The following is a 72,089-nucleotide window of genomic DNA, read 5'->3' as shown; positions in this document are numbered from 1 at the left end:
ATGTTTTCAATGGCTTTATACCCTCCCCAAGAATCTGACCAAAAGAGGGCTTTGTCCCTAGACGCCAGGTTCCAGGTTAGCCTATCAAAGATTATCTTCCTACAATCAAGCATAAAATTCCAAAGGAAGGAACCTTTGGGAGGATTGGGCTCTCTGAAGATTTGGGTTGGATCATCTCCATTAAGGTGCTTGAGGTTAAGTAATCTTGCCCATTTGAGGTGAGGAAATCTGAATAATCTCCAGACCAGCTTTGCCCCCAAAGCTCTACCTTGATCTCGTAGGTTTTTGATGCCAATACCACCATCCTCTTTGGGTGTACATATCTTGTCCCAAGAAATGAGTGAGATTTTGTGGTTGATATCAGTTCCTTGCCAAAAGAAAGTTCTGAGATGCTTATTGATCTCAGCAAGTTTGGAAGAAGACAACCGTTGGAGGGAAAGCTGGAAAATGGGCATAGCTGATAAGACCGATCTAACCAAGGTAGCCCTACTAGCCGAAGAGAGCCATTTCCCTTTCCAAGTGCTAATTCTAGACTTGATCTTGTCCACTAAGTTGTCCCATAAATTAGAGGGTCTCATGCCTCTGTCAAGGGGAATGCCTAAATACTTGCAAGGAAGGGATCCTATACTAATTTCCAAGACATTGCAGATTTCTTTTCCTAAAAGGGGGTCTATGTTACACAAAAAGACTGTAGACTTAGCTAGATTAACCTCTTGACCCGAGGCCATCATGTGGGAATTGAGAATTTCTTTAAAGGCACGAGCCTCCCCCGTGTCACCTTGCCCAAAAAGCATTGTGTCATCAACGAATTGCTGGTGGGTGAAGGGAGGGAGGCCATTGGTGATGGGAATACCTTGGATCTTCCCCTTCTCTTTGGCCATCGAAATAGATCTGCCTAGGGCTTCAGCCATAATAATGAAAAGGAAGGGGGACATAGGATCACCCTGCCTGAACCCCCTCGAACTACTAAAGAAACCTTCTGGGGAGCCATTAACCAGAACCGAGAATCTAGAGGTGGATATGCATTCGAAGATAAGGTTGATCCAAGTTTTGGAAAAGCCAAAGGCCTCCAAGAATTTGCAGAGGAAGTGCCAATCAACTTTATCATAAGCTTTACCTATGTGCAATTTGATTAGCATGCTTGGTGATTTGTTAAGTTGAACCGAATGAATGGCTTCCTGGGCAATAATCACCCCATCATAGATTGATCTGTCCATTACGAAGCCAATTTGTTCCTCGCTAATAATTAAGGGGAGGATATTTTGGAGTCTAGCTACTAAGGTTTTAGTTAAGAGTTTATACAGAGTGTTGCAGAGAGCAATTGGTCTGAAGTCATTGAAGCTCTCTGGGTTTTCTTTTTTTGGAATGACGGCAAGGAAGGTATTGTTGACTTCTTTAACAATCTTGCCCAAATTCCTTACCCCCTCCAAGGCCTCCATGATTTCAGTTCCCATAAAACCCCAACATTTTTGAAAAAAGCTAGTGGGGAAGCCATTTGGGCCCAGAGCTTTATCTGGATTCATCTTGAAGAGGGCAGATTTAACCTCCTCCACTGAGAATTTCTTTAAAAGGGTTTGGTTGTGGTCATTGGTAATGAGTTTCGGGAGATTCTTAATGATATCTGTAGACACCCAAAATTGTCCAGTCTAATTAAATAAATATTTTATTTATTTAATTATCTAAGCTTAATTCTTCTATTAATTAAATAAATCTTTATTTATTTAATTAATTCATTTATCCTCTTCTAGCCTTATTTCTCATTTAAATAAATACATTTATTTATTTAAATTATCATTTTCCTAAATTAAATAAATATCTTATTTATTTAATTGATCCCACTTCTTCTATTAATTAAATAGATCTTTATTTATTTAATTAATTCATTAGCCTTTTCTACCTATGACACATGTCATTCATCTCTTAATTCATACACTACCTACCTCTTTCATTATTTTATTATTTCTTCTACCTACCCTCTAATCCTAGCCGACCTCCTTTTTACACCTCTCAATCTTATCCCTCCATTTCATAGTGTCTTCTATATAAGGAGATGCTTCCTTCACTATCAAATCCTAATCGTTCTATGCATTCTAATGAATCATCTTAAGGACTTGACTACACCACAATCCTACTTGCAACCACATTTCGTTCTTTGTTGAGCTCTTGTGCACATAAAATCTGAGAGCAAATATATCAAGCAAGATCAATGGAGATAGGAAGAATGGAGATCAAAACCCTATTGGACATATGATGGTATAATCTTTGTGATTTTGTTTTATTTGCATTGTCTTAGGTAATCTTCATATGTTATGGTGGATCTTTGTTGATTGTTAGGCTAGGGTTTTGTGGTTGAATTCATTTAACCTTTCAATGTTGTTATTATTGTTATCCATTTTCACCATATACATTTTGGCACGCCCGGTGGGACATGGATTTTTCTTAGATCTATGTTTTTTGCAGATTTTTCTAACCCTATATTGCTATTTTGTAAAACAATTTGGAGAATAACCTTGTGCAGCTAGGGTTTTGGACACAAAATCAAGATCTTGGAGAGATTCGATCATATCTCAAAAATGGCTAAGAAATTTTGCACCAAATTGTTTTTGCAGGTTGAAGAAAGTATCAGGAGCTCTCAAGCCAAAATTCAGAATTTTTGGAGCACATTTTCATTTTCTATGAATTTTTTATGATTTTTCATAAAAAATTAATTTTGAGAGAAAATGAGAGAATTTTTTGGATTTTCTTACATTTTTGGAAATCTCTCATAATTATACATAGGATCTGTTCTTTGTGATTTTAATTTTGATGCAAAATATTTCCCTAAAAATCGGATCTTTAAAAATTAGGGTTTTTCCTTATTTTTATTAGATCTCACAAACAGATTCGAATTTTGACATCAAATTTTTTGTACAATTCAGGAAAAGTGTCAAAAAGATTCAGTAAAAATTTCAGATTTTTTGGATCTATTTTGCATTTTGTATTAATTTTTTATGATTTTTCATAACAAATTAATTTTGAGAGAAAATTAGCGAATTTTTCATATTTTCTTACATTTTTGAAAATCTCTCAGAATTATACATAGGATATATTCTTTGTAATTTTAAATTTGATGCAAAATCATTCCTCAAAAATTAGATCTTTGAAAATTAGGGTTTTGCATTATTTTACTCATATCTCACAAACTGCTTAGATTTGTTGCAGAAAATTTTTTGTGCAAGTTTGGAAGACCATCAAGACTCTCCAATAAAAATTTCAGATTTTTTGGATCAATTTTGCATTTTATATGAATTTTTTATGATTTTTCATAAAAAATTAATTTTTGGAGCAAATTAGCAAATTTTTTGAATTTTCTTACATTTCTGGAAATCTCTTGAAATTTTACAGGTGGCCTTTTTTTATAATGAATCAGATCTTTGAATTGGTCAACAAAACGCATTATTGAAGGCCTCTATTTCACAAAGTCTTTTGGATCTAAAATTTACCTAACTTGTGTGCTTGCAGGAAGGGGTGATTATTTCAAACAATCCAAACTACTAATAAATCTTTGTTGCAGATCCTTGGCAAGGGTTTTTGGATTTTTATTGTGTGCCTTGTTTTCATAGACTAGCAAACACTTCAATTGGTGCACTAAAATTGAATCATTGTCTTTTGTGTCTTGAGCAATAGGCTCTTTTTGTTTAATCTTTAGAGGGCCTGTCTTCCCGTGTGGTCATTAGGACTACTAGTGAGAAGAGAACGACCCAAGTGGTAGCGAGGAAAACCCACCTCATCCGAACCACTATAATCAAATGTATTCATGGTGAAAACTATGAATAACGTGTGTTGATTAGTTCATACCGACACTATGTCTCCCCATAAACCCGTTTGATCAAATTTGATCATTTGTAGGGCGTAACCCCTACCGGCTGGGAGCCTTCTGTATTTATAGAGCTGAAAGTGCCGCATGTATGGCCACACGAGCGGATGCCCTTACTAGCACCTTTTTGTTTTAGAAGTCCAAATCCTTCTAGTTGTTGGGGCAGGAGGTCGGACCTCTGGTAGTGGCCCACACACATACGGTTCTTAGTAGAGATACAAAGTTCGCCATGGGGAGTTTTCATGGGGACTGATGCTTGGCTGACCCGAGAAGTGAGTGTCGAGGGTGGAGCCAGTGAGGTCAAGCATCTAAGTATCCGCTCTGAATAGCGCAGCCTCGGGGGTAAAACCCCATGTGGGATCAACAACTATTGTCTTGGCCAGCCATAAGAATTGTGCTTGACTTATGTTAAACATTCAAAACATTCAAGACCAAACAGCAAAACATTGTGTCTTTTGTGTCTTCAAGTGTATGCAAAACATTTTACATCAAACAGCACACTTGGAGTCATTGTCAGTCTAAACACTTGCAAACATTGGGTCCTCATCAACATTGTGTCCTCTTGTCATGAAAAACAGTCAAACAGTCAGATTTGGTCACAACAAAACGACTTCACAAATTGGAAAAAATTGCACAAATTTTACAGAAACGCGTCTGTGTCTGTTTTAACCGCGTCTGGGTCATATAAGCGCGTCTGTGAAGGGCAGAATAGCGTCTGTGTTTATAACAGTGTCTGTGTTGAATATAAACCCGTCTGTGTCGGATAACAGCGTTTGTGCAGTATACAGTCGCGTATGTGTCTAGAATTGCAAAAATCTTTACAGTCCAGCAAACATAAACAAGAAAATCGCAGAAGCGCGTCTGGGTTAAACAGAGTAGCGTCTGTGTCCGGAAACCGCGTCTGTGAAGTATACAGTCGCGTCTGTGTTCAAAATTGCAAGAAAAATTTCACAGTCCAGCAAACAAAAGAAATCAGTTTCGGAATACTTGAGCTTCCTAGGTTGTTTCTTCAGGTTTCATCTAGCATTCAACCTATCCTTGGGTCTCACATAGTCCATCATTGCTTCACATCTCATTTTACATTCATACTTATCTAAACTTGAGTCAAAAGGTCACTTGCTTGTCCTCATCATACTTTGTCAACACACTACATACAACAACACTTTGCTAAGTGGTCCCTCATCAAGGTTTCTTACCTTTGGGTCTCATTTGGTCTTACTTAGGGTCAAGGTCAGCTTACCTCATCAAGAGAAACTATCCTCTCTTTGGAAGTCACACCTACTCTACTACATACATACTTGGTCTTACACTTTGGACATTGCAAGTACACTTCAAACTCATTTACATTTCATCCAACTCTTGGTCTTCCGTACTCTTTCCATTTTTCATCTAGTCTCACACATCTTGGTTAATTCCTAGTTCATGGTTGAAACCCGTCTTCAAAAATCTAGGAGAGAAACTAAAGAGGCTCAAGAGTCCACAAACATGAGTTCTTATGAGTATGACAATGATTTATTTTTCAATACTGATCACACTACATTGCCGGACATGGATGTCTATAGAAACAATCCAAATGTTGAGAACATGGACACTACAAACAACAATGCTACACACAATGACAATATGGACAATTTTTCAATACATTCAGCAGATGTGGAAGAATCCATTATGAATCCCCATTTCAATCGATTGGTTGAGGAAATAATGAGGAGAGATAGACAATACTTCTTACACATGATGGCACAAAGTGGAGCCAAGATACCTCATGATTTTGACATGTCTCAAATAATGGAACATAGACCTTTGCAACAACCTCACTCCAACATGGATCAAAGGAGACCTAATAGTGGAGGAAATAGAGGACCACACATGGTACCTGAATCACCATCAGCTTTGCTTCAAAAACCAGAGGTCCCACATACACATGGTCAAACATATGATACTCACCTTCACAGACCATTATGGAAGTCTTATGGAGAAAAATATGCTCAATCACATATCAATGCTAAGGATCAACCACCAAAGCAATGGGATATTCCAAGGCATGCTCAAAATTTGGACACAAGGAAACCTCATGTCAAATTTGGGGGCAATACAATAGAACATGACATGCCTGTAGAGTATGGTATACATGCACAAAATAGATATGGTGTTCCTCAACATGAATCTATACCAAGTGGTCCATATACGCAGCATCACTATAGACCTCCTCCATATGAACATGTGTATGATCAATATCATCCATATATGCAACATGCTCTTCCTCCAATGGGTACCTCAAACATAGGATATGGTCCAAGAAGTCGATCTCCACCTAAGAGCAGTTTGGAACAACAAATCAAGGACTTACAAAAGAAAATGGAGGACATAAATGCACCAAAGCCAACATACACAATGAGAGACATATGTCCTTATCCATTTGACAAGAGCATTCCAATGCCTCCATTTCCTACACACTTTGTGACGCCTAAATTTGACAAGTATAGAGGAAAAGGGGATCCTAAGGCACACATAAGACAATTTTTCACAGCTTGCATTGAAGTAGCTTCAGAAGAGACATATTTGATGAGATTATTCCCACAAAGCTTAGGCGATCAAGCTATGGAATGGTTCTCCCAACTCCCACCTGGTATTAAGTCATGGGGTGACCTAGCAGAAGCATTTATTCAACATTTCTCCTACAATATAGAGACAGACATATCAGTCACTACTTTGTGCAACACCAAGCAAAAAGAGGGAGAATCTTTTGCATCATTTTTACAAAGATGGAGAAATCTAGCCAGCAGATGCTCTTGCGAAATCCCACAAAAACAAATGGTAGAGATGTTCACACAAAATGTTAACAAAGACATTGGCTATGACTTAAGGAAAGCTTGTTTGTCCACCTTCAAGGACGTTATCGAAAAAGGCTTAGCAACAGAAAAGGTCCTAATTGAACAAGGAGTCATTAAGATATTTAAGGAAAACAAAGATGACTTTAAAGGAAAAGACAAGCCAAGATTTTGGAATAAAAACAAGAACACAGTCAATGATGGTGTTGTTGATGCCAACAAAGTGCGACCCAAATTCATTTTTTCTGGATCAAATTCTACAAACAATCAAGTGAATACTCAAACAACTCCCAGATCACGAAGGAAGTACACCCCATTGGGAGAACCACTTGAGTCAGTTTTCAAAAAGCTTGTGGCAAACAAAGTGATCACAGTTCCATATTTTCCTCCATATGAACCAAAGGTTAAGCCGAATTGGTGGAATGATGATGAGTATTGTGAATTTCATAAGAGCAAGGGTCATAAAACAGGTAATTGTCATCGACTGAAGAACATTGTGCAAGATCTCATTGATAGAGGTGATATTGAGATTGAGGGACATTCGTCTAATCAAGAACATGAGATGTTTAAGGAACCATTCCCAAAACATGACAAGGGAAAAGCCAAAGTCACAGATGATCAGGCCAACTATACTAGAGCACCTTACAACTATGATTCAACTATCAATCATATCTCGATGGACAATCATATCTCTACTATTACCATCAAGAACAAAAACCCTGAAAATCCTCCTCAGAGACCCAAGATTGTCCTAAAAGGTGTTGGATCTTCTTCTGAACCTACCTCTGAATGTCACGTTACAACCCGTCGAGGTAAAATTACGTTGCCAGGTGCCTCCACTAAAAATACTGCTTCTTCAACCAAGCCTGAGTATGACCTTGTAGAACAGTTAGGGAAGACACCCACGCTCATCTCCATCCTTGAGCTTTTACGCATATCCCCCGCTCATAAAGCTATTCTTGAAAAAATCTTGAGAGACACTGCCGTTCCTACTGATTTGAATGTGGACCAGTTTCAAGCCATGGTGAGATACCTTTCCATTCCACACTCCCTTACTTTCACAGAAGCCGATGACGCCTCCATAAGTCAGCCACATAATGCACCTTTACACATTGAAGCCTTCATACACAAACATCGAATAAAATGAGTCCTGATAGATGGAGGAGCTGGTCTAAACATTTGTACATTGAGCACAATTAAACAATTGGGATATTCCGACAAAGCTGTGAATTCTACAAATCAAATCACCATCAAGGCATATGATGATGAAGAACGTTCGTCCAAAGGCACAATCACCTTACCTCTTAGAGTTGGGCCAGTTATGAAGGATGTGGTTTGTCAAGTCCTAGACATCGATCTCACATACAACATACTCTTGGGATGCCCATGGATTCATGAAATGAGCGCAGTCCCATCTACATATCATCAATGTATCAAGTTTCCACACAATGGAGTTGAAGTGACCGTCAAAGCGGATCCAAATCCATTCATATATTGCAACAATCTGCAACCTCAATCAGAAATAACAATCTCAGTCAATCGCGAAGCTGTTCCTTCATCGGCATACGTGGATCCTGAATCCTTAAAAGCTTCTACATCCAAACAAGCAGAGCTAAAAGAAAAGTTCAAGATTAAAGACCTAGGATGTGGTGAGTATATATTTCATGTTGACCAACTCCCATTATCTCCTAAGGTATTCTGTCAACAGGAACAACCTACAAGCAATATGCAAGACCAAGGAATTGGGTGTGAACCACTTAGTGTTGTGGCTACTAAGTCTGAATGCAAATCTCCTCTAGCAGTGCAAGCAACTCTTGATATCAATAGTCCTAAGAGTGGCTCCAACAAAGAATCTATTGAGTGTATTGCCAACCCTCTTGAGAGCTCACATAGCCTTACCATATCATCCAATCATTCCATTTCCACTCCACTTCCAAACTTGGATCAACAAGAATTACAAAAGCCCTTACTCATTGAGGATCACAAATCAAGCTTTGAAAAGAAAAATGTAAAAGTCAAAACTAAAGAAAATTCCTTCAGTCCAAATCAAAATCAAAATCTATTGGACTCTGCAAAAATCAAAGTCAAGGATAAAAATCCTATGAAGAAAAAGAGCAAGAGATGATCTCCCCTAATATCAAAATAACTGGGGGCAAAAGTTCTACAATTTTAAGTCAAAAAGCATACTTGTTGATCCTAAGTCTCCATCATGCTATCCTACTTTCACTTCTTTCCACAATCATAAGCCTTCATAACTCTTCCACTTGTTCCACACATCCATCCCTTTCTAGCGATACATCATGGACCTTTAATGGAGCTTCCTCGCAGGACTTTGTTATCAAGGATGCCCAAACTTCTTCAGGTGACACGCATACAGGCCTGTGTAGTCCACACACTAGTAATTCTATCTCAATTCCTTTATCAAGGAAGACAGTCACTCAAGCTACACATCATTCAGTCAAGAAACAATGCAACTACAATCACAAAGTCAAGCCTCGCACATTTGAGGTAGGTGACTTAGTTCTCAGAAAAAAATCCCAAAAATCAGCAAGACAGAGAGAAGAGGGGAAAGTTCGAACCAAACTGGCTTGGTCCTTACATCATCACAGCAGTATATGGCTCTGGGGCATATCAGCTCTCAACTACAGAAGGTGAACCTTTGGAGGATCCTATCAACAGCATGCACCTTCGCAGGTTTTACACATAGCTCTTCAGAGTATCCTAATTCAAAAATACAAAAAAATTATAAAACAAAAAAATTGTTACTTGGTGAAAACCTGGCAAACAGGCGCCTTGTGACACAAAAAACATTGAAAAATTGGAAAAAAGTAAAGAGAAATAATTTCGTCCAACGGTGAAAACCACTTCGGTGGCGCCCTAGGCAAGTACCATGGTGAAAACTGGGTCACCAGCGCCATGCGTAGAGACACTGCTCCTCTTTCCTTCAGGATTCTCTTTCATCCTTTCACTTTGCACACACTCACAACCTATTCATCCATAATAAACTTACCCATTCCCATCATGGCTTGTTATTGATCTACCTAAGATTGGTTAGCCATTCATAATAAACCTCTCTTTTCACCTCCCTTTCCATCCATAATAAATCAGATCCTATCTGTGGCTAAGGAAAATCCTACGTCTAGTGATGGGTGTGGAACTGAGAACATCACATGTTTCGAGGAGTAAAGTTTCTTCCAGCTTTCTTCAGTCTATTCGCGCACAATCCGCAATAAAGCAACATTTGCATCACAGATCCGCAATAAGGTTTCATCTTCTCCGCAATAAAGTATCAGTTTCAGGGATTCAGTCAGTTTCAAATGAGACACAGTAGCAACAATGGGCTTCAACAAATCAAATCTTTCAACAGACTCAGACAACATTATGGTTCAGTGCTATCTATCCTTTCTGTGAAAGTGAACATTGTGACCACAATCAAATAAGACTTATACAAGTCACAAGAGACACTAAACTTGAGGACTACAGTGGATGTTGGTGTCGAGTCTTGGTTTTCTTTTGATTTCATCTTTTTGGTGACATGTCTTTTAGCTTTTCCAGGATGTCTCTAACTAGAGATTCTATCTCCAGGATGTCTTTGACTAGAAAGGCGAGGATGGGGTATCGTCACCTATTTGTATTTGTTGTCTGTGGATTGTCTCTTAGTAATGCTATGACTTGTCCAAGGATATGAAGACATTGTGAGTCTAGTATGAACTGGGGCATTCCTTGTTTGTGACTGTCTTATCTCCATGCAAACAGGTACAATGACTATCTAGGTCGAACATATGCCTCGATTGTCATAACCTACTTGCCATAATAAAGCTCAATGATGATAACGCACAAGAAGCTCTTTCACTTTCATATCTTCTGTCTTCCATCCCCCTTTCTTGATTGACTTCCATCATCCTTCTCAAGTCCGCGTAGCCTGCTATCACATGACTGAGTATAATGACACACCAAAAACATTTGCATTTCATGTAGCTGCACCTACATTACCACATATAAGCATTTCATACATACATATAGATATCACAACTGCATCACATCCTGCACACAACACCTGTTAGCACAATTTACATTTGCATTATCATATTCATCTGCATTACTTACATTCACATTTGCATCATGCATACACATATAAAACATAAACGAACAAAAAATAATAATATTGCATTGCATCATATAGCTATTTGCATCCATATCATAAGCATCACATAAGAACATCTCATCACATAGGTACACATGCATATAGTTGCCGCAAAGATGTATCCTCTCATATATATATATAAAGTGTCATGATACAATGATGTCAAAATCATATGGCTACAATCACCTGCAGGTGTCTACATCATTATACAAAATGGTACAAAACTGATACAGAGGAACTCACTGATCACTCCTGCCAACACTATTGGTAGTGTTAATCCTATCCATGTCATGGTATCCCATGCCACGTGTCCTGCCCTCATCTCCAATCTTGGATCCTAGAACACTTTTCTAAGGGCATCCCTGTCTCCGTCTCAATCGTACGGAATCAGCTCCCCATCAATCGGTATCCGCAGAATCCTGTATACATCCTCCAAGGTGACTGTCATCTCACCCATCGGCAAGTGGAATGTGCATGTCTCAGAGTGCCATCTCTCAGCCAGCGCAGTCAGCCAACCCATGTTTGCCCGAAACTCAGGCACATATAATATATGTCTCAGATCCATCTCCTCGATGGCAGCTCTATCCTGAAACGACAACTCAGGTCGCAACCTCTGCGTCGACGGGAATCTCTCCCGTGACTCTAACATTGGCAAATACTCCTGCAGTCAAGAAAATCAATCATGTCAGTTATAGTGGCATTCACGGTTTATCACAAAATGCTACTTTTTATCTAAATGCATATGGTTATCTATCCTAGTGACACTCACTGTTCATCACAAAGTGTTGCTTCTACCCTAGTGACACTCACTGTTCATCACAAAGTGTTGCTATTTATCCTAGTGGTACTCACTATTCATCACAAAGTACTACGTGTGTGACACTCACTGTTCATCACAAAGTGTAACTCACATTTGCACTCCCTGTTCATCACAAAGTGCTGCTCATACTTTGGGTACTCCCTGTTCATCACAAAGTACTCTATCTTGGTACTCACTGTTCATCACAAAGTGTCTTGATCTATCCTAGTCTTCCCTAGAGGACCTGCTTGAATGTATCCTCTCAGCAGCTTATCCAATCGACATCGTATGTTCATCACAGAACTGTCGATTTGACCTAGAAGACACAAATTCACATTTTTGGACACAAACGCGCTTTCCTGACATAAACGCACATTTATTACATTACCTAGTATGCATTAATGACAACAATAAATGCATCAAAGTACGAGGAGGTTTGGTGGTACTTACCGGCTCTCCTGCCTCTGCTGGCCTCTGAAATCGACGAACACGGTCGAATCTATGCACGAAAGCCATCGCTGCTGACTGCTCCTGCTCTTTTCTCGCTCTGCACTTTGATCTCGTGAAGGTGTAGATGACAATGAGGATGTATTTTCCCCCGTGGTCTATCTTATAGACTGTCCTAGCCCTCGTTTCCCGAGTCAGTCTTCATTATCCCGTGACTCTGTCACTTTACCCAGTCAGTCCATTCTATCCCGTCTTTCTTATCGAGAGATTGTCTGCAATCTTTTCAGACATTTTCATCCAATCTCTCGAGGGGGCATATCATTCCCATCTTGGGGCAACTCTGTATCAGTTCATCTTATCTTCTTTGAAACAACGCAACAAGCCGCATTGTCTCAAAGAGGGGCAAAATGTAGACACCCAAAATTGTCCAGTCTAATTATATAAATATTTTATTTATTTAATTAGCTAAGCTTAATTCTTCTATTAATTAAATAAATCTTTATTTATTTAATTAATTCATTTATCCTCTTCTAGCCTTATTTCTCATTTAAATAAATACATTTATTTATTTAAATTATCATTTTCCTAAATTAAATAAATATCTTATTTATTTAATTGATCCCACTTCTTCTATTAATTAAATAAATCTTTATTTATTTAATTAATTCATTAGCCTTTTCTACCTATGACACATGTCATTCATCTCTTAATTCATACACTACCTACCTCTTTCATTATTTTATTATTTCTTCTACCTACCCTCTAATCCTAGCCGACCTCCTTTTTACACCTCTCAATCTTATCCCTCCATTTCATAGTGTCTTCTATATAAGGAGATGCTTCCTTCACTATCAAATCCTAATCGTTCTATGCATTCTAATGAATCATCTTAAGGACTTGACTACACCACGATCCTACTTGCAACCACATTCCGTTCTTTGTTGAGCTCTTGTGCACATAAAATCTGAGAGCAAATATATCAAGCAAGATCAATGGAGATAGGAAGAATGGAGATCAAAACCCTATTTGACATGTGATGGTATAATCTTTGTGATTTTGTTTTATTTGCATTGTCTTAGGTAATCTTCATATTTTATGGTGGATCTTTGTTGATTGTTAGGCTAGGGTTTTGTGGTTGAATTCATTTAGCCTTTCAATGTTGTTATTATTGTTATCCATTTTCACCATATACAATATCGAGTTGGCCCTTAAGGTCGGAGCCTTCAAGATTGTTTAAGATCTTCTCATAGAACTTAACTGCCTCAGACGCAACCTTATCTGGTTCAGACAGAATGGATCCTTGGTTGTTCATGATCTTATAAATTCGGTTGACCCCTCTCCTTTTCTTGGTGCTATTGTGGAAGAACTTGGTGTTCCGGTCCCCATCATTCAACCAAGTCTCCCTGGATTTTTGTTTCCAGAAGATCTCTTCGTAAGAAAGTAACCTTTCATATTCTGAGAGTAGGACCTTTTCCTTAAGGAAAAGATGCTCATCCATCCCCTTCTCAAGTACCTCGGTGTTAACCATATTGAGATCATTCTTTATTAGGGGTTTTTTGTCAAAGATGTTACCAAAATTGGTCCTATTCCACTCTAAGAGCTTCCTTTTTATAAGCTTTAACTTACCAGCAACAATAAACATCTTCGAACCTAAGAAAATGGAGCTACTCCACCATTTCTCAAGTAAGTTTAGAAAGTTGCCATCTCTAAACCACATATTCTCAAATTTGAAGGGGCATTTTTTAGGGGCATTGTCGGATGATAAGTTTAATTGGAGTGGGAAATAGTTCGATCCTGATAAAGGGAGAGGCTCTGCCTTCAGGGAGTAATTTAGCTCTGAGAGCCCTCCATAGATAAAGAACCTATCAAGTTTCTCTGCTATATTACAGAAACCAGATCTTCTATTGTTCCAAGTAAAGGCATTCACTGTCGTCTAGATTTCTAGCAGGGAATTCCTATTAATCTAGAGATTGAAATCTACAGCTGAAGGAGGAAGCTTACTACTTCCTCCTCTCTTATCTGATGCCTTAGTGATGGCATTGAAATCTCCATCAATGATACTAAGGTTGTTCAGGAAGCTTTTAAGAAAGGACTCAAGTTCCTTCCACACCTTCACCTTATCCTTATTCTGGATGGGGCCATATACGTTAATTAGTTTGAATCTAAGGTTATTTTTGTAGCTTACTACATCTCCTCCTATCCAATTCTATTGAATCTCTAATGGTGTGAACGAAAGGGTTCTAGAATCCCAAATGATAGCTAAGCCCCCTGAGGCGCCTGTGGCCAGGGAATGTTTTAGTTGTCTAACCCCTAGTTTTTGCTCAAAGAGGGAAATCTCAAATGTGTTCATTTTTGTTTCTTGAATTAACATTAAGTCAGGTTTAGAATCAGAGATACAATGCTTTAAGATGTGTTGTTTGTTAGGGGTATTCAATCCCCTAACATTCCACATTATGATTTTCATGGCTCTGTGGGGAGGAACTTCCCCTCCCCTACATTAAAAAGAGTAGATATTTTGGATTGACCTCTAGCTTCTCCATCCTTCAATCTTAATTCAGGAAGGGATCTCCTGCCCCTTCTTTTACTGAATTTAGAACAATCCAGAGAGTCTTTGCTTTTAACAGAACAGAGAATGCCTAGGGTGTTAGGTTGCTAATTTTCCAAGTTCTCTGATGCTATAAAGAGTTCATCTATTTCTAAGTTAACTCTAGTAATATTTACTAGATTATTAACGAGGAGATCCCTTTGTCTTTCCAATTCCTCATCATCACAGATTTCATCAACCAATTGAACCATAAGGTCATTTACTACTTCTTACCCTATAAAATTGGCAATGATGTCCACTTCCTTAGACACTCAGTCACTCTTAGATACTACAGTTGTAACAGGGTCAACCCATGGCGAAGAAGGGCAAGCCTCTTCCCCTAGAGGGGTCTTCAGATTTGAGACTGGGGAGAATTGTTGATACTACCAAGAAGACTTCTCTAGGTCTTAGGGAGGATTATCCTTTTCTTCTGATAGCGATGGAATGATGAGATTCCGCAGAGGGGAAGTTTTTGAGGAGTTCTCTCTCTCTAGTGGGGTAAGAGAGCACGATGGAAACATATTTGTCATACCGGGTTGTTCTTTCTGGGGGAGCCACTCACAAATTTCCCCCTCTTCCAAGTTTCTATCCCCGAAAGAAGGGTCACCTATAGGGGGGATAAAAGAGGGCAGTGGTTGGGGCGGAGAACATAGGGTCTTAACTGGGGATCTCTGATGACACAAAACCATGGCAAGGTGATTAGTGCTAGTATTATTAAAACCCTCAATGGAGAAACCCCCTCCATCCTCAAATCTAATTGGAGAGATTCTCGACTCGAAGATTGATTTAGGGAAAGTGTTTTTAAAAGGAATCTTCCTTGGTCTTTCAATTTCGAAAGGACCATTGTAGAAGGGTAATTCAAGGGATAAACATAGATTATCATAACATAGTGTTACTGGTTCGATGGTTTTAATGTTCATATCCATGTTAACAATCAGAAGATGGTTAAAGAAGCTTAAGGCTGATTTTTTAACTTCTACAAATTTACCTATTTTGTTCCCTAAAATTCTTAAAAAATCATTATTTCGTAATTCTACCGAAATTTTTTCAAGTGATATAGCTCTATTGATCATGCATGAATTTAATTGAGAAGGATGAAAGAGGGTTTTCCATCCCCAGCAGTCAAACCCTAAGCCCATGAACTCTGATAAACCCTTGTTTAGCAATGAATTTCTTAAATTTTGATTACCGCATTCAATAGCTAAGAACTGATCAGGAAGGATGTCAATTTTTACCTGGTTATCGAGAGAAGACACCACCCAGTTAGCAATTTGTTCAGTCGGGATCCCCCAACCTTTCCATCGTGCAAAAAACATTATGTCGTTGCAATGCATTTGATACATATCCAATGTTTGGGAATCAATATCAATGATTATCCCGCTGGGACTAGCTTTAGGTAATTTGCCAATGGACTTTTTAGTAAAGAGAGCGGAAGCCGAGGGCCTGTTTGTCCGGTTAGGTTTTACAGAACCTTCCTTCCATCCATGGTTGGGATTTCGCATAGGACGATTTGATTGCCCTTCTGCCTTGTTATTTATGCGCCTTACCGGCTGCCAATTTCGATCCTTACCTTGGAGCGAAGGAAGGGGAGCCCTAGCCGAATCAACCAGTGAATACTTTGTTTTTGCAAAGAAAGCTTCTTGCTTGATGGTTCAAGATTTTACTCTGCTCAATTCGTCTGCCCTAGCATGACTAGCCAGAACCACAAAACGATTTCCATAGCCTTGATAAACACCTCGCAGTGGAAAGGGATGTTCGCAAAGAGGAAATGACTTAATTCTGCTTTTCGCACGCAGAGCCATTGCTCAAAAAAATATTATTATTATAAATATTAGTTAAATAATTTTGTCATTTTATTTATATAGTAAATTTTTATTAAATTATAAAGGGGATTTTTTTTTGTTCGCTAATCTTTTATTTTTCTATCATGTCTATTTTAATTTCAAAAATTAAATTAAATAGTTCTAATTATCATTCATGGAAAACACATATTTCATTTATTTTTTGCTTCAAACACCTTTTTGATGTTGCTACTAATAAAAACTTAGAGTCTGCTTCAACTGCACCTCAAGTCGACCAAGATGGATGGAAGGCTCAAAATGAGGAAACACTTGGTTTATTTGATATTTCAATGATTGTTGAATTGTATGTTCTCATTGTCAATTGTACAAAATCCTATGAAGGTTGGGAAATTCTAAAACCACTTATGATAGCTCAAATGAATCCCGAAGAAATCAGCTTCAAGATCAACTTGAAGACTTGATTCTAAAACCATGCATGAATTCTTATTAAAGTTTGATTCTATTAATAGTCAATTAACTCATTTAGGAGTTAAACTAGATGATATACGTTTAATTCATCTCATTCTTAAAAAAATGTCTTCCTAGACAATTTTAGTAGTTAATTACTAATATTCATGCTCAACTTGCTATTCCTAGTTTAGCTACTCAATTAAATTATGATATTTTTTGTAATTTATTACGTCAAAAGGAAGCTAAATTAATTCAATTTGGTACTCTTAAAAGTAGTGAACATTCTTTTATATCTAAAGATCAAAATCATAATAATAATTTTAGATTCAATAATAATAATCATAATCATAATAATCAGTATTATAATAATAAATTTCCTTCTAAATCCTATAATAACAATTCTACTAATAATCAAAAGAATAATTATTCTAAGAGGCCCCATTGTACATATTGTGGTAATGATGGTCATGTGACTAATAATTGTTTTAAGAAGCAAAATGGTAAAAAGCCCATGAACCAAAAAAATCAACAACATAAACCTCATTATAAGAAAGGAAATAATTATGGTAATTCATCTCGTCATGCATTTACTTGTAGTTATAATGTTTCAAAGCCTCTTGAGTGGATTATTGATTCTGGTGCATCTCAATATGTTACTTCTCATAAAGAATTTTTTTATTCTATGCATCCTGATACTTTGAATATTCATGTTCAACTTGCTAACAATTATTGTAAAGTAGAAGCTATTGGTGATGTTACTGTTCCTAATGGTAAATTACATGATGTTCTTTATGTTCTTGAATTAAAATTAAATTTTCTTTATGTTGCTAAGTTTTGCCACGATTATAAGATCAAATTCTATAAGGATATGTGGTATATTATTGATCTAAAGCATAACCAAGTTATTGCTAATGCTAAAATGGACAATGATAACTTATTCAAATTTTATGAGTTTGCTCATTCAAAGTATTCTTTGCTTACAACCATTGATTTAATGTTTGGCATGAAAGACTTGGCCACATAAATTCTAATAATATTGTCTTGATGCAAAAAGCAAATATGGTAGATGGATTGCCTAGCATTGTTCCTTCTAAAATTGTATGCATGGGATGCATGAGTGGTAAGATGCATAGGGAGCCCTTTCCTCATGGTCAATCATAGAGGGCAAATTATAAATTGCACCTTGTTCATAGTGACCTTTTTGAGAATAACTCCATCTAAGGATCAAGATAGGCACTTACATTTGTTGATGATTTTTCAAGGGGAACTTGGATCTATTTCCTTCATAGTGTTGGAGTAAATAACTTATATATTAATTATTCACTTAATTGTATTAATTCACTAAATATTATATGTCCTTAATTAGTAATTAATTATTGGCATTTATTATTTAGTTAATTAATTAATTAGGGATAATTAAGTAATATTTATCTCCATGCATAATGCAAACTAGGAAAAGCAAACTGTGTTTAGATTTTGAAAGTTTCATGCATTTAATTAGTCTATTATGTTATTTGTGCATACATGATTGATTCACGCATTCTATTTTAACTCTTGGTCTATCTTGTAAACTCCACCATTTAGGGTTTCTATCTTTAGAGTTAGATTTATTTATAAGGATGTCATATCCTTCATTATAACTCAAGCAATTTCAAAGCAATTCAATCAATTTCATTATTATTATCTTCACTTATTTTGTTATTCAATTCTCTCTTTATGTGTGATAGGTATTCTTGCAGAAGATAATTGGACTTGTGGGATTTGCATTTTACTGATGAATACTAAGAGGGGGGGTGAATTAGTATACCAAAAATTATTGAACTCAAACACTTTATCAGTCTAGCAGTAAACCGGTATAACAGTTTAACTAACAAGCCAGTTAACACAAATGCAAACCAAACAGCAAGTAAGGCATTCACCCACAGAAGCACAATCACCATAACACAAGATTTTGATGTGGAAACCCAAAAGGGAAAAACCACAGTGAGATGAAACTCACAAGTAACTATCTGCAAAATAGTAACTAGACCGGTTAAGGTCAGACCGGTTAAGGTCATCCAATGTTCTTTACCAGAACAGATCCTGTTAGGAATCTCAATCTCTGTTAGGAGATAATTCTAATTAAAGACTACCTTGTGAGAGGATTTTAGATCCACAGATGTGAATCACCTTGTTAGAGGATTTACAAAGGCTTTTTTGGACCTACCCGGTTAAGGCTTTCTAACTTGTCAAAGATGTGAGTAATCAACAAGTGAATGATCTAGAAAATAGCACAGTATGCTTGGTTAGACCCATGATAGCTCATTGCTAATGCATTTCAGCATTACTTCAGTCTTCAGTAAATCCACACTTTGTTACAGCACACAGACTTGATCTTTTCTTTTAAGATCGCACATACAAGAACTCATCAACCACCACAAACCCTAACAGCTACACACATGCTAAAACCCTAGACATGATGTCCTTAAAAGGAATTTGATTTCATGTCAGTCCAATAGGATTACATTGCAAGTTCCTAGGTTCATTGTATCTAGACACATTTGGTAACACGGCACAAAATCACCCTCAAAGTGTCGCTGGATGGTAACTCATCACAAAGATATACCGGTTGGTAACTCATCACAGAGTATTACCAGTTTATACAACTTTATCGATTATCGGTTGGTAACTCAGAGTAATACCGATTTGACTATTAAACAGATTACTAGTTGACAGAAATGAAGACTGGGAAAATGATAATTGTCGCTTCTAGTTCCTTTGCTCCGTTCCGCTTGAGATCCTCGAACCGCTTGAGATTGGTAAACACTTTCTGCAAGACACCGATAGTCTAAAGACTATAACATAATACCGATTGAGCATAACTCATACATACAAAAAATGATCTCATAGCAAGTGTGTGTCCATCAATGACAATCACAACATAATCATCAAAAATGCCAACATTCATGAATTGTAACATAGTATCAGAGCTCCAGATCTGAAGATTTTTGTTTGCTTTTTTTTTTAGATTATTTGAATACACAACAAAACATACATCTTGGGTTAATGTGGAGTGCACAATCAGTTCCAGAGGGCTTGACAAAGTCAGGATAGCCTTTTGTTTCAATGAAATCGGATACACAGAGTCCAATTTGTAAGGGTTCGAAGTTTAAGGGTTTTCTTTATTCCAAAGGGTACCTAAAAAATTCAGAGCATTTTAGCCCCAAAAGGACCTCATGGTTGGATTCAGAAGGTTGATTCCATGAATTTTGATATATAATTTTCCTATATTGGGTGATGGGAACCTCTGAGGCAAAAATAATTTGATTTCTAGGTCGTACAGTCTGACCGTATGACCCTATCAAAAAATTAAAAAACTTTAGGCAGTTTCACAGCAAGTCGAGGTCGAGGCTCTACAAAAACCGCTACCATCCTCCCCGCAAGCGGTTTCATAACCACTATGGGCTTCACCGCCAGTGGCTTCGCTCATCATCGGTACTCAAACCACCAGCAGCTTCGACCACCGCCTATGCGCAGCCCGCTAGTGGCTTGCAACCCACTAGTAGTTGGTCGTCTCCCACCACCGCACCGCCATCTGGATCCAACCACCGAGCTGCCCAAGCACCACTGCCATGCCACCTCTGTTAGACCTCCACTAGGCAAAGCCACCAACTCTCCTTTGAAGTGTTTTTTTTGGACAGGGGGTTGCTTTTTTCACTCTAACTGTGTGGGGGAAAAAGTGACACTAAGCAAACATGCCCTAATCTCACTTTCAATCACACATTTGTGGAATACGAAAGAGACTAGAGGTATCACACAATTGGCTACTTCTTTTTGTGGAAGAGAGAGCCACGGGCTACCTATTAGGATTTCTATTCCTTTGTTGCAAATGATAGATAGATGATGCAAGTTCAATTCCCAACCCCAAAGTGCAAGTATGAACTAATAACAAGATTGCAGAATTGAACTTAAACTATGGAAAGCTATAAACACAAGAATAAGACAAGAATGAAAATGTGTACCCGGAGTCAAAATCTGAGTGAAAATGTTCGGGATGGGGGCGTGGGCGCCACTGTCCTGATTCTACCCCTGAAACTGCTCCGGAAACTGTTGTTTTGCAACTTCGAAAGCTGTCAAAAATGCTGAAAACTGTTGTCTGTCAGGAGGACCAGGGCGCCCAGCACCCCTATCCTGGAAGGACCAGGGCGCCCCACACCCCTGTCTTGGTCTTTTGCTCTGCAATTTGGTGGTTGTTCTGTCTCAGTCTGCTTCTTTCGGATCTGCAACTTGCGGCGTCGTCTGAATCCCGAAATCTGCACTTATATCTGAAAAGGTGTTGTGGGCGGCTATATAGGGTTTTGCCTTAGTCAAACCCCCGCTTTGGTGATTTCCACCTCCATGAATAGCCAAGTTGTATTGTAAAAGTAATGTGTGTGTAGACCTTGTGTGTGTGCAAGATCCTAAAATGCAAGTAAGCAAACTAGAGCAACCTAGAAAGTAAACCCTAATTGCTTGTAAATGATAATGTAAATGCTCCAAATCAAGATGCAAAGTGATCTAAAGCATGAATACAAATGATATAATGAGGCTTATGCAAAGACATGAAAACAACATGAAATCATACCCAACCCCAAGGGAGGGCTACAAGCCAATCTTCAGTCGGTGATCCCCTATTGCTCTTCAATGTCTTCAAAGCCCTAAATGGATGAATGAAATTGATGGATGCTTGATGGATGTTGAATGTTGTTGAAGTCTTCAAAGATCTGCTCTTTTGCTGCATAGAAGGCCCTTGAAACCAAAATTCGGATCCTTTCAAATGAAGAAAGAGAGCTCTTATATATGAAACCCTAGGTCTTAATTTCAACTTTTGGCCGACCTAGAGATTGAATCTCCCACCAATTTCTTGGGGTTAAGCTTTATTTTATGATTGGATCGCGCTCCTAAAATTTCGGGAAAAATGTCCGGGACCATGTGCACGCCGGGCACCATGGTCCCGACAACTTTTCACCAAATTTTCAGGGCCGTCGGATATCATGATTTTAGAGAGAATCCCGAAGTTACAGCTGATTTCGAGATGTTTTGACCCCCGAAATCAAGCCCCCAAGTTCAAAATAGGACCTAATTAGGGTTTTTGATTAAATGGTGTATTGGAAGAATAAAATGAAAAGGGCACACTTTAATGAAAGGGCCCAACTTTATAATGTGGAAGATGATGAAATAGGACCTTAGACCTAATTAATTTGATTAATTAAGTGCTAAAGGGGAAATGCAATGCAAAATGCAAAATGCGCCAAGGCGGGTGCTAAACCAGGTGTGAAATTGTATTGCTTTAGCAAGTGCGTACAATTTACGACGCTACACTAACTTGAGAAAATGAAGGCGTTTTTTAACAAACCATATATCGTTGGAAAGCTCTTTCCAAGACCGATCTAGATATGGAAGTATTTTTTGTGATTTTTCATTTTGTAGGTTTTTTTGCCCGTTCAAGTCAGATGTTTTTGTTTACACTCCCGGGGGCATATCTTGTGCATTTGGACTCCATTTTTTGCAAATGATCGTCGAAAAGATGATTTAGAGCTCTATCCATATCTTAGGTCTATTTTTGCAAAATGATTACAAGACCACTATCTCTTTCTTCTGAAGTCAACAGTTCTTTTTTTGTCCTATTCTGCCCTTCCTGTTATCTGAGCTCTGCCTTTCTTGTCTCAGATCTCCACTTTTTCCAGCATCATGGAGAATAGCATTTAGATTCAGAGTACTTGTCATACCTCTCCCTTGTCAGCATTATGGGGGGGTTTCTACTGTTGGTGCTAATGCTTCCTTGGTTTTGCGTTGGAGATTATATGTATTCAGTACTTGTTCATATGTACTAAGGAGATGCAGTGGTTGGTTACCCATGCATTTTAGTGAGATGGAATACTTACCATATGGGCACTCTTGAATTCCTATTTCTGGAGGTTCTTTTTTCAACATCATAGCAGTCGTTCTACGGTAGTGTTTGCAACTTCTTCATGCTTCAATGTTTCTTCATGCTCGTCTTTTGTTTCCCTTTTGGAGAGGAGTTTTGTTCCCACTGGGTTTTCTCCTTTGCTCCGTTTCTAAGAAACTTGCATGTTTGTTCATGGGTACCTCATCAGGCTTTATGTCAAGACCCATATTGCATTCATCTTTGCATGTTTTTTTCCTACATCTTTTTTGCCTCTCTCCTCAGTTGTGCATTCAGGGGGGGTGTTGGAGTAAATAATTTATATATGAACTATTCACTTAATTGCATTAGTTCACTAAATAATATGTGCCTTAATTAGTAATTAATTATTGGCATTTATTACTTAGTTAATAAATTAATTAGGGATAATTAATTAATATTTATCTCCATGCATAATGCAAACTAGGAAAAGCAAACTATGTTTAGATTTTGAGAGTTTCATGCATTTAACTAGTCTATTATGTTATTTTTGCATACATGGTTGATGCATGTATTCTATTTTAACTCTCGGTCTATCTTGTAAACTCCATCATTTAGGGTTTCTATCTTTAGAATTAGATTTCTTTGTAGGGATGTAATATCCTTCATTGTAACTCAATCAATTTCAAAGCAATTCAATCAATTTCATTGTTATTTTCTTCAATTGTTTTGTTGTTCAATTCTCTCTTTATGTGTGACAAGTATTCTTGCAGAAGATAACTGTGCTTGTGGGATTCTCATTTCACGAATTCTAACACATAGTAAGGATCGAGTTCTTGATGTTTTTACTGAATTTCATATGTTTGTTGAAAGGCAATCTAGTTTTAAGATTAAAATATTTAGAACTGATAATGGTAAGAAATATGTGAATAATGCATTTAATGGTTATTTAAAATCTTTTGGTATTAAACATGAGCTTACTATTCCCTATACACCTCAACAAAATGGTGTAGCGGAAAGGAAGCATAGAACCATTGTTGAAATGGCTAGATGTTTATTGCATGCTAAAAATATGGATTATAAATTCTGGGTTGAAGTTATGGCTTGTGCTAAATTATCTCATTAAGAAGACTCCTACAAAATATTTATAGGATATAACTCCTGAAGAGGTTTGGTCTGGTAGAAAGCCCAATTTAAAGCATTTAAGGATTTTTGGTTCATTGCTTATGTTCATAAACCTAAACAAAAGAGGCATAAATTATATTATAAATATTCTCCTTATATATTTGTTGGTTATGATGAATATTCTAAAGCATATAGAGTTTACAATCCTATCACTAATAAAGTTAAAGTTGCTAGAGATGGTATTCATGATTGTTCTAAAGAGCAAGATAATGAATTTGTTGAAAGTAAAGTTGTGGTTATGGAGGATGAACCTCCTTCTCTAAACCCTGCTCCTAATGCATCTCTTCCTTCTAGTGTTGGTGATAATGATAAAGATAATTCTACTCCTAATGATTCTTCTTCTAGTGATGCTTCTATTACTTCTAAAAGGAAGCCTAAATGGTTTAAAATTTTGATTCAAGAAAGTGATGATTATTTAGCTAGAATGGATAAACTTAAGGCTAGAAGGATAAATTATTGCAATTATGGTTTGATGTCCACTATTATGAATTTAAATGATCCTAATTCTTTTGAGCAAGCTAAAAATCTACCTCATTGGCAAAAAGCTATGCAAGAAGAATATGATACTTTGCTTGCTAATCAAACTTGGGATTTAGTGTTTTACTTCAAGGTAAAAATTTTGTTTCTTGCGAGTGATTATATAAAACTAAATTCAATGCAAATAATGAAATTAGTAAGTTTAAAGCTAGATTAGTTGCTAGAGGTTTTCTCAAATTGAAGACTTAAATTATAATGAAACTTTATTCTCCTATTGCCAAAATGCCTACTATTAAACTAGTTCTTTCTTTAACTTCTAATATGAATTGGCCTATTCATCAAATGGATGTTAAAAGTGTTTTTCTAAATGGTGATTTACATTAGGAAATTTATGTCTCAACCTTCGGGTTTTGTTAAGGAGGGTAATGAGTATTTAGTTTACAAGTTAAAGAAATCAATTTATGGATTGAAATAATTTCCCAGGGAATGCTATTCCGAGATAAATGCATTCTTTCTTTCTCAAAGTTTCATTAGAAGTAAAAATGATCCAAATTTATATATTAAACATAGTGAAGATGAAATTGTGATTATTATTTCATATGTAGATTATTTAATTCTAACTTCAAGTTCCAATCATTTGATTTCTAAAATAAAATTTGAACTCAATCAAAAGTTTCAAATGACTAATTTAGGACTTTTCCATTATTTTTTGGGAATGCAAATTTGGCAAACAAGTAATGGTATTTTTCTATCTCAAAGTAAATATGCTCAAGATATTTTAGACAATTTTAAAATGAATGATGCTAATCATGTGTCTACTCCATGTGAATTAGGCACAAAGTTAATGCTTGATATGCAAAACTCCTTTAGTTGATGCTACTTTATATAGACAACTCGTTGGAGGTTTAAATTATTTAACTCTTACTAGACTGGATATTGCTTATAGTGTGGGTTTAGTTTCTAATTTTATGTCTAAACCTAAACAAACTCACTTTAAAGTTGCAAAAATAATTTGAGATATATTAACTTACGAACTATCAATGTTGGTTTATTTTATGATGCAAATTGTGATTTGATTTTAAAAGGATTTATTGATTCAAATCTAGGGGGAGGTCCCAGTGATGGGAAATATACTTATGGATATTGTTTCTTTGTTGGTTCAGGTGCCATTTCTTGGAATAGTACTTCTAACAACAGTCTACTTCACTTGGTTCCACTAAAGCTGAATATAAACGATGCACTAATGCCTCTAAAGAAGCCCTATGGCTTAGAAGATTGCTTGATTATTTGGGACTACCTCAAAAATATCCAACACCTTTGTATTGTGATAATCAAAGCGCCATTGCCTTGGCTAACAATCCTATCTTCCATGCAAGGACCCAACATATTGCTCTCCAACATCACTTTATTAGACAAAAAATTGAAGACAATCCAATTTCACTTCTATATTGCAAGGGCGAAGATCAAGTTGTCGATATTCTAATAAAGCCTCTTTGTAAAGAAAAGTTCCAATTTTATTTTAAAAATCTTGATTTGCAAACCATTGAAAGATTTGATGTAAACTCCCCAAGTAAAGCTTAAGGGGGGGTGTTAGAATATTTAATCTTTACTTGGCTTAGGTTTCTTTATTTGTATTTAGTTTGAGATATTTATTTGGAATCCCTACATGTAATTTTTCCTCCAGTACATGTGTGAGGACAAGTCATTTCTTTTATTTTCCTTTATTAAGGAATATTAGATTTCCTCCTTAAGAGGATGTTGACACATTTCACACACATATTGTGAATGATGGCATTCATAGAAATGGGAGTTACTTTTTAACTCTTCTCCTCATCTCGATTTAAGAGATGCTTCTCCTCTTATTCTTCAGTTTTTGATATCATCGTAATGAGCCTCTCTCTCTCTCTCTAGTATTTTCCTTCATTCATAATACATAAGGGGTTTTTCTTTTCTTTTCCCCTTTCAAAAGCTCTCGTGTCTCCTCTTCAAGTTTGAGTGATTGCTCTCAAGTTGCTCTCTACTTTGGTAACATTACTTCAATCAACACACTTACTTGGATTTTATTTTCATTTTCTTGCTCTTGTATTTCCTTTCACTTCTTTCTTGATATCCACTTGATTATCAATGGTGTCTTTCAATTTGTTACAATATTAAAAAGGGTTGAGATCTTCATATATTGTTATTTATATGCCATTGCATCATAACTTGATGCATTGATGGTAAGTATATGGAATGACTTTTGTAGCATGAATCAAAGGGCAATCAAGGAGCATGTTGTAGTCAAGCTCAAGATCAAGAACTTAAAACATTGTATCTTTGGTTACTGGACCAACTCTTACCATGAGAGTAATGATTCTTTAGATGGGCACTCCATTTCATTATAGGCTTTGATATTTATTTTCTTGGAAGAATCCACACTATGCTTAGAGAATCCTAATGCTTTTACCAGCTTTAATGTACAAATGTTAAGGCTAGCTCCACCATCCATTAGAACTCTTCTAATTTTATGCTTATGGGCATATACCTCAAGGTGGAGGGTATCATTATGTGAGGGTTTGTGTGTTGGAATATCTTGTTGGGTAAAGGCGACATTTGGTGTGGTGGAAAGGTTACTCACCATGGCCTAAAATTGATCGACATTAATGTCACTAGGTACCAAAACTCATGTAAGGCTTTATCCAATACTACTTTATGGCTTGGAAATATACGAAGAAGCTCAAAGATACAGATCTATGTGGGAGTTTTCATAACGTGGTCTAGCAGAATGTATTGGCTTGTACATTGGGAAGTAATTGGTGCACCTTGAAGGGTTACTTTAGACCAATGCATGGCTATTGTGCAATCAATGTTCTTGCCTTTGATTATGATTGTTGAAATAGTTTCATGAGCTTGAGTGATGTGACTAACAGTGTATTCATGTGACACATTGGTATAATTAGCCTTCTTATTCTGAATACCTTAGCTAGAGGCCTTCCCTTTGTCATGATTTTGAAATTTATTTTTAAAGATAGTGTGATCATTATTGGACATTTCCTTTGGATTTTTAATTGATATACCTGATCGATCAAATCTAGGATGAGATTGTTTAGCTTATAACAATTTGAGGTCTTATGACCTTTGAATTTTTGGTAATTACATAAATCCTTATCGTTCCACCAAGTCGACTTAAAAGGGCCTAGCTCATATGGTTTGATCTCTGGTGCAATGTTATTACATTAAATTGAATCAACTTTTTAAGTGTCAACTCGATTGGTTCTCCAAGTGGAGTATAGGTTCACCTAGGATTATTAGTCCTTAGCACACAATGTGGATTAGTTTGAGCCAAATTAGCTAAACTATCAATATTAAGCGATTGAATTTTATTAGGAGGTGGTGTGTTTAGATTAATAGGACCTTGAAGACAAATTGCAAGTTGGGCTTGATTCATCACTTTTGCATACACCACTCCATCATTTGTAACGTTCTTATTATTTGACCAAAATTTGGTTTCTTCACTAGAAGTTGAAATGGTGAAAAATAGGGTTTCACCAATTAAGGCAGCAAAACCTCTAATTTTGTTTAATTAACCATCACATTGAAAGAAGGTTAGACCTAGCAGATCTAGGATTAATCCTATGGAAAAAAGACAAAAATTTGATTAGGTTCCACCTGGGTTAGGGTTTGGCCCTCTTTCTAAGTTGATGTGCGAAAATGCCAAAATTAGGGTAAGATAGGCGATTATTGAAGGAATCGGACATAAACAATGAGCTACAGTCGTCATACAGAGACACCAACTGTAATAACCCACCATGTTTAACCCAACAAAATTTGACCATTCTTTTTTTTTTTAAAATTTAATCATTTGTGTTTGATTCAATCGCATACTCTGGGCATCCATCCATTTGGATTAGGCATTCATCCATCCGGGATGAGCATCTAACCATACGGATTAGGCACTTGTCCATACGGGACATAAGATTTCATCTATCCAATACATAATAGGCATCTACCCATATGGGGTAGGCATCTATCCAAATCGGGATAGGCATCTACCCATGCGGGGTAGGCATCTATCCAATCGGGATAGGAGGTGCTCTGGCCAGAGACTTAGACTCATCGGGACCATTCGAGTCCTGAGCCACTCGCTAAGTACTACACTCTTCTAACAGAAGTGCACCGAGGTCGTCGTCGTTAGGAGTAATTGAATAACATAATACAAGCTTGAATTCTGCCTCGTAATTTGGCTTAAAGCCTTGGGAAGTCAAGCGAATCCATACAGTATTCCTTCCGAGTATGCATTGAATTACCTTTTTCCAATTTTAATTATCTTATCCTTCAAAATAGGATTCTTACTCAATCTTTCTTTTACCAAGCCTAGACCCCACCCACGAATGCCTGAGTACAAGGGACAACTCCGTCCCAAGACTACCTACATACCCGCTTCAGCACGGGATCAAAGCGTAAAGTATGTAGTTCTATTTTCCACTCTATGGTTTGATGTAAACTGATTAGTGGGTACGCAACCCTTTCTAGGGTCAATGTCCCAGACAGTTTCTCTGTGGTTGCTACCCACGGTGGTAGCGCTTAAGCAAAGGCTCAAGATGGCCTATTGCTTGTGGCCTAAAACAACTAAATCCTAATTCTTATCATAAGTGTCACCCTTGACCAAATTGTCAATCACCAATATCTCTTCAAGATTAAAAATCAATTTCATAAAGGCATTTTACTTAACCAACCCTAAAAGGGGTTTACTATGGTTTAACTCAACGAATGAAAGATCATCTTTAAATTTATCTTATTAAATTATCGATCCAAGGGGGATTACCCGCCCCTTGGATTTTAACTTCCAAGTGTCCCTTATTACTCCCCGACGATTTATAGGGACGATGCCACAGACGTCGTTGATGTAGCTTTATTAGGTGTTAAGTGCAGTAGTTCAACACGACGACATTACCTGTAAGCGTGACCCAGAGTTATCGTATATACTGAACACGACTAGGTTTTGGTTTTCCAACTTCCTTTGTTTAATTTTCTAACTACGAGCTAAGAAAACATCATACTTGAAACAATTACTAATTGAACGTGCTTAATTTTAATTGATTGAAATAACTACTTGATGAATTACGTAGAATAAAAACCATAATTTGAAATATAACTTGCATAACAATGACCATCATGAAAACTTGCATTTTAATAATTACATGTGTACTTGCATGGTGATGATAACGTCAATAAATGTAATTAGTCTATAAGTAATTTGCGTGATATAAGAATAGTGTAACGTGCATGATTAAGCAATCCAAAAATAGCGATTAATTTAGACATTCGATTCAAATCATATTAATATGAATTAATTGTCAAAGGCCAACTAAGTGCCCCAATGGATCTTAAATGGATTGAATAACTCTAATTAAAGAATATAATATAATAAAATTTACCAAAGATAAATTAATTATGAATTTACTACACAATAATCCCCAATATTTATAATTTTTTCTAAGTTATATTCAATAACTTAAAATTTATACTAAGAAGAGAATTAACATTTCTTAAAATACAATTATTAACAATTAAACTTAAATTTAAACTAAAGTAATTATTAACAATTCCAAATTGCAAATGTAATATATATATATATAAAAGAATGTTTATTTGTGAAAATAAGAACATGAATAAAATAGATAATCAAGTTATCGTAGAGGTAAGTAATTGTTTTAAATTGACTTCACAGGAAATGAAAATAGGGAGATTTGCTTCAGCAAATAATAATTAGAAATTGATTTCACAGGAAATAAATATAGAGAGAGATTTGCTTCAGCAATAAACAGATAATTAGGAATTGATTTCACGGGAAATAAAAATAGAGAGAGATTTGCTTCAGCAATAAACAGAAAATTAGAAATTGATTTCACAGGGAATAAAAATAGAGAGAGAGATTTACTTCAGCAATAAACAGTTAATTAGGAATTGATTTCACAGGAAATAAAAATAGAGAGAGATTTGCTTTAGCAATAAACAGAAAATTAGAAATTGATTTCACAGGGAATAAAAATAGAGAGAGAGAGAGAGAGATTTGCTTCAGCAATAAATAGATAATTAGAAATCACAGAGGTAGGAAAAATACTTTGAATTGATTTCGCATAATCAGGAATTTAATATTCACAGAGAGAATTATACTCCTTTTGCACAGAGAGATTTATATAACCAGATATATGAAATAAAAATAATATTAATGTAAACAATGAGAATAAAGATTTATTCACAAGAATGCATATCACAGGGAGAGATTTATACTCTTTTTGCACAGAGAGATTTATATAACCAGATATATGAAATAAAAATAATAATATAAATGTAAACAATGAGAATAAAGATTTATTCACAAGAATGTATAACACAGGGAGAGATTTATACTCTTTTTGCACAGAGAGATTTATATAACCAGATATATGAAATAAAAATAATAATATTAATGTAAACAATGAGAATAAAGATTTATTCACAAGAATGCATATCACAGGGAGAGATTTATACTCTTTTTGCACAGAGAGATTTATATAACCAGATAGATGAAATAAAAATAATAATATAAATGTAAACAATGAGAATAAAGATTTATTCACAAGAATGCATAACACAGGGAGAGATTTATACTCTTTTTGCACAAAGAGATTTATATCTTATTATCCAGCATTTTTTGTTCGAAGGGAAGTAAAAAAAAAAGAATTACATTTAAATTTTCAATCCAGCAAGATCTGATATTTTCTAAGAAATTTAAACAAATAATAGCTATCTTTCACATTCAAGCAAGATCTGATATTTCTTTTCTAAAAAAAAACCAATTAAACAAATAAATAAGCTATCTTTTCAATATTATCACAAAAGAAAATTTTATAAAGGAAGATCTAGAAGCTATATTTTGGATAATACCATTTTCTCATATGGGAATGTGAAATAACAAGAGGAGAACCTGGCTTATCGAAGTTCGATATTGAATCCAACCTTCTAGCTATCCTCCTTAGATCCTTCCTTGCCACTTGAGAGAAATCTTTCAAACAATAACTTAACAAATCCTGCAACGAAAATGAGACTACCAAGAAGATCCTACTACTAAAAACTTGGGAAATTTTCTTCAAAACATAATCAACTCCCTTCTTTGAACTTGCATATAATTTTATAAGAAAAATCCCTCAATTCCACTATCTAGAGAATTTAATTAAAAAAAGAGATTCTTTTCCAATATTGGACTCATGCAAATTGACTAAAAACTTAGTGGGGGAGTTACATGCAAGGTGGTGGAGATTCGTCTAGAAGCTTCCAATTCCTCCTACAACATGTGCCATAATTGGGAGTGGAAATAAATAAAATAAAAATAATACTTTTTGAATTATATTCTCCAAGTGTGTAAGTGTGTGTGTGTGTGTGTGTGTGTGTGTGTCTATTTTATTCCTTATAACACTTATTCAATCATTTTAAATAGTTTAACCAAAAATTATAAAATAAAATTGTATCAAATCCAAAGAGTGATAAAGGAGGGTTGTGACACCAACCTAGATTTGGGCAAAAGAAGATGTTTCAAATCTGTTCCCAGAAGTTTGACCCGATTTTTTGGGACCAGGTAGTATCAATTTGCCATAGTCCTCTGAATTTCTTGCCATTAAAAGGTGAACTTGTTCGTCTTTATGAATCTTGTTGATCCTCTTGAATGTAGCTTTGTACTTGTTTCCTCCACACATAAAGAAATGAGAAATTGTTGGGATTAGGGGTTTGCCTAAGTCAAACCCTGGTTTGGAAATTAACCTTAAATGAATAAATGTAAATATTAAAATAAATACTGGAAAGATATACCTTAGATCTACAATTGCTAATGATGATGATTTTCTCTTTCAATGTAATCACATATGTTGAATAAAATGGCATGAACATGAAAAAATCCTAATCACACACACATGCTTGCATAAGAATGATGTAATTTTTCTCCACAATGGTTGAATGATGAATATGCAACTTTGAAGATCTCTGAAAATACTTGATGATGAATGCTTCACGAATGCAAGAATGCTAGGAATTGATTGCTTAGAGTCTTATATTGGATAGATGAAATTGGGTTGATAAAATGTCTTTATATAGAGGTTTCTAGGTAATTTATTGATTAGGCCAACCTCCAACTGTCATGTGGAGCCACGGGGATCAAATCTTACCGTGGAGATATAGCACCTACCCCATTTTAAATTGGGGCCAAATTAAGAGGGGCCATGGTGTTTCGGGGCACCCTGGTCCAAACCAAGGCACTCCACGCCCTAGTCCCTCCACAATCGGGACCCAAATAGAGGTAAAATGAGGTGGATATCCCATGGTAGGACCCACAAAAGGTTGTTCATGGCGTCAAAGTTGGAGAATAATCACAAACGAACCCAAAAATGAGATGAGGATAGAACACGTGAAAGTAGGGGCACAAACATGAGGTGTAAATTGTCTTGCTGACAATTTACGATCCTACATTTAGCCCCCACTTTAAAAGGAGTATGAGCCTACGCAAATACTCGCAAAAAAGTAGATAAAAGATGAAAGAGAGAGAGGAGAAATTAGGAGCGAGATCACAAGGAGTATAAGACATCACTAATTTTGAGGAACCAAGTCCCCAATCTTAGGATCTTACTCATTCAATCACATGCAAGGGCACACAAAGCAAGACAAGAATGAAAAAGGCACACAAAAAATTAAAAACCAAAACAAGACCTCAAGTCAACTAGCCGAAAAGACCTCCATGTCAAATTGTTTCAACAACCAATATCATTCTTGAAAATGTCATCTCAAAAACACAAACCATCACCTAAACAGAGCAAGAGCGTGTATCATCCATGAACTACAAATAGCAAAGTTATGAGCTCATGGAGAAAAGAAAAGGAGGAAACATGGATACACATTCTAGTTGTGTTTTTCTAAGTGATCCATGAGAAGAAGTATGAGAGAAGACGTGGATACACATTCTAGTCGTGTTTTTCTAGGTGATCCATGTTGGGGAGGAGAGTTAGAATAGTCTAGTTGTATTTTGCTAGTTCCACTCATCATGTTGTGTGTGCAACTTTTTGGTTTCAATTGTTACGCATCTCATATAAGAGTTTATTTTCTCTAGTTTCAAGCATGCAACAACCTATGTAAGACATGAAAATTCAAATGTGTGTCTGGTATTGGGAACATCTTGTTAAGAGTTTGTTTGCTTTGGTTTCAAGAATGTGCACCCCATATAAGACATATATAAATGTTGCATCTGGTTTTGAGCATGAATCATCTTGTGTAAGAGTTTGTTTTCTCTAGTTTCAAGAATGAACACCCCGTTTAAGACTTGCAAAAATATAGTACAATATGGTACAAAGAGGGTGATATGCTCATGGTACAAAGAGGGTGATATGCTCTACACCCCCCACCAACCCCCCCTTAAGATGTCAACATAGGCCTATATTGATGTTTTAAGGAAGAAAGAAACAAGGACACCCACCTTCAAAACCAAGGAGATATCCTTTTGGGCAATAATATTCATGAATCCAAGCTAAAGAGATATTACTCTTACAAGCAAGGATAAGATAGTTGAAAAAAGAGAAATTTCGCAACAAGTGTAAAGAGGATCCTTGGAGGAGAAAAGATCTTTCCTCAAAAGACATCTACCTCCAAGAGTAATTTCTTGAACAAACATAACATCTTCTACCAAAAGAAGGGAAGGAGAACAAGAATGCCTACCTTCTTCCTATTACTAGATAAAAAGGATTCCTGGTGAAGGATGATACACTTTTGACCCAAAGCGAGGAGTTTGTTTATAATAGATATACATTACAAAATAAAGAAGAGGTTGTAGTCAAGGATACACACCTCTTGTTTAAGAGAGAATCCTTGAGAAAACAACAACTTCACACAAGGAATGACATCAAATCATAAGCACAAACACCAAAATTAATGCAATTAGAGAAAGTTAGTGTAGATGTGGTTATGTTACAAGAGACCAAAATTAATGCAAAAGAGGAACTAAAGTTTTAAAAATTCTACTATAAATGGGATGGCAGTTTTGTGGATGCTCGAGGCCAATCAGGTGATCTTGGGATCTTATGGAACCCTAATACAGTTAATGTGGATGCAATTGAATCTAGTTGGGGTTGGGCTAGATACTTTATCCATGGAAGAGAATATAATATTACTTTTTATCTTTTCAATATATATGGGCCTACACATACTAAGGACAAGGTTGCTCTATGGGAGGAACTTCGGCACCAAGTTTGCAAAATTGCTCATGGTAAATTTATAATTGGAGGAGATTTCAATGCTATATTGGACCTGTCAAAGAAAAGTGAGGGTTTAAATAAAGTTAATAAAGTGATACTAGATTTCAAGGGATTCATTGAAGATATTGGGGCTATTGACTCTATCCCCAAAAATGACAGCTATACTTGGACCAATTGTCGTATTGGATTTACCAATATCGTTGAAAGGCTTGATCAATTCTTTTATGGGCCTGGATGGATTGGGGAGGATGTCTTTGTTTCTTCCTCTATTTTCCCAATCTCAATCTCAGATCACTTTCCTATTCGGTTGGACTTTGGATTTTCCCCTAAAGCTTGCAGAGGTTATCTTAAATTTCAAAGCATGTGGTGGTGGGAAGAATTTGATCAATCTTCTGAAGGAATGGTGGAACGAAGATAAATACGCCAAGGGAACTGTCAGCCTCTGTTTTATTAAAAGACTACAATACATAAAAAATAAACTAAGAGTTTGGAATAATGAAATACTCGAAAATATTTTTTGAAAAAAAAGCAATGTGGAAGCAAAATTGGAAGTCTTGAATGAAAAAATCATTCAAAATGGGATGTATAACGAAGATTATTTGAGAGAGAAAACTCTGAAAGAAAGGTTGTTTGAACTATTATCTAGAGAGGGAATTTTCTAGAGAGACAAAGCAAGAGAAAGATGGATCAAAGAAGGTGACGCTAACACCAAATATTTTCATGCCTCTGTCAAAGCAAGAAAGGCGGCAAACAGAATAGAGAATGTTTGGGATGTAGAAGGTATTTGTTTCTATGACAAAACTCGATTGCGGTTAATCATTTTAGAGATATCTTGGGGAACTTTGCACAGTAGAGTAACGAGTATGGAGAATTGCTCTCCAATATTCCTAAATTAATAACAGAGGAAGATAAATGTATGCTTCTAGATCCATTTACAGAGGACGAAGTGAAGGCGGCCACCTTCCAACTACACCCCAACAAAACACCTAGGCCGGATGGATTCCCTGCCAAGTTTTATCAACAATGTTGGAGTTTTATGTGTAAAGACACTCACAGAGTTGTAGAAGATGTGAGAAAGAACAAAAGATTTGTATGGGAAATCAATAATACAATGTTGGTTTTGATCCCAAAGAAAGGTGAATGTAAGGAAATGAGTGATTACTGGCCTATTTCACTATGCAACACTATATAAAATAGTGTTCAAATCCATAGCCAATCATCTTAAGAAGATCCTAGGTAAGATTATATCAAGTGATCATAATAGGTTCACGCTAGGAAGGGAAATTAAGGATAGCATCATTCTGCTTTCTAAGATAATTAATTCAATCAACACACAGAAGATGAAAGGAATGGCAATAAAGCTCGACATTAGCAAAGCACATGATAAGGTACAATGGAATTTTTTTATTGCAGTCTTAGAAAAAATTGGATTTGATAATAGATGGATAAAGATAATACAGACATGTATTTCCTCTGTGAGCTTTTTGATTCTTGTAAATGGATCATTATATGGCTTCTTTAAGGCATTCAATAAGCTAAGGTAGGGGAATCCCATATCCCCCTCCTTATTTGTTATAATGGATGAAGTATTGGGAAGGCAAATAAGAAACTTGAGAACTCTAAAAAATTGGAAAGGAATAACTATAGATGATAGAATGGAACCAATTACCCATTCACAATTTGCAGATGATACAATTCTGTTTTGAAGAGTTGATGTTGGAGAAGCAAAAGTGATTGAAAATACATTGAAATCTTATGCCTTGGCTTCAAGACAAGAAGTAAATATAGACAAATCAGAGTTATACTTCTTCAATACCAAAAAAGTGATTCAAAAGATGCTAGTATAATGGGATACACAATTGCCAACCTTCTGGTAAAATACCATGGTGTCCCAATGTTTGCAGAGATATCAAAATCAGAATACTGGGGAGAAATCATTTATAAGTGTAACAGTAAAATGGCAGCATGGACAAGTAAATGGCTCTCCCAAGCTGGAAGGACTATGATGACTAGAACAGCCCTCTCAACCTTACCAATATATGCAATGTCTTGCTTCAAACTACCTAGAAGAGTTCTCTCAACTCTTGAAAGTTTCATGAAGAGGTTCCTCTGGGAAGGAGCCAAGGAGGCCAAACATATTCCTCTTATTAGCTGGGATACAACATGTCGCTCAAAGGATGAGGGGAGTGTAGAATTAAGACATATGGAGCTCCAAAATTTGTCCCTTGGGGCAAAATTAGTTTGGAAAATTTATAAGGAACGTAATTAAACATGGTGGAGAATTATGAGATATAAACCCCTAGATAATGAAGATCCGGAGCGAATTCTCACATTGGCCAATTCATCAGAGGATCAGTTGTGTGGAAATTCATTTGGGAATGTTGACATTTAATAACCAATCATATTACTTGCAAAATTGGGAATGGTAAAAAAGCAAAATTCTAGACAGATTCATGGAATGGTGAAGATGCTATTATCAATTCCTATGAAGACAAAGAGTGGGTTGCAAAAGCAATTGGGAACAATGGAGAATTAGTCAGTGATTACATTATGGATGTAGGTACCTTGGAAGATAGGATGAAATGGATACCAACTGAGAACCTGAATATTCCTGCATGGACAAAACCAATTTATGTAGATATTCTAAGGAAGAGAAAATTATAGTAGCTAATGCAAAAGACGAGGTGATTTGGTGTGCAAGGAAGTCTGGGGCATACATCGCCAAACTGGGATACGCAGCTCAAAGAAGGATAGCACTTCAAAAAGAGTGGCCAACAAAATTCTATTGGAACAACACTGTGGCTCTGAGAACAAGGGCCTTCCTTTGGACGACACTACATGGAAGAGCGCTAACAAGAGACAGATTGAAGTAGTATGGAGTCACGGGACCAAGCATGTGTACTCTTTGTTTAGCTAATGAGGAATCTCATAACCATCTCTTCATGTGGTGCTCATTTGCATCGAAATGTTAGGATAGGCTTCTCTCTGGGTGTGGGTGGTATAGTGCAAGGAATGAAAAAAAATTGACTATATTAATGGATGGCTAGTAATTGGTAAGAGATCCTTATGGGGAGATATATGGTTGGTTGCACCTTTGATGATCATTTGGCATCTGTAAAAGGAAAGAAACAAAAGAGTGTTCAATAATAAAGTTTTACACGTTGAACAGGTAATTAAAAAAATAGAGGAAGGCATTTGCGAAGTTGTGAACAAAAAAGTTAAATCCAAGAGAATCAGCTTTTTTAAGTAAATGGGATGAAGATATACAAAAAAGATGGAATAGTCTCAAACCCCCGCAAGGTAACTTCATCTAACAGAATTCTACTAGAATTGATGCAAAATGGATAAACCTGATATAGGAAGACTTAAGTTGAATTTTGATGGCGCATCTAAAGGCAATCTAGGTAATGTCAGGATTGGGTGTATAATCAGGAATAGTGATGGGATTTGTCAAAATATCATATTTAGTCTAATTGGATCAGCTACCAATAATGAGGCTGAAATTGAAGCTTTGGAAAGAGGCACGGCTTTCTACAATGTGAGGGAGATTCAAGACCTAGATATAGAGGGTGATTCTCATGTAATTATCAATGTTGTGATCAAAGGTGAAACATCAAATTGAAAATTGAATAGATGGATTAGGATCATAAAGACTAGACTTGCAAGCATCAAGAATTATAAAAGTAGACATGTGTTCTGTGAGGCAAACAAGGTTGCAAATATTAGCATTAGGAGAGAAGGGATATTATCAATGACATTTCAGAATAGACAGAGCTTGGTGAAATCATTGCAAAAGATAAAGAGTCGGGTCACATTCATGAACTTGCTGGTATTGGTTAAAATGATATCCCATGTGAGATTGGAAATGGGGGTCGTAATGTTAAAAGGCAACCCATGATCAACAAAAATGGCTCCTAAAACAAGATGTAACTATTTTGAATATCCAGTAATGACAAAAGGAGGATTGGCATGGTTCATATCTGCTACTCTTGTAGCCTCAATTTCAAGAGGATAGATCATAGGGAAGAGAATTGTTGGTCATCTCTATGATATTATCCATCAATCCTATTCATAGGTAGAATTGGGGCGAGCCTTGAAAAAGATTATTCTCTAGAAAAAGAGAACATTGTAAAACAAATCATGATAGTAAGGCAAAACTGCACGGGGAGGACACAAGATTTGAATGATCAAAGAAAAAGTGAGGAAAACGACGGATTGTAAATATACTAAGAAGGCAGTTAAGATTTCCTAAGCGGATCCATAGGATCCAGTTTAGGGATTTGCTTTCTCAATTAGATCTCTCTTCAAAATAGCGAGGTTGAGAATTGTCTCAAGCTATAAAGTCAAATGTTGATCATAATGGAAAATGCACAAGCTGGAGAATCGAAGGTGCTCGCATATTACAGCTGATCAATGGCGATTTCCTTTAGGGTCAAATGTATATGTGGTTCAAGGGAGGAGAGTTTCAAGAAACTCCAGAGGAACAAATCGAAAGACTGTTCTAGAAGAGGGAAGACAAGGAGAAGATGACGGTAATAGAGATTCTGGGTCTAGACTTTTGGGCAAATGGACACATTCACAATGGTGAAGTGTATAAAAAATATGTTCTCCCCTATGGTTCAGATTTAGGGGTATGCTTTGAGTGCATTTAGCATTGTGGATCAATTGGTGAAAGAGGAGAATGCAGTGAATGTTAAAACTTGCTTTGGAGACTTTGGAGATTCGACCTGAGTGCTAAGAATAAAAAGACCAAAATGACAAAAGGCTAGAAACTCAATAAGAATGGAGTAGGCAAGAAATATTGTTTGAAAGATTTTGAGGCATATATGAAGTTAGTTAGTAGGCTAATAGAAATTGGGAAGGGGATTGGATATATTTATCAATAATCCCTTATTATCTTTGTAATCATTTTTGTTGTTAATAAAATAGGAACTGCTCCCTTATGGCAGTACTTTTTTTTATTTTTTTTTAAAGACAAACACAGATACATAAAAAATAACAAAATATTAAAAAATAATCAAAACATTAAATATAATCAATTGTAAAAAAAAATATGATAATTGTTGCAAACACAATACATAAAGTAGGTAAGTATTTTAACTTTTTTAAAATTATATATTTAATTGGATTGATATGAATGACATCACAAATATCATTCAAGGAGACACTATAATGTTTTTGATTAAAAAAGCAACGTTAACTAGGGCGCTTACCCTTTACAAAGCCAAAAACTATCAAAAATTTAAAAAAACAAGCAAGGGTGCAAACCCCAAAAGAACAAGGTCGAACAGGCCAAACTAACCTGTCAAACCAAGGAGACACTATAAAGTTATGAAGATGTATAAAATATTTTGTTATTAAAGTCATTAATTGACCTACAAAATTAAAAAATAATAATAATAATAATAATAATAATTTAATTTTTGAAATGACTATTTCCAACATGAATAGATAGATTAACATTTTTTAAATTATTTTAAAAAAAAAATTACAGTATAAAATTGTTGCTCAAAAAATTTAATATAAATGCAATGAATACATTATTATGGTGCCTATAACAAAACTAATAACAATTGTTAAGGTTCGTATGAGGCAACATGCCTATTTTGTGTTATATCCATCTCCTAATATCCTGGTTGGCAATTTCATTGTCATTCAACAAATGAAAAACACAAGCAGCTTGGCTCCACTCGATATGCTAGGGCTAACTTCAAGTTGGAAACAGCTTTTTGCCGAGTGATTGCCTTTTAACTTGTGAGTCAGAACTGTTGTTTCAAACCAGGTTTTTTGTTTTTGTACTCAGCTTAATACTAAATTATCCTGTTAAGCGTGCACATTTATGGTGACCTAATTTTTGCTAAAATCCTTTAATTTTGTGAAGATCTGAAATTTATCGTTTTAACAAATCATATTAAGCAGTTTAATTTTGAGTTTCAACATAGTTGACAAGAGTTTCCAGCAAGTAATATAATCTGCCTGTTTCATGTAGAAAGAACAATTATGAATCGTGCTCCCTATAACACAATTGCGTCATTCTTGTCAGATGGAAAAGCAGTCAAGGAATACTTGACATGTATTTCTCTCTTCGTGCTTATATTAGACTGGGCGATTGAAGATAAATATTCTTAAATCTGTATCAGCACATGAGGTATTTGCAATTCTAGTTAGAAACATGATACAATATGGACAGGATATCGTGCTAGATGCCAGTTGTCTAGTTATCAGTGTCACTAAATGTTTGCCTCCTTTGTCTTGGTTGCAAACATTCGTGTTCTTCAGAATTTGTGAGACTAGCCAAGCCTGCAGAGTTCTGTACAGAATTAACCCTGGCTTTCATGTTAGTGGGAATTAATGGTGTTGATTCAGATATGGAGAAGAGCGAAGCAGAGAGGAAATAATGTCAGCAACTTCCTGAAACACACTTCTAACATTTTGGGCAGCAGCAATATCTGCCAATGCAGAAGCAATCTTCTGCCTTATTGATACGGGAATTATATTAGGGGAAGCACAGCTCCATTCTTTGACTTCAACATATTTAAGGCATCCCTTAATTAGGCCCAGGCCCAGAAGCCTGATCCAACCATTTGACTCGGCCTGTTGAAGATTTTTCCATTCCTGGAGAAAGAAATGTTTTCCTCTTCATTGCAGATGCCTTGCCTACAGTAGCACCATGGACGTCAATATTTTCTTTTCCTTTGCCATTTCCATTGCAAGCCGTGACAGATGCAGGAGCCTTGGGAGGCAATTTTGAATCCGCACTGTTAGTCCTCTGGACGCTGTTATTTGGTACGCTCTGCACATTATGGGGCACAGAATCTTGCACAGTTGACACTGCTGCTGGCACTTGGGATTTGGTTTTCGTGGATTCATACTTTTGAATATCATATAGGAGTTCTTTCTGAAGCTGCTTGTCTGCGACGAGTATTTCATCTATTTCATTCTTGTACTCTTTTAATATCATGCGTAAGCAATCCATCAAGCAGCCTATCAAAGAACTATTCTTGCTCTCAAGCAACCTGAAAATCAAATCTCCAAACGTAAATTGATGGTTGTGGTTGTTTATAGCAAGAAAGTTAAAGGCGTAAGAATAAAATATTACTTATCGCATACCTCTTGAGCTCTATAAAGATTGGAATGGCATTCTGTATTAAATTTTTCTTCGCTATCTGTGTAACAACTCGCCCTTTGGCTGCAGCAAAAGCTGCTGCTCCACTTTCTTCTTCCAGCTCCATATTTTCAGCCCCTCCACCTAATCGATTAGCTTGAATGCGCATCTCTTTGCATGCTAGTATTTGTAGTGCATCCTGATATCAACGATTTTCAGCACAGAAAATCCAGTAGTGACAAAGCGGCAAACAACAGTGCAATATAGTTCCAAACCTCATAAGCATACCTGAAGTACACACTGTGCAGCATTATCGTCAAGATTAAGCAAACCATCAGCTGCAGCAGCAAGAATTTCTGCGCAGAGTTTTGCTGAAGTTGCCAATAGATGCTCAGGTGCCATCTGTTTTAGTAAGGAAACATAAATGTGCATGCGTTCTGAGGATACTGATTCATTGCTACCTCTGCAAATAAAAAGAAACTATGTGAACTTCAGCTAATCACTAAATATCTTACAGTAAAGCATTTTTATCACATGTTCCATATAGTGTTCTGTTTTAATAAGCCGCCTTAGATCACCTTAAAGAAAACAAACGGCGATCACTCTCTGAGGTCTGAAATGTCTCACTGTGACCAGCGTGTGCATGACAATCATTCAATATAAAGATAGTCTCAACAAAACTGTTATATGCTAGAAGTGGTGCCTTTGCTGCAGTACAGATTTATCCATAAGTAACTGCAGACACTTTTAAGCAATCAAACATTCGCTAGAGAAAAGTTACAATTTCCCACTGTTCTTATTATAAAATTCTCACTTTTCAAAATGCTCCCAAATAGATAATCTGCCAACCGTCGGATCTTTTCAGATTCGTCAACAAGAGCCAAGAGGAACCGATAAAAAAGGACCCCCTTCCACTTGACATAATCCCTCTGTAACAACACACATTACAAACTGAAAACATGTACAAAATGGCAGAAGAGTTAAAAGCATGAATCTGATTATTAGGGTCTTTTTCCACTAAATCAATGCAACTCAAAGGTTTATAATGGTTCTCACCAAGATTGCATTGTTTTCTTTCTTACTTAATTGGGAAGCTGTACAATGTTTTTCCTGCACAATAGCATACCTGTAATAACCTTGCAAGGAGTATGAATGTCTGCCGCCTAACAAGCTCACATGGATCGCGAAGAGATCTTGTTAACTTGGGAATGCATCTGTTGCAATATGAAGTTAGTAAACTGGGATTCAAAAATTTCAATAAAATACGATAGCATCATCAGAGTTTGAAATTGGTAACTGATACGGCAACAATACAATGTCACGAGTTTGGCTCCATACAGCTCATCACAAAAGAGATAACGACTCGTTTATTTATTTTATATAGGTGGGAACATAATTCCTGGGCTGTATATAAACATTTGTAAACAGCCATGTACCCATTGTTACCTTCTGTAAATTTGGAAATATAATTTATCAGCTTTAAGCAAAGATAAGTAGATGACCATCTAAACTATATTTATGTTCAAAATTGTGAATATAATTCCCAAGCTTTAACAGTGGAGAAAAATCGAATGTATTTTGAAATTCTGCGAATATAATTCCTGAGCTGTAACCAAAGAGATAGATGGTCACCAGCATCTAATCTATTGTGCAATTTAATAAATTGTTTAATTGATAACAAAATTAAAGAAAACCAAATAGATTCATTTGAAATAAATATGAATTAGTTATTTGAAATGAAAGTGGTTAATATGAAATATCTATTTAGCGAGTATTTTTCAATTCTGCGAATATAATTCCTGAGCTGTAACCAAAGAGATAGATGGTCACCAGCATATAATCAATTGTGCAATTTAATTAATTGTTTAATTGATAACAAAATTAAAGAAAATCAAATAGATTCATTTGAAATAATATGAATTAGTTATTTGAAATGAAAGTGGTTAATATGAAATATCTATTTAACGAGTACGAAATGCCACCTGTCTGAAATTGGCAGTTTCACGAAGAGGCTTGAACTACTTCATTTCTCCCTAAATTTCTAACTTCTGACACCTAAAAACTACTTCATGTGTCTTCCAAGTTGTATTCCACATCCAAAATTAAGTCAACTGTCTTTTTTCTCTTGGCTCGTGTCTTTGGAGATTAATCTTTGTTGTTGGGGTTAACTAGGAGTCTTTTGACACCATCGAATCAGTTTCAGAACCTCTGGGAACGTTGTAGTGCATTTTGAACCACAGTTACCAAGGGACAAGTATGAGTACAAGTACAATAGACAGGGATGAGTACTGGAACACCATTTTCAAAAAACAATGTAGACAGCAATTATATATTAAAAGTTTAGAAAAAAATCATTCAAAGGATATCTTTAAAGGATGTTAAATGCTAAAATGCTTAAAAATAAAACAAGCATGTTAAAGTAATCAAATAGATGTCAACAAAGAAAAGTTTAATTATATTCATATTTGATAAGAATTATCATTTAGAGAGAGAAGATTTCCACAGTCCATGCTAAATTCATATATGCTTCTGGATTCAGCTGTGTAGTAGAAGTTTTTGCATCAACGTTTCGAATCACACTCCATGATTCATCATCAGGATAAGAGAGCTGTAGGAGAGAAGATGATATAAAAATTTATTTAAAACCACATTCACTTGAAGATGGCAAACGACCAAGGAGGGGAATGCTATTATTTTTAAGAACACGGTAGGGTGAACTAGGAGATCATCATATTTTCAATTGATAAAATTTCAATGCAAGTACACATCTAAACCCTTTTTTATTGTTTCTCTTCATATTCTTACCTCTTTGGGATTTAATAAGGAAATTTTCTACAACCAAAAAAACATGTAAATTTTTATGACAAAAATAGAAAATTACAAGTTGATTGGTGCATTTGTTTAGTTCTTTAAACTTCTGTCAACTAAATATCATCACTTCAAGAAAATCCCATGTAATTATGTGATATATCTAAGAAACCTCTGTAGGAAGTTTCTTGATTTTCAAAGGGTGCTTATAGGAGATATAAAGGAGACAAAAACTTCATTTGGAGTCTCCTAATGTCTAGAGACATCTACATATGGACCTCCAAAACTGGGACAAAAATATGGGAGACTAATACCAAGGGTTAGGGTACAATTTCTTGGCAAATATGTTTTGGACCTGTGTACTATCTTGAATTACCCATTTTGGAAAGGGGCAGTTTGCACTAGTAATAGGGGCGATACTAAGATAGTGGATACTTCTTGACCTTTTTCAAAAAAAAAATTGTAATAGTTGTCCATTGGGATCTACCTTATCCACCTATCAACTTGGTTTAAAAGTCTTTTAGGTTCCTTGTCAATTATTCATTGTTTTGTGTTGTAAGTTGTGCATTTGAGTGAGAAAGATTAGTCTAATGTATAACTTGGTGAGTCCTAGATCTCCTCATTGTTTTTCCTAGTGAGTGGGTAAACCTAAAGTTTAGATGTCATTTCCACTTCATTGTGAATGTTATTTGTGTCTTGTTTAGTTTTAGGGATGAGATAATGTACCGCTTTCGTCCTAATCTTTTTGTTTGTGAGAGAGGCGTTATGATCTAGTACCCAATCATTGTGGTTCGAGAAAATTTTACCAATCATCATTGTTGTGATGAGGTTGTCATGCAACAAGGTTAAGACTTTCACTAATGCAATCATGCTTTGAGCATTGACATTGCTCACTCCAATTATCATTGTGTTGTGTAGTGATATCTCTAGTGTGTCTGTGTACATTGTTGCACATTTGTGTCACAACTGTATCACAAAAAAAGTGTTTGTATGTTCTTTGCCCATCAATGTCTTGGATGAAAACTTGGGGCATAACAATTCCTTTGCCAATTTTTCTTTCCTTTTTCCTCTTGGCTTTTGAATCCTTTGAATACTAGACTTCTTATCTTATCTTTCACCTAGTAGTAACAAAATCATTCCTTTGGCCTTTCCATACAAACATGTTTCTAGTACTTATCTTTCACCTAGTAGTAACAAAATCATTCCTTCTTTGTTCTATAGTTTACCTCTTTGAAGAATCTTTACACACAATTCAAGACAATCCTTAATGTGGTATTAAGCATTAAACTTAATTCAGCAGATATAAGTGCCGGAGCAACATCTATTGTACGCCCTTTACCCCTTGTTACATAAAGGCTTTTGCCATTTAGAGAGGCTTTTTTTTGTTTTATGAAAAATATTGCAGTTAGTAACTCCTGTCATGCAGAATGATTCTAATGATGTCAGTACTGCTTTTGACATTTGTAACTCAGTTGAGTTTGCTGACACGCATTGCAGACTTCTCTATACTTATGTATGGCAGCATCCAGCAGAAATCACTATTCAATCATGTTAGACTCCTCATCTAAATGACTTTGACAACAAACAAGAGAATGGTAACAACCACTGTCAAAGATGATATTACACAAAGGAGTACTGCTGTTCACTACTGTTGGAAATGAATCTACTTTTCGGCCCAATCCAAATTCTGTTTATCAAACTGAACACCTATCATAATTCAAGTTTGTTGGAAGAGTGGTTGCCAAAACAGTTTTCCAAGGTCCACCATCTCATGTCCACTGCACCCAATTAAAGCTTTTATGGAAGGATTCGATGAATCCTCACCAAGACACCTTATATCAATGATCCTCACCAAGACACCTTATATCAATATTCAATGATACAGAACTTGAACTTTTGATCAGTGCCCTTCCTGAAATTGATCTTGCTAATTGTAATGTCCCTTATTGGGAGAGTATATAGATTATGGGATAATTAATGTCTGATTCTTATGATAACTTAGGTATTTGGAAATGTAATCCTATAATAATGATATTAATTTGCACCAATTACACAATTACTTGCTGTGACAATATTAATATGTAATGAACTAGAAATTGATATCGCTAATGGTAATAGAAATGGTTGTTTCTGATTTGAAATATATAATATGTACAGACGATTACTACTGTTCAGATCTGGGCATGACGTTCTGCAGGATATATAGCACTGTAACTGATGTGACCAGACCTTTGCTTCAGGTACACGATATCGGGCCTTCGGCTTACTCCCTTGCGTTTATTCAGTTGTAATCAGAAAACAATCTATAGCACTCACCATGCCCTTTTGAGGAAGTTGGATTACCTACTTTATACTTTGTAAGGGATGCGATGCCTCCAAGAGACATGTCCTTTGTCTCTTCATTATAGTTAGTTTGTTATAATCGTCGTTCAACATTTGTTGTTTGTTCTAGTGTAACAAGATATACTTTTATCTTTAAGTCGCAGTTATAATTAGGGATGTCGGCCATATTGTAAGTAATCCGTTGCTATCTATTAGAATATAGAGATTAATTCTTGGTTACGGATGAATGCTTTGACGTTGTCCGTGTGTCATACATCTTCCTTGTTCATGCCTTTGCTGATAACTTCTTATGCTATTGTCGGCTGTATTGGCCCTTGTCGCTGTTTATTGAAGATGGATTCTACCTTCCTTATTTCGTTGCCTGCATCAGACATCTTTGTTCGATAGTCTTCTACGATCTCAATCGCACTATTATTCCTTTCTTCTATTCCGATATCTGAATTGTGCCTTAATGCTTAGGAGGCACTTACAGTACGTAATTTGGTGTCAAGTAGTTAATTCTGCTTGTTTATGTAGTTGCCTCACATCTTCTGCTCTTTGCTCAATATTTGCTAGCTCCACTCAGTAATGGTATCGAAGTTCCTTAGTAATAAGTTTAAATTTTGAATTAAGACTTATTTTAATCATAAATCTCAATGTCCTGAATTGGGGATATTACACTAATCTATAGTCAAACACACAAAAAATGGTAGGAGTTTTACTTGCTTGTGCAGTTGAGAAGTCCAGAAGTATATAATAACAGGGAAGCAGACTTTGGATACAGTTCTGCAGTTTTTGTAAAACTGCTCATCATCTCCGAAACCCCAGGAATGCATTCAAGGCAGTATTTTGGCTTTTGCCCATGCAGTTTAAAAGTCCAACAAATACATAGAAACTGCCAGTAATTGAGGGTTCTTACGCAGTTTTGCACTGTTATATGTTTGAAAAGTCTGGCAAATTATCCCAAAAAGCCCACATTGCATGTAGGCTGCAAAGAATTTTGACTTCACATGCAGTTCAAGAGCCAGCCAGTGTTTTGAGAGGTTCAAATGTAATAAAATACAAAATTAATGAGACATAGGACATGGGGAGGCATTCTTAGAAGCATCAACGTCTTCCTGGTCAATTGAATGTTGTTCTAAGTTGTTCAGGCATCTTTGTTGTGTTTGGGTTTAGTCATTCAAATTCTTGCACATCCTCCATATGCTTTGTTTATACAAGGCCATGTTTTCCATTGGAGGTAGTTTTTTTGAGAACCTCTCATTGAACCTAACAGCAATGCAGTCAATAGTTTTTAAAAAAGATAAGGTTCCACAGCATTTGTGAGCACCCTTCCAGCCTGTCAAAACGCAAATTTAATAGAGTATAGACATCTATCAAAGCATAACAGATAGAAGAATTTCATCGAGTGCAGTAGATACAATTGCCCTAGTCAACATATATGCAAAATGAGGAAGCATATACGGGGCATGTAAACTGTTTGTCAAAATACCTTCAAGAAATATTGTCTCAAAAGGCCACAATGATTTCAAAGTACACACAAAATGGATTTGTTGAAAAGGCTTTAGAAACTGTTAAGTATATGCAGTTGCCCAGTGTAGATTTGATTCCATGACCTTTGCAAATATCCTTCCAGCTCAAACCAAATGGGAACCTTGGAACATAATATCATCTGTCCAAACATAATCAGGAGTGGATTGTTTTTGTCAGGTAATATAGTTACAAATGTCATGATAGACATGTATACCAAGTGTGGAAGCATATAAAAGACATGAAGTGTTTGACAAAATGCCTCAAATGAATATGGTTTTCAAAAATGCAATGATTTAAGAATCTGTACAGAACAAGTTTGCTGAAGCAATTTTGGGAACTTTTAAGCAAATAAAATTCGAAGTTTAACATGAGAAACATCTGTATAGGTGGTGAATTAATACATCTCTGTGCTGGAATTGCTAGCAAGGAATGTAAAAGTGTGGTGTCCCAGCATGGAGATGTCATAATTGAGCGTTTGATGGCTAATGCAAAATCTGCTCCAAAGCTGAGTTAGGATCGTGACAGAGATGACAGTATAGGAATCACTAGTGATCTTGCAAAGGATCAAGAAAAGGAAGAACCGTCCAGTATTATCAGATGGTAAAACTTTGACCCCTAAACCAAATTTGCAGATTTGATTTGCTAACTCTCTTGATATGCTGGAAAATTGGAAATAGTAATAACCATTGAGGAAGAATTTAAGTTGATGTCAAAGAAAAAAATGCATTTTAGAGCCAAACGATGGAGGTGTTCATAATGAATCAAGAGAAGTCAAAACATAGCAGATGACATCATTAATATGGCTCAAGTTTAATAATGCACTCAAGAGCTTTAAGAGAATCCTCTCACCCATCAACAAGAGCAGTATAGCGGACACAAAAGTCACTCATTGCAACCATAATGTTGTTACGGATAGCTGGAGAATCTGTTATTTCAAGCTCCTGTCAAACAAATTATAACGACATAAAACTTCAGATTATGCAGGTAAAGAACACAGCTATGTACCAGCACCAAACCTTTAAAATGGTTGAAATATAATGAATATAAAATTAATAAACCATGCAGAGGACATATCTAATACACTACCTGTAGAAAAAGAGGGATGCAAGACTTGGCAAGTTTATCATCTGCAAGGCATATTTTGCCAAGAGTGACCCAAGCTTGTGTATACACAGCAGGTGCAACTTGTTTTGGAAAAATAGAAGCACCGAAACGCTTTGTTCCTTCTGCAGTTGGGGCTTTCGATGTAACCATAGCTTGCAGTAAGGTAACAAGACGCCCCAGTTTAGCTGTGGGGCAAACAAGAACAAGTGCACCTACGGTAAAAATTGCAGTAACAACTTGTATTGAAAGGCTGGCAAAATCTGAAGATATGGCATTGCCTTTCTTTTTCATCCGTGACCTGGTTTTGCTCAAAGGCTGGGGGGTCTTAAAGCTGTTGATATTATCAGCATTTGAAAACTGTGATATGTATTCATCCAGTATTTCCTCAGCTTTAGAAAGAAGTTGACCAACCCAAGCAGAGATTATTTGATTTCCTTCTTCTTCTGATGATGCCTGCCGCTTGCATAGAGTTATGAGAGCCTTCACATGTGCATCAACCTGTACATTATGAATTCAAACTTTAAAACTAATTTGCAGTTCCACACAAAAGCAATAAATTTCAATATGTTTGACAAGTGCTTAATTTTACCTCCCTAGGATGCATATTGAATGCCTCCACACGTATGAGCAAGTCATGAGCAAGTTCTGCAGCGGCATCTGAGATAAGGACCACAGCTACATTTGATATCGTTTGAAGTAAAAATACTCTATCTGTAGCCCAACCAATAGACATAGCTTCAGTTTCTTCGAAATTATTTTCCATTCCTTGCTTCACAGGAGTGTTATATGGTGTTCCCTGGGACATTTCATTAGTCTGTTCTGTTCTATCAAGAAGTTTCCAATGGTGACGCAGAAAAGTCCAACTTAATGCCTTGGGAACAAATAGTGAAACTTCAGAGAGCAACAGCCATGTTCCAGGGGGAGCAATCCACTTATCTAGAGGTATTGAGTGCTTCTGTGACAGGGATTCAGATGTTTTGATAATGTTCTGAAGTGCAAAGGCTATTCCTGTTTTCAGGTGGCCTTTCTTACCCAAAAGCATGCATATTCGCTTCACACAGGATGCTATATTTCCATTAGCTAGTCCTTTTAATAAGGACAAAACACCTTGGGGAAATAACATCTCCATCTCTTGATTTTGACCTCGCACTAAAGATACATTAGAGAAATTTGATCTCTTGCTGGATGCCTTCTCGGCTGCAACAGAAGAAATGCGTTCTACAACAAGCTCTTGGAATAGATTCAAGCATTCCTCCTGAATACTTGTTTCATTATCTGTTACTAATGGTAGTACAGATTGCAACCATTCTGAAATCACTCTATCAACTGGAAATTTTCTGAATACCTATGCAAATATCTTGAAAATATGAGGAAAAATTTATGACCAAAACCTCTATACAAATTTATATCTGATAAAAACAAATGTAGAAGACAAATCCAAACAAGAAATATGACAAAAGACTAAAGGCTTACAACATATTCAACCATGCAGACAACATTTATCCCAGGGCTATTTGTCAGCATAACCATAAGTTCAAACAGGTTTTACAATGCATTACTAGCCATTGTCAAAAAATCCAGATCTTAAGTATCCCCAGATTACTAAGAGAAACAAATTGATTTCAATGACTAGTATTTCATAGAAAATGATCATCCTTCTGTTGCATTGCAATTAAAAGCCACATCAAAACTGCTTTTGAAACGAGTGTTGGATGGGCTAATCTTCAGCATAGACTATATTTTCCCACATGTAAAGAAAACTGGAACTTGGAGCACTCCTAAATGTTTAGCCTTATGAGACATGCCACAAAAAGCAAGTTTCTATTGCCACGTACTTGTAATTTTCTGCTGATTCCCCTTCAAAAGAAGCTGAAGCTTGAATCTAAGAAGGATGGTCTATAGAACTTATTCAAGCAATGCTAAAGCAAGTCCAGTGAGCAATAAAACAAGTTGGACACAAAACGAAAGAAATATATGACTAAAAGCCAACAAAACCAAAACAAACCAACGATAGAACAACTACAAGTTCTACAACTTCTGAGATAGCATGTGCTATTGCTTAAGCAATAAAAAAATCATTCAAGACTGAATTTTTCACCTTGCTTTTTGTAAACGTTGGCACTGATGTGCCACAGTTTACAAAAGAATTGCAAAGATGAAACAATGAGCCTCTTTGTTTACCTGAAAACTATAGAAAAAGGTGAAAAAAGAATATATTTATACAAAAAAAAAGTATTTGAGAACTTGTTTTTTCAATGAAAAAGTGCATTATAAAACCATAACTAATGATCAACAGAAAAGGATCCTTTGAGGATTCAGCAAACTTTGTGTAGCTAAGGAGATTCCATTAATCAGCATTTCCAGTTGATCAGACAAGGTTCTATAGATTAGGAGGAGATCCTTCTATCATGCAAATGTAGGAAGCAATTAAGCAGATTTTTTAGAAATACCTTAAGAAAATACTTTGTTAGTAAACCAATTCAAGATAAGAAAATTGATTGCTTTGAAACCACAGAAGATTTTAAAAGTTTACCAATTAGTTAGTATGACAAAACCCAACCGGGTAGGAGACACTTCTGTAACTCTTCAAATTATATTCCAGCTTATAATTATAAAGTAAACCCATGCTCAGGGTAATGTCACATCTTCTTCAAACCCATCTGATCATATCTGAAATTTACAAGATGTATTAACTCTCTGACCCACCTCCATCCATTTGCTTCTACTATATATTAGGAATAGATTAAATGATTCTGTTACCACATGATCATTATTTCATTATGCTGAAAATTTTATAAGAGAGCTTTCACATTCTTAACAAGTTTGGAGCTTATTATATAACATGCACTAGACTTCCTCAAATATAAAGACCATTCATAAGCCCTCAATATGGTAGTGGCTAGCATGCACTTGTACTGATTTCTGGCAGCCACCCCATTCAAATAACAGCCAGAACAACATGCACCATTTAAAAGTCATAATGCATTTACAGACTCAGGGAGTGAAAGAGCAACAGGATCACTTGTTGATCTGCTAGTGGCCCAACAAGGAAACATTTATCTAGATACAAACAATAACGTATTCATTGTAAGATATGTAACTGAATCTCTTTGTGGGTTTGTATATAAGTTTGGCATTCATTGCGTTAAGAGATTTTGGGGGAGAGATTTTTTAACAGCAGATAGACTAAAGCATGTTACTAATTTGCAATTGAGTTTATGTTTTATAATGTTCATACGATTTTGGTCTCCTTCTGTAGGCTCTCCCTCTTGCAATGGACTTGGTGAATTTATGTCTCTAGCTCTCAGCAGAATGCACAGATTAGAAACATTCCGCTATGCAAGATCCTTGCACAACAATTGATTCTTCAATTTCTGAAAAACAAGCAGAAGAATGGTCCAATAATCATAAAATTTTGCAAAAAGGGTTACAATCAATCATAATAGCTTCTAAGAAGGCAATTGCAACCAAGGAAAAGATTTATCCGGAATGAATCATAGCTCATTGTTTTTCACAGAACCAAGAAACTTAAAATGTATTTCATACAGAACAACATTGAGGTGAATCCTACTATCTACAACACATACATCTGTAACTGTTGCTTATTTACAAAGGGTTAGGTAGCTATGGATTGCAGACCGTATCTAAATTGTTAAAAAGAAGCAAAACAATAACAGAGAATCCTATTTAATTACTTAAACATAAACACTTTGTACCAATTGATTTAGACACTATTATTAGTTATTATCAAAACTAAAAGTTTGTAATTGTACCTCTGATAGAGCCAACAATCCAGCCTTCTTAATGCTAACCATGGGATCACTACAGGCTGCACCCATTGCTTGCAGCATCGTCTCATCTGGAGGCTTCCCCAAAAGAGCTGTTGACTTTGTCATCAGATTCAAAGCAGCTTTTCGAACGGCCACTTTTTCATCCATACACCGTCTCCTCAACAGAAATCCTAAATCCCTATGAGCTACCCCTGGAGTGATTGGTGTTGCACCTAGACCATCTGCATTGGAATGAGGTGAAGGTGTCTGACGTCCAAAGGAGGGGCACTCCTGCCCTGGAGTGAAACACTTTTCAGCATCTGATGGCTGTGCATTCAACCCATGAACCATATTGTTCTCTGCACCCCGAAAGCCCATTAATCCTTGCAAACGAATCCGATGTTCCATATCAGCTGAGAGAATTTCTATAGCTTGGGCCATGTTTGTGAGGGCACGGGCACGTATTGCAGGGACTTTGTCAGAACAACGGTGAAGCAGGGCCTCAAGGCACCTCTCTCCCCACCAAATGTTTTTTGTTGTCTGTAGACTCACTTTGCTGCTATTGGCATTGGCATTAACATTGGCAGATCCTTGATTGTCCTTGTCAGAGCACTCAGCACCTTCCAACATGGAATCCTCATCCCCATTATCTGTCTCCTTGTTCATCAAAGCATCTGCCGCATTTCCATCCTCAAAAAGATCTGCATTTTCCAGTTGCTCAACAATAGAGCTGTCCTCTCTTTCAACCTCAACCTCTCTGTTCAGCCCCAAAGGATCAGACAGAGCTCCAAGAAGGGAAACAGCCAGATCCACTGCCATCAGTCTGTAACGAGGCTTTCCTAGAGACAGCTTAGCCACAAAATTCCCAAACTCCCTCTGTTCCCTTCCACTCAACTCTCTAACAATCATCAGAATTGCCTCCACTGTAAGTGCTCGGGCATCAGTCTTCTCCGGAGCTTTCACACTCAAATACCTTGTAAGTGCCACCACCGATCTCCTTACCGATTGACTTTTGATAGCAATCATCTCTTTTGTAACAAATTCAAGAGTAGCAACCCGGATTTGAGCCCTATGCTGGGTGTTCCCACCTGAAATCAGTTCAAATTTTGAGTTATGTTATAAAAAAAATTACAAAAATATATATACCCAATTTCTCATTTCAGAAATTAAAGAATTACATATTATTGGCTAATATATTACACAAAAACATATATTTACAGTTAATTATTGAAGTTCTCATTTCAGAAATCAAGGAATGAAGTTTTGAAATTGATGGTTTGATATTTAAGAATCAACTGTGTGATTGTTTAAGGTCTGACATTTCAAGTGAGCTGCCTCTCTTTGAAGATGACTAAGGCAGCTCACTTGATATGTCAGACCATAAACAAGCACTCAGTTGATCCAGAATTTACTCTAGATATAACTGCCCACGAAAGCATTAGTTAATTTCCTTCTTTTTATGAAACTATATTTTGAAACTTGTGTAAGAAATTTTTAAGAGTAAGAATACATACAAAGCCTTGATTGCCAATTTACTGAGCAGACAAATCTAATATTTGAAAAATCCATGAGAAAATACTAACATGAATACCTGTAAATAATTGGATCATTTGTTTACCCATTGACTGATATACTTTTTGAAAATTCAAGAAGATACTGCTAACAGTTATTGATCACTAATTTACCAGAGTTGCATGGACACAGATACAGTATCAGATGCAGCTTTTTTTCTTTATTTTTTTTCTAATGCTATAAGAGGAGATTGATTATTTGAGAGGAAATATAGACTCATTGACAATTCTTACTATATTCCAAAATGTTTATAGTTATAGACATAATGTCATCATCAAAATATATCATCAATAGAATCACATGCAATTAAAAATGTCACCATTAATCTCTAGAAATTGAAGGTCTTCATCATCAAGATTCTTTGGAGAGTCACAATTGTTGAATTATGACCAACAATACTCTTGAAACTAGATGAAGATGCCCCCAAGGATCCTCCTCCCATGTCGAAACCCTCAACAAGGGGACTGAAATGTGTCAATGCATTATGGATACATCATTCGTCTCAAGCTTGATCCACAAACTATCAAAATTTGTCAAATTCATGTACTATAACATTAATTCCACCTTACTACTTGCTTTAACAAATGAGGTATTTAAAGAGGTATGAATAATGTAAACTAAATCAGAAATGAATCATGTAATGTCCCCTTTCTATCACACAACATATGATGTTGTCATTAGCCTATTTCTCCATGGTCCCGTAGGCTAACCAGGACATTCAAGGGATCTTGAGGATATTTGGCCTAGGCAGTTTCAGTTGCAGGCGATTCTGACGTGTTTTGATGTTTTTTTAGATACCTACTATTTATAGTAAGTCAATTGGGCCAGGTTTGGATAAACAGTGAACTCATTAATAATATCTTGTTGATGATAGTATCGATTTTGACTAGAGATTTTAATAATCGTTTGCAATTATTAATTTATTTAACAATAAAGTTGTTATTAAGTTGAATTAATTATTTAACTTTATTAATGTGGGAACTTAAGTGAAGGGAAAAGTTATTTAAAAATAAAAAGTTCCCTTTCACTAAAAGTACTTGGAGACTCAAAATCAATGTTGATGGCACATCTCGTGGTAATCCGATGCCCTCTAGTGCTGGATGTGTTGCCAAACGCTCTAATGGAATGATCATTGCTAGATGCAAACAACACTTATCTTTGGGCACAAACAATGAAGCCGAGGTAAAAGCAGCTTCTCTGGCGGTTCAAGTACGGTAAAGACTAGGAGTTGACAAGCTACATTTGGAAGGCGACTCCCAAATTATCACACAGGCTTTAATTCGAGGCGAACCTCAAAACTGGAGGTTAGATAAGGAGATTAGATGGATTAGAAACATTCTCAATGCCGTTCAAGAATTCAAAATATCCCACATCTTAAGAGAAGGGAACATGGACGCTGATGCATGTGCTAACCAAGCGTTTGAGTTGCAAGTTGGCGACATTAGGTGGGAAGTATTTTCTCCTAACGGCTAGATCATGGAGACTTTTTTTAACCTAGACAAACTAGCAATGGTAAGAAACTCAATCCAAGATTGGCACCCAGAGACCATAAATGCAAATCAAATCATAGTACGAGATCTTTCCAACTTGGTGCACCAAGATATGGTTTCATCCTAAATCTTTATCAGATTTAGCGAATGTTTTAAACCATGGCATTATAGGGGAATAGGTGGCGGCGACGCTCAGCAACTCACGCATGCGAGGGAAGTTAATGTCCCTCCCATTTATATTTGCCAACCTCGTAAGAATAATGCATTAAATTGCCTTGTAAGGACGAGGAGGTGGTTGGATTGGCTTCTTCAACAAGCTTGGACTTAGATGTAAAAGGCATTGGAAAGATCATACCATCACTCAACTCAACCTCTTCTCTATCAAACCGGTTTCGTAGGGTATGTAATGGAGCTGAACTTTTCTCTCCAAGCCACGCGACCTATGATGGCGTTTTGGGGGTCGACCTCTAATGAGAGACTCTCAAACATTTTCCTGTTTGAAGAGATGACCTTTCTTACGAGGGTAAAGATTGTTTTCGGCGATGAGTACATGCAAGGTGAATTCAAATACCGAATGAATGTCGAGATTGCTTCCATGTTCGCAGCTTGGTGTTTGGAGTTGGAGAGCAAAGAGCAAGTGGAGTGGATCATACGAGGTTGTGTTCAAGAAGAATGGTGTGGAGATTTGGATAGTTTCTTGAGGATGACTAGGGATGGCGCGGGTTTTGTATGTCCAAATGGTACCTGGTTGCATGCCAGTGAATTCAAACCTCATCTACGCCCTTACCTCATATGGAGTGCCAATTGCAACAAGGAGATTTGGCATGCCTCTGCACAGATAGGGTTGCATGGAGTCAAGGAGTTTTTGAAGACGTGGGAGAAGCGAGAGTTGAAGATGGAAATGGAGAAATGGGGAGACTTCGAGGCCAAATCCTCCCAGTCCAGAAGCTCCATATCCACAAAGCGCAAGCGTGGCCGCCCAAGGAAGTCGAGGAAGAGGCAGAACCGACATACACTGTGGATTGGTTTCCCTCTCGAGGATAATGACAACGTCGAAGACCCCGAGGAGCAAATGCAACAAGTTGCAACGTCCAGCAGGAAAGGCGAGGAGATTATTTTTGTATCTTAAAACAGAACAGGATTTGGTTTGTTTTTTGCTTTGTTCAAAGTTCAAACATTTATATGATAAGATACTGTGTAATATGCTGGTTCCCAAAAACGGACGACGGGTTTACACTGCTTACAGGGCAAAGACCAAGTTGATTTCCTCCAAATATCTATGGAGAGCCACCTCCAACTATCAATATCTGTCAAGCTTGGACCAACAATAACAAGGATAGAGGGTCCTCCTGCACTTTAAGCTCTGCAAAACCAGGGAGGGTGATCCCTTCAATAAGAAATTTTCTGCTCTCCGCAAGGATACTCAGGAACTTACTGGAAACAAAGCAAATTATCTCATTAATAAAACTCAACAAAAAGGGAGAATGCTCAAGGATGGCAAATCCTTCAGTGATCCTCAACCTTAACCTGGGGTATGAGAGATGATGAGACTATTTTCAGAAAATACATAAATCTTAGCAAATGATTGTTCTGATTGTTTATGAGATTCGTTCTAAGAGATCATGAAGAAGATAAAACCGGAAAACTGATAACCTAATGAGATTTTTTTGCAAAAATCAGTGCCTTGTTCATTTGGGCTACAGAGTCTATGAAAAATGTTGCTGAAAATCTGATAAAACTTCATCTAATAGTTGGTCTTGCCTGAAATAATACTGCCTTACAGTATTAATCTGCTTATAATCCTTTATCTGAACTACTTATCAAATCCTATGGTGAGCCTTATTTTCTCCGTAATCTTATTCAAGCATTTTAATTAACCCCTTGGATTAAAGCATTGAATAAAAGAGTACATGCATCATAACAATGCAATAAACAAAAGAAACCCTTGATCCCATTTGCTTAAAAGAAGATAAAATCACACACAGGAGAGTAAAGATTAGGAAACTATATTTGCATTAATATTATGAGCTATCTTTTATCAGATGATAGCCAAATTCAAATACAGAGTGACCCATTTAAAAAAGGGGAAACTGCCACTATTTTATTACAAGTTTGCTCTGCAAAATAACATTACAGTCCATGTTATTTCCTACGACTCTCTAGAACTATTTTGGACCTAACCCTGCAAAAAGATCTATTTTACAGAGATCTTTCTCAAAAAAATTCGGACCCTAACTAATGGCCTTGCATTCCCTTTTATAGAAAATAAGGGAGCAACAAGCTTCAGGCCATAAGACACTTGTCAACAATAGCTTCATTCCTTGATAATTAGCCCTAAAGGCTATGTACAATTATGTTTCAAAATATACACATGTCTATGCGCCGGCACCTGTGAATCATTGTTCTCAAACCGAAAATTGGTAGAAGCAAAACCGTTTGAGTCATGTCGTTATCACCCTAACACCTTCGGATGGCGTGTGAGATGTTGCATTTTTGTCCCATAGAGTATTTCCCTTCCTTAGAAAGGGAAACACGATCTCGGAAAGAGGTAAAGTTGCCCCTCAAGCTAGAGGGGAAACATAATATGCAGTGGGAGGTGAAGATAGAGGGGAAACATAATATGCTGGGGAGGGGTCGTAGCTTCCATGCAGCTACATGGATGGATTGTTGCCGCTCCCTACCCAGACATGTCCCTTTTTTGTTTCTCTGCGGGCTCTGTCTCAGAACCCTCTGCCACCCAGAGACTAAGTAGACACAACGGTTGTGCCATGCGTGACCTTTCTTCACAAGAAAGGGCTTTCACGCCCCCTCTGGCAATCCTCCCCACTTTCACATCCCATATGGCAATAGACATACTCACACATAAAAGAGAGATTCCATCCAGTATCACAGAGTATATTGCAACTCCATCTATAAGCTTGCTCGAACATCATTTCTTCTGCAGAAAGAAAAATTGCACCTAGAAAATGAAAAGGCTTCATACTCTTCTACCGATTTGATCACCACCTTGCTGTATTTATAGATGAACCATACTTCATCAAGTAGTGCTTGCTCTTGAAACATCATCACTCTGGTGCTCTCAATTTGCTCTACCAACTATAGACACTAGAATTCATGCATATCACATCTACTGTATTCTTCTGTCAAGTTTCTCCTGATGCGAACGATTTTATTCTGATCTTATTCCTCTTTTCAGTGTACAATCTCCTGCTTCAGGATTTCTGTCAACAAGTAAATCTCTGAATTCATCAGAGAACTCGTGATTCATCACACCTGAACTGGAAGCTTATCCAAATCCTTTCACATCTTTGAGCTATCATCTTTGACTGTCAAATCAATCCTGAATCGACAAGCCTGAATCCCATTCGTTTTGCCCTTTCCCGCGAGCTATAACCGATGCCTCCAGAAATCCATCCAAACTTCTCATTTGAAACTCAACCGCAAATCTCATCTAACTTGGCAAATCTAACGGTCATTTCCTACCAACTTAGTAGTTTGACTTTCCAATTGTATTGTGGACCCGCAAAATCCTGACTGGATAGTGCCATATCATTCTTCGACTAAGCTCCGTCAGCAACCTCCCTGTAAGGCCTCATGATCAGACAGGGACACGTGGCATCATCTTGCGATACCGTGGTCCGTAACCACCTTGCAAATTCTATTGCAAGAATACGAGGGTCGTCTGATCTGTTCGATCTTTACCACTTTGCATACTACTCGTCAACTCCTTCAAGACTTAAAAATCAAGCACCTTTTACTTTAGGATAAAACATCCTCGTTCACTCTGAGCACGTGCAAATTAATGGGACTATTAGTAGACCGAACTTTACCGCCTGCAAACCGGTATTACAAAGCTTTCAACTGGTTGCGCTGCTAACCTCTGATAACACGCGGCATCATCTCGCGATGCCACGGTCATTAAAATCCTCGCATCTTTGATTGCGGGGAAGCGCTAGCCATTGGATCTATCCATTCTTTAACATATGGTCGGGGTATTTAGCACTTGCTGGACTTAAGAAAATATAAGTGTGAGCATTTAAAAATTAGAAGGGGACCGGTAATAGGGAAGTTACGCATTTGACTTAGGAAATTTCATCTCACGAACCGGTTAGCCAACATTTTACTTAGGGAATAAAATGGACCCGTTCATGGAAAGGGTATCCTCGGTTTTAAGTGGGAAAAAGTAACAGCGAAATATATCATTTCTAGGGTTTTCTTCACAAGAATGTAAAAGTTTTGATAAATCCTAAACCCTAAGCCTTGAACCACTCTATCTTTGAGCCAATATTTTGCAATATCAACACTTAGAGGACCCATTATTATTTTCTAAATGGATTGAACTAATGTCTACCCCACTTGAGGGATTGGTCTTAAGATTATTAATTGAATTACTCATGTTTTGTAGGGTTTGCAGAAGCACTTGGGTGCGTTCATTCTGATACATTAATGCTTTGGTTGTAAACTCCATGAATGTTATCAACTCATCTTCTGTTTGTTCATCCATGTTATTGTTTTGATTGGAGTTAGAGTTTGCTACTAGATTTTTTCTTTCCCTTTTGGCTCTTTATGCCCTTTGATTATGTTGCATTAACTTATCTTCTCACAGGATGGCAAGATATAGCTCTAATACCAATTGTAATGTCCCCTACTAGGAGCCTACCTGTTTCCCAAAAGTTGACATACATTACTATGCATTATTAAGTTTAAATTCATATTACTAAACTAATGAATGAATTATTATTCGTAATACATTCACTATTTATTATATTTAGACCCATCTTAACTTATTTCCTAACCCTAATGAGGGATGGGGATTTACTGTCATAGAGCGCTCACACCAATCTACAAGGAGGCTTCCTCAAGGTTTCAAGACTTCGCCCCTACCCATCTTGGGCTCACTATCACTTATGAGGATTTACTTGCCCCTCCCTATACAGACCAACCTATCCACTCAAAGACATTAGCAAATGAATTAAGATGGAATCGTGAATATAATAATCTTTATGTATTAAGAATTAACATAAATGTAATCAAGTATAATTTTAATTTATTATTGTTGAAAAAAATACATAGCAACGGTCAGATAATTCTTCCCTTGATCGTACTTCACTGTATATGCACATTCTGATCACAGATCACAATATTATATGATGATCGATTTGCTCCATAATCATCCATATGACAATCGAATTATACATAGGATTGATTATGTTTGTATATCGATTATCAAGAGCGATGATTAATAGTTGTTTATTAAGTAATAGTATCGGTCTCACTAATTATACCGATTACTAATTGTTTGGTCAAACATTGTGTATGTTATAATCGGTTATCAATGGTCCTTCCTCCACATAGGAGTCACAATTCTATGTGGAATCATGTTGATTCCACATAGAGTCGTGACTCTGTGGACCACCGAGAGTATATATATCTCGGCCTTATTCCATTCGAGAACTGACAGAAAAAATGGTTGTTATAACAATAGCGGTAGATATCTTTTGTGCATACAGCAGTCGATAACTTTGTTCATACAGCAATTGATATCATTGTGCATACAGCAGAGATCTGCTATCCAATACGTTGTGATATTATATTGAATATTGGGTGATCTTCAGTTACATTAATAATATAATCTGAACTGTGTAATCAGCTTTAAAAGCAATTCTGATTCATACTTACTACTGTACATAATTCTATACTACATTATAATTTAAAATTACCTATATATAAAATCTGATCCACTTTAACATGGTATCAAAGCCAGGTTAAGGAAAAGATCAGATCAGATTTAAAAAAGCGAGATTATCCTTCTACTACCATCTTCAAAATCATCATCTCCTATTAACATCAAGATGGTGAATGGGATTAGAGTTGAAGACAGACTCGAGGGAGCATATAATTTCGTATCTTGGAAGTCCAGAATGATGCTTGCCTTGAGTGAAAACGAATTAGATGGATTTGTGAAGAAAGCCATATCGGACCCAGCAGAAGAAGATGAAAAGCTTCAATGGATGAGAAAGAACAATAAAGCCATGAAGATGTTAGTTGACTCAGTGAAAGATCATATTGTGCCAATTATCTCCAAGATGGAGACTGCCTATGGCATGCTCAAATCATTAGAGAACATGTATGAGATAAACAACACAAGCCGAGCTCTTGCTCTAAAGCAACAACTCCATCATGTCAAAATGACAAAAGGCGAATCATCACCTCATACTTCATGAGGATTACTGAATTGAAAGATCAACTCTCTACTATAGGTCACACAATAGAGAGGAAAGAATTAACCATGCTGGCACTAAATGGTCTCCCCTCCTCATGGGAGGCATTTATTCAAGGGATAAGCGCAAGATCAAATCTTCCTAAGTTTGATCGATTAAAGCAAGATTGCATTCAAGAAGAATCTAGATTGGCTATAAGAGGCATTGGCCAAAGCTCCATAAATGTAAACATTCATGTTCTTGCCTCCCACTCCACAAAGATGAAAGGTAAGAAAGGACATTTCAAAAGGAAGAAAGATGAGGAATATAATGGTGCTCCTACATTCAAAAGAAGGAAGGATATTTCAAAAATCCAATGCTTTAGATGTGACAAATATGGTCACTATGCAATACAATGTCCTACCAGGACTATGCCTCAAGCTTCCATTGCACATGTTGGTGAAACTCTTCCACAAAAGGATTCAGATGGATTCATATTCTGACTTGAAAGAGATAAGTTTTTTTTTATGATTGAATAATGTTCATGAATTTCATATGTAGTTATTAATTCATCCAATTACATTATGTGTGTCACTTGTGAATCAACATTGTTAGCAGACATTTGTTTATGACAAGCTGCATCCGAATATCCTGTGGTTAAATTTCTTCAATTTACTATGGGAAACTTATCCCTTACATACAAGACATCCTTAGGAGCACAGCTTGTGGACTTTTAGAGTTCTATTTGTGATTAAGAGATTGAAATTCAGGAGGAATATGCAGACGACTTTAGTGAAGTTTTTTTTTTGAGATTTTGAATTTCCATTTTTATGAAACAATATTTACTTACAGAAGTGCAACAGTCTTGGAAAAGATTTCAATTCATTTGTGCAGGGCTCGATCTTATGAGAGTAGATCCACGGTGGTTTGGATCTAGCACTTTCAGACGTATGAGGATCATACCAGAAAATGAGAGTCTCCTGAAGCAAGATATCTCCCATTATTGGGTCCATGTGAGCATAGGATGCTTCTGTGACAGAGGGGGCAACTAAGAAGATATGCTTCGATTGATATTCAAGGATCTTGATCATATTGATTCAGAGGGAGTGGACCATGTCAAGATGGTTTCTCTAGTGATTAATCAAAAAACTATGCTTCATGAGATAAAGTCCCATATATATAGGTTGAAAGGCCTTTATGCTGATTCATAGGGCATGATATTTCTAGATAGATGAATACTTGGTGAGCTTGGAATACATCAAGAGTGATGCAAACTCCAACCTTGTATTTCATGAAAGGTCAAGGCATGTGGAGATCAAGTGGAAAGGTATGTTATTCAATTGAGATATATTAGTATAGATGAACAAACTGCAGATATCCTCACCAAGCCTCCCTCTAGAATAAAGTCGCATACTTTCGAGGTAAGCTTGGTATGGTAGAAAATGTAGCCCTAGCTGAGATTGAGTCTCAGCAACATTGATTTGTTTTAATAGTAGTAATGTAATCTTTATGATGTTTAAAGTGTAAACTCTTATTAATACAATCTTGTTAATCTGATATAGTTCATGATTAGTGTCATGTGTGTGACTCCATGACAACATTGGTTCAGTACTTGATGAGCCCCTGTGAACATTATTGTGAGGTGACGATCTCTCAATAATGAACACTTGTACTTCTAATCATTATCGTAAGGTGACAATCTTACGATATTGATTGATCATACCATTATGATGGATATCATGGGACGTGATATCTATGGACATGTCATAATGGTTTATATCTTTGTAGTAATATCTATGGATATGTCATAATGGTGGATATCATGAGACGTGATATCCATGGATAAACCATAATGGTGGATATTACATAAAGAGATACTCATGGTGGATTTCATGTGACGTGAAATCCGTGGACATGCCATTAAGTAATTTCTTTAGATATACCATCATGGTGGATATCATGAGACGTGATATCCATGGACAAGCCATAATGGTGGATATTACATTAAAAGATTTATGGTGGACATCATGTGGCATGATATCCGTGGATATGCCATAAATCCTGATATCACAGTGAGGTGATATCTTTCTCTCGCACAATAGATGAAGCTATTGTGTTCTCAATGTGGTGATATAACTTATTAGGATAGAAGAATTCCTCCCTAGCTAAGAGGGAGTGTTGAAAAAAATACCTAGCAACGGTCGGATAATTCTTCCCTTGATCGTACTTCACTGTATATGCACATTTTGATCACAGATCACAATATTATATGATGATCGGTTTGCTCCATAATCATCCATATGACAATCCGATTATACATAGCATTGATTATGTTTGTATATCGATTATCAAGAGCAATGATTAATAGTTGTTTATTAAGTAATAGTGTCGATCTCACTAATTATACCGATTACTAATTGTTTGGTCAATCATTGCATATGTTATCATCGGTTATCAATGGTCGTTCCTCCACATAGGAGTCATGACTCTATGTGGAATCATGTCGATTCCACATAGATCCGTGACTCTATGTGGACCACCGAGAGTATATATATCTCGGCCTTATTCCATTTGAGAACTGACAGAAAAAGTGGTTGTTATAACAATAGCGATAGATATCTTTTGTGCATACAGCAGTCGATAACTTTGTGCATACAGCAGAGATCTACTATCCAATACGTTGTGATATTATACTGAATATTGGGTGATCTTCAGTTACATTAATAATATAATCTGAACTGTGTAAATCAGCTTTAAAAGAAATTCTGATTCATACTTACTACTGTACATAATTCTATACTACATTATTATTTAAAATTACCTATATATAAAAACTGATCCACTTTAACAATTATTATCAACAAATACAAAAGTCTATTGACAGTACTTCTCATATACTTTATACCAGAATCTAGAACAAAATATATAATCATTATCTATAACAAAATGCAAACATAGCACAGCATAAATGTAAGCCAATATATGATCATGGGTATGATACAGCACACCCCTTTTACTATTCTGATTATTGATAGGTATTTTTTCTGATTTTCACTTGATATAGACTTAACGTCCTTATTCCCTTCTTCTCCTTCAATGCCTCTATTTGAAGTTGGATTTCCAACAAATATATGCCTCCTTCCTTATTGAACAGTGGTATCCTTCCTCATCACACCTAGTCTCTCAAAAGTGGTGACTCTTCACTTGACTAAGTGGTATGATTTGCTAATAAACATAACCAGCCATTGCTTAAGGATCAGCTGTAATGTTTAAGTGCATGTTCCTTCATGTGCGATCAACTTTAAGATGAGATATTGCCAATAGAGAGTCGACAACTGCTCCCATGACTCAGACCTGTTGTGACCTTTTCACACATCGCCCCAGTGCAAATGGGGACCCCCACTTCTTTTCGTTTTTAGGGTAGATGTTTTGCCCGGTTGTCTTAGTTTAGCAATAATTTCCTAGTGTTTGCCTTTTCTCGTGAGAGGGTGTTGGTCAAAATGCAAAAGGTTGTTAAGGTTGCAAGGGAGCGATCTTAAGTGTCAAGTCTCTTTAGCGTGTCAATTTGTCCTTTTGAAGTCAATTTTCCTCTTTACCTTAGAAATTTTGAGCAAAAATGATAGATGTAATTTTTGTGAAAGTCCAAATGGGATATGGTTTTCCACTCTTGGGGACTCAAAACAATGCAAAACAAAGTTAAAAATCCTTAAAGTCCCTATAGGAGCCGTTTTTCCACTCCTGAGAGGTGAAATAAGTCAAAAATGTTAAAAGTCTCGATGGACTTCTATTTTCCACCCTTCAAAACTTGGGAAATTTCATAAAGTCTTGATGGAAATAGAATTTCCACTACATAAATTGATGAAATTGGGTAAGTTTGGACTGTAAATGTGTGAGAATCAACTTAGTCCCGATGGAAGCGTTTTTCCATTGAGCAATAAAAGTGAAAATTGATAAAGTCCCAATAGGGGTCATTTTTCCACTCCATTTTGAGCATGAAGGTACCAAATTAATGTTAAGGATCATAAAAGTCTTGATGGAAATCGAATTTCCACTCCACGTCTAAGTTTGCAAGTGATATTGTGGAAAGTCCCGATGACTAGAGAATTTCCACTCAAGGAAGAATGTTTACAAGTCAAAAATGCATTAGTCCCGATAACCCATGTTTTCCCACCAGGCTGGTATATTATAATATTTATCCCACATTCATTGTGGAGTGGAACAAAGTGGGATGAAAGTGAATAAGACTACAAGTGGATGAATGAGCAAAGGTAATAGAAATCCATCAGTCCCAATGACCTTGGATTTTCCACTCAAGTCAAGCAAATTTTTTTATAAGGACTGAAGTGTCCCTATGGAGGAGATCGAATCTCCACTTGGGGCTGATTTGCAAGGACTTGAACAAGTTTAAGTGTCCAAATGACCATCAATTTTCCACCAATGGGCTGGAGATCAAATCAACACAAAATTTCAAGGACAATGAGTCTTGATGAGGGTCAAATTTCCATTTGAGGGCTGAATTTGCAAAGAGAGTAAAAGGGAATGTGCAAAATGCTTTGTCCCTATATCCATCGATTCTCCACCAAGGGACGGATCAATTAAAATGAAGATCAATGACAAAGTAGCCCCTATAGGCATCAAATTCCCACCAAGTGAAGAAATGGACAAAGATAATGCAGATGTTTTAGGAACTAATCTGTCCTTATGATGATCGATTTCCCACCAAGGTTGAAACAAGGCTTATCCCATAGGTGTTTAATTTAATATTTGTTTGTTTGCAGGTCTACTACAAGGAAGGGAAGCACAATGATCAAGGTTTGAGGTGAAAGAGGATGCAGCTTGCAGGGATACCAAGGGCTCAACACTGCAAAGCAACAAATGATGAAAGATCAACTCCAAGGGGACAAGCAAGTGAAATGCAAGAACGAAGAAACTTAAACAATGCTATGAGGAGGAATCAAGGTTCAAATCCAAGAAAAGATAAAGGTACGATTTGGAGAAAAGACTCTACAAGCATATTGCAAGGACAACAACACAAATGTGAATGAGAAAGATCAACATTTCGAGGATGGGATGAGGATTTCAAGACAAGGATTTCAAAAAAAGCAAAGGCGAGGACTAGCTCAAACATGAAGAAACTTCACTATGATGGTAAACGTGAGGGAAAGACAAATCCAAGACATGATCACAAGGAATTCCAAACATCATGAAGAATGTTCAAGGCAAATTGATTAAGTCTACAAGGCTAGCTAAGATGGCATTCCAGTCACCATTCATTCAATCTAAGGGTAGCAAGTCAGCATTCATTCAAGGATGGAACAAGTGACACGCGGCGCTATATCAAATATTATTTATCTTACCTATCCTCATCTCTCGTTGACCAAGTAATGGTGGTTGTAACAAACCATAATTAGGATTTTATATTGTAATCTTGGCCATTGATCTTGAATCAATCCGAGCCATTCATTGTAATGAGACCTCTATATAAGGCTCAGTGCTCTCATTGAAAAGGCCAATGTTAGAAGAGTAGAAGAATAGTTGCTAAGGCAATTAGGAATTAGAAGTTAGAGTAGAGTAGGGTAGGAGAAGAAGAAATTTTTGTTAAGACATGTAAATGAATATACTTGTTTCATTGAAGATATGGTGAAATTTGTTGTTTCAACAAGTTGCATGGTTTGCACTTTTCATTTGTTTTAATGTTGGTTAATTGAATGAAAGATCTTGTGGATGATTAATGGTGAAATTCGCATATCCATACCGCTAGCAGTTTGTTGATTGTAAACTTGCCTTGCGTGGTCAACTAGAATCCTTACTTAGGCTTAACTTCAATTGCTATTCACACATTGATACGCATTGTCTTGATGGTGTCGATGTTGTTGGTGGTAATTTGAACACCAAATACTTACCTTAGAAGATTACACTAGCTTTGTGGAGTTGTTCATTGATGTCCAAGCAAAGTCTAGTAGAGTTTCACCAAGTCCTTCACTACTTCTTGCATTCCTAGGATTAGACTAGCTTCATAAACCCTTCTCTTGTTCCAATTCAAATTAGTTTAGGAGAGAATGCGTCGCAAGATTGCAATATTTGATGATCAAGTTCCGGTAACATTCAAGCATTCATGTACAATGTAAGTCCCCTTGTGAACCCAGTAAATCACATCAAACCATTGAGCTTATCCATAAGTCAAGACCTGACAGTAGAAACCTTGAAGTCTTCCATTTGATCATATAGTTTAGCATTTGGGAAGATTTTGTTCAAGAGGATAAAATACCAATTTTGTGTTAGAGGTGTCTAAAAACACATCAACAAACCAATCAACATTAATATAACTAATGAAACAATTACACTATTCCTACTTCAAGCGATTTAACTAAACATGTGTTTGAGGCCAATTATACTGTATATTAGCAGCTTCATACTTGATGAAATTTAAATTGATTTTATAATCAGGGGCATGACATTTGTGTTTGTGAAATGAGGCAAAATATGTTATAAGCCCTCACTTTAGAGCAAAATTAAGAGTGAAGAGAGTTTTTTTTTTTTAAATGCTTTTCTTTCATTGTTGGGCCCATTTGACCATGGATTCTCCATGGTTTTCTCGAGAACGACTTTGGTTCGGATAGGATTTGCCTACGGAACATGGAAGGGTACCCCAAGCAAAGCCTGGGGAACCTGAACCATACCCAGCCCCATAATAGGCCCTATACCAAACCCTTATGAGGACACAGAGCAATTTGAGAGAACCCAATAACAAGGGATTTTATTAACAAATCTTTGATGGTCACCCCCTCTAGAAATATACTTCAACTATCCTACTCTCTTCCTTAACAAGCCATCATTATCCAGTCCTTGTGCTGCTGCTGCAAGAAGTGTGCAATGGTCAAAATCTCAACTCAAGATTTTAGACTTTAGCATGACTTGAGGGCAGGCCTCAAATAATGTTGTCGAACTTATGGTCTGCAAGTTTGGCCTCCTGCTCTCCATAAAAGAAAATCTTTAGAATCTACCTGTTTAGGGAGATTATAAGTTGACAACCCAATGCATCTCAGGTAACCATGTTCGGCTTGTCCAACTTCATCTATTGCTAGCCCATATTTCAAGGATCCTTCTAATTAGATAATAGAATTATCTAACTTACAAAAAAGCCAATGAAGATATCTAGTTGTGCCCCCCTTCAGCCTGTATACAAAATTTCAAAACTCAAAAAGCTGACACATCTAACTATCTCAGAGAATCCCACTAGCTATGGTCAACTTCTCCAAGGACCAGTTTATTGTTTCGTCTGATGTATCCTTGTACTTTCGCTAACATATTTTTTGTGACTAGTACTTTCGGTAACATATTTTCTGTGACCAAATAAAACCATTAGTTTTAGAAAAAAATATGCATCGCATTTTTCCAAAAACAAAACAATAGGTAAAACTATACTTAGAATTGCATGAGACAGTTCTAACAATATGATTGCCCCAAACAGTTTTGATTATTACTGCATCGATTGATGATCAAATGTAATTCAACAAATAACGAATTTTATTTTCAAAACTTCCAAGACTAAATATTGAATATGAAGTCTACATTCAGCAATTAACAAATCTAATTTTTAAAAATTCAAAAGAAATATGATTACCAATAAAATATTTTATTGTCAATTCACAAATTATTGAATCTAATTTTTGACAATTACACCAATATGGATGGATAAGAAATCTTTGATCATTAATTTGACAATTGATAAATTTTACTTTTGAAATATTTTCAAACAATCTATCAATCAGAAGCATTAAGATTTTACAGTCTATTTAAATGAATTTTCTATAAAAAATTTAAAATATTATAATATAATTATTAGACCAACATTTTGAATCAGATCCCGTGAAATTAGTAAAGATTTAAAAAGGTGATCTAATAATGAAAATACGAAGTGTGATCCAAAAATATATAAAAATTCCTACACACTTTTCTCCAAAAAGCTTGAAAAATCTAATTAGCCGACTGAAAAAATGATAACCAAAAAATCACCTGACCTGAATGAGTCAGCATGATGCTTGGACTGAGTGCCTTGAGGAGAGCAACCCCAGTAGCCGTAGTATCCCCATGATTAGGATGGAGAACCTTGAGCATCATCCTGAAGCAAAGCCTGGGCACCAAGGGCGTTGATGCAGACGTCTTGGGAACTCCAACCCTTTTAGCCCTAGACCCCCTGGCCAGTTCCGGATCCTCCCCCCCACTCAAATCACACAACAGATAAGGAATCTCTGCGAGAAGCTCGATAAGAGACTTCAAGCATTCCGGGTTCCCCTTCAACTGCAGCACATCAAGCAGCAATTCAACCCTTCTCAAAATCTGCATCAGCTGATCCACACTCACAGAATCCCCTGTTTGCCCCTGCCTCTGACTACCCTCGTCACAACAATTAAAATCATCTTCCTCACCATTGTCACTGTTGTTAGTATAGGCTGTTTGTTTTCCCGCTTTTTTAGAAGCCCTTTTCTTCGGACCCTTTCTGGGCCTATTTGATTGCTCGTGATTATTGTTATTATTAAATTCTTCATTTGATCTTCTGCATAAATTTCTAAAGCACCTGATAAGGGCAAGAAATGCAAGAGGAGTGAAAAAGCTGTAAACAGGGCATGCAGGGGCAAGTATGATACCCAGAAAAGCATCGGCCGCCATGAAGGCGGCAGAGCCTGCTCTGTTGTCCATAACCCCTGCAAGGGCCTGCCCGACAAGTCCCAGCGGTACTCTCTTAGATGCCACGTTATCCCAAAGTTGGGGGTCCACGTCAACAGTGCCGGCATTGCTGCTACCAAATATCTGGTAGAGTTCTGCTACAGTGGCATTAGAAAGAGAAGGACCCAAATCGCTGAGGCCCTGTTCCTCTACGGCCTCTCTCCCGGCGGATTCGATCACGGATGCTGCTCCCTCCATTGCTTTTCTCAGTCACAAGCTCTTTCTTTACCCGCTTTTTCAATTTAAATGAGTTGCCGCTCTTCTTTCTATTTTGCTTGGATTTAGTTTAATCCCAATTTATTTTAAATTTCTTGTTAATAATTATAAATTCGAGTTAATGTTGTGAGTACATTTATAATGGTATATCTCTCTTTTTTTTTAATGGTGTATGCTGATTAGATTGTGTGAGAATCCAAAAGCATGCACCATTAATCATATGGATTCTAGAAATCTACTAATGTCTTCTTTTTTTTTCAGTTTTGTGTCTATTTTGAAAAACATCTTAATATAATTTTATATTATTAAATGTCATAAACTTATATGAAGTTGGGTTCATTTTTCTAGCTTGCATTTATCTATATACATGCACATTGTGTGTATGCATCTTATTTATGTATACATATTTTTCCACATTGATTATATTTATTATAACCACTGTGATCAAACATTCATTTCCTACGAAAACTCTATTTTTTCATTATCTTATGTCATTTTTATACATGTGGGATTGACCCTTGCCTATGAAT

At 36.4% G+C, this 72,089-nt stretch overlaps 1 protein-coding gene across 1 annotated transcript; it reads right to left on the bottom strand.

The window, feature by feature from the left end:
• Positions 1-40,754: 40,754 nt before the first annotated feature.
• Positions 40,755-71,577, bottom strand: LOC131074691 (uncharacterized). Its single transcript, XM_058011375.2, has 11 exons — positions 70,638-71,577; positions 53,358-54,442; positions 50,174-50,929; positions 49,567-50,082; positions 49,330-49,421; positions 42,944-43,031; positions 42,632-42,746; positions 42,396-42,525; positions 42,106-42,280; positions 41,823-42,016; positions 40,755-41,728 (listed from the first exon to the last, which is right to left on the bottom strand). The coding sequence occupies exons 1-11, from the start codon at positions 71,539-71,541 to the stop codon at positions 41,260-41,262; spliced, it is 4,524 nt and encodes a 1,507-aa protein (XP_057867358.2). The 5' UTR covers positions 71,542-71,577; the 3' UTR covers positions 40,755-41,259.
• Positions 71,578-72,089: the final 512 nt, after the last annotated feature.

Source organism: Cryptomeria japonica, chromosome 4 (genome assembly GCF_030272615.1).
Source record: "Cryptomeria japonica chromosome 4, Sugi_1.0, whole genome shotgun sequence".
Taxonomy (NCBI): Eukaryota; Viridiplantae; Streptophyta; class Pinopsida; order Cupressales; family Cupressaceae; genus Cryptomeria; species Cryptomeria japonica.
Note: the sequence above shows the minus strand (reverse complement) of the source record. Positions and strands in the feature narration are given on the sequence as shown.

What these genes read in the sequence shown, in the direction of transcription:
- LOC131074691 (XM_058011375.2), bottom strand. Translation starts at nt 71,541, where the DNA reads ATGGAGGGAGCAGCATCCGTGATCGAATCCGCCGGGAGAGAGGCCGTA. An exon ending in TATACTGCTCTTGTTGATGG is followed by an intron (nt 43,032 to 49,329) that starts GTGAGAGGATTC and finishes ATATTGCAACAG; the next exon opens with ATGCATTCCCAAGTTAACAA. An exon ending in CTGCACAGTGTGTACTTCAG is followed by an intron (nt 42,017 to 42,105) that starts GTATGCTTATGA and finishes CGTTGATATCAG; the next exon opens with GATGCACTACAAATACTAGC.